The 70,058-nt window shown below is 55.2% G+C and overlaps 1 protein-coding gene across 1 annotated transcript; it reads right to left on the bottom strand.

Annotated features, from left to right (window-relative positions):
• Positions 1–34,939: 34,939 nt before the first annotated feature.
• Mdga1 (MAM domain containing glycosylphosphatidylinositol anchor 1) lies at positions 34,940–59,983 on the bottom strand. The gene is made up of 17 exons (XM_042683875.1): positions 59,914–59,983; positions 59,357–59,496; positions 54,213–54,387; positions 53,130–53,326; positions 52,413–52,545; positions 51,947–52,216; positions 49,794–50,123; positions 44,586–44,882; positions 43,812–44,096; positions 42,344–42,495; positions 41,396–41,573; positions 41,167–41,190; positions 39,849–40,001; positions 39,330–39,464; positions 35,881–36,011; positions 35,608–35,716; positions 34,940–35,095 (listed from the first exon to the last, which is right to left on the bottom strand). Exons 1-17 carry the CDS (start codon positions 59,981–59,983, stop codon positions 35,004–35,006), a joined length of 2,871 nt encoding a protein of 956 aa, XP_042539809.1. The 3' UTR covers positions 34,940–35,003.
• Between the last annotated feature and the right edge of the window lie 10,075 nt (positions 59,984–70,058).

Below are 70,058 nucleotides of genomic sequence, written 5' to 3'. Positions count from 1 at the left end.
CAGCTGTGACTGAGGCCAAGGAGAGAGACAGATGGTCAGACAGCAGACAGACAGACAGACACACACACACACACACACACACACACACACACACACACACACACTCTCTTCTGGGATTCCAGGAATTTGAAGGTGAGGAGGTTTTCCTTTGGCTGAAGAATTCTTTTTTTTTTTTTTTGTGCGCTGTAGTCTAGGTTAGTCTCAAATGCATGATCCTCTTGTTTCCACCTCTCAAGTGCTGTGATTATAGGTATACACCACCATGCCTGGCTAGCTGAGTCATAGCAGCACAGGTCCCAGGTGGATCTGGCTGCACAGTCCTAAGCTCCTCATGCATGGGTGCTATTGTCTGAATTCCCCATCATGGTTCCAGCAGGCAGTGGGTGGTTCATGGCTTCTCTGAGCCTCATCTCGGATCCTCTCCCACCCTGAATCCTCTGTGGAGACCTCTGTCCTATGCTCCTGTGCCCCGCACAAACACAAGAAAGCCACAGATAGGGAAGTGAGCATCCAGGGTGCTCTGGGCAGAGCTTCCTCCTGGCTGTTTCTACATTCCCCGCTCTTAGCCTAATGGGACAATTAGAAGAGTTAGAAGGAAACGTTACCCACAGTTCTGTCCCAAAGAGATGAGATGGGACAGGTGTCGATGGCTCCCACCTGTAATCCTAGCTACTCAGGAGGCTGAGAGTTGGAGGATCCATGTTCAAAGCCAGCCTGGGCAGAAAAGTCCACGAGAACACGATTTCCAAAATATCCAGCAACACAGCCAAGCTGGAGGCATGGCTCAAGTGGCATTTGCTCAGCTTGTGCTGAGCAAACACGAGTTCTTGAATATCTACAAGCCTAGGCACTCATCAAAGTAAACAAAATAGAGCTGGGGTGTGGGGTCATAGGGGTCACAAGGACAAGCCCTGTCGAGACACCTTCCCCTGGGGACGTGCTGTGGACTCTGGTTCCCCGAGGCACCGGGAGTGACACTGTCATTTTTTGCCATCTCCACAGACATTCTTGGCAGGGAGGCAGCTTGCCACGGGGCTGCGTTTCGGGGGAGGCCAGATGAGGGCAGCTATGCTGGGGATCATTTTTCAGCCCATTCATTTGAGACAAGAGAGCACATTTACTCTTTTTTTTTTTTTTTGTCGGTCGTGGGGCTTGAACTCTGGGCCTGGGCGCTGTCCCTGAGCTCTTCAGCTCAAGGCGAGCGCTCTACCACTTGAGCTACAGCGCCACTTCCGGTTTTCTGGTGGTTTATTGGAGATAGGAGTCTCACGGTCTCTCCTGCCCGGGCTGGCTTTGAACCGCGATCCTCAGATCTCAGCCTCCTGAGTAGCTAGGATTACAGGCGTGAGCCACCAGCGCCCGGCCACATTTACTCTTTTACTGGGCAGGAAAGGGATCCGCGGGGCTTCCTAAGTTGCTTGAGTCTGTGGTTTCTTGGCACCTGAGTTTGCCAGGGCCGGGGGTGGGGGACGCGGCGGATGGCACCTTCACAACAGCAAGGGTTAAAAAGCACTTAGCAGCAGCACATAATGAAAGCAAATGTAAGAGAAAGAATATCCTCAGGATTTAATAAACTGCAAACAAAATTATCACGATTCTTTTCCTAGCCAGTTGAGTTTTCAGTGATTAAGAAAATACAATTTCCTGTAATTAAATCTTAACAAGAAATGTTATTAAAAAACACTCTGTCCCGGCTCCTGTAATAATTGCATGTTCCCCTAGAACAGTAAACAGAATTAGACTTTGAAGCGTACATGCTAATCCATGTGTCATTTTGATCAAATTTGTACTAATAACCTGTCTCCTTATTCTGAGACAGGAAAGGCAGGCGAGAGGCACCCGGGCCCGGAGGGCAAAGCAGAGCCTGGTGGGGGACTTGCTGGCTTTGGTTTCCATGATAAGAAAAGTTACATCTGTTGGACACATGCTACGTGCTGGGTTCTGTGCTCAACCTGTTCATGTATGCCATTTGACCTACAAACCGCGTGTCCATTTTGCAGACCAAGAAACTGAGGCCCAGAGAGCTTGGTTAAGAATCCTTGGAGGGCTGGGAAGGTGGCTCAGTGGTAGAGTGCTTGCCTTGCATGCATGAGGCCCTGGGTTCGATTCCTCAGCACCACATAAGCAAAAAGAAAAAAGCCGGAAGTAGCACTGTGGCTCAAGTGGTAGAGCGCTAGCCTTGAGCTGAAGAGCTGAGGGACAGCGCCCAGGCCCAGAGTTCAGGCCCCACGACTGGACCCCCTCCCCCCAAAAAAAAAAAGAATCCGGGCTGGGAAGTTGGCTCAGTGGTAGAGCACTTGCCTTGCATGCCTGAGCCCTGGGTTCGATTCCTCAGCACCACATAAGCAAAAAGAAAAAAGCCGGAAGTGGTGCTGTGGCTCAAGTGGTAGAGCGCTAGCCTTGAGCTGAAGAGCTGAGGGACAGCGCCCAGGCCCAGAGTTCAGGCCCCATGACCGGACCCAAAAAAAAAAAAAAAGAATCCTTGGAGACTCGATCTCAAGCCACCTGCTGTTACCATGTGGCCCGGTGGTGCTGGGGTGGTGCTGGGTGCGGCTGTGGGACTTTCAGGGGACGATGTCCTGCTTTTGGCTGAGGATATTTTCTCCCTGGAAAACCGGTCTGGTGGGATTTTTCAGAACTTTTTTTTTTTTTTTTTTGCCAGTCCCGGGGCTTGAACTCACAGCCTGGGAGCTATCTCCGTGCGTTTATGCTCAAGGTGAGCACTCTACCACTTGAGCCACAGCTCCACTTCTGGATTTTTGGTGGTACATTGGATGTAAGAGTCTCAGGGACTTTCATGCCCAACTAGCTTCGAACTGCGTTCCTCAGATGTCAGCCTCCTGAGTAGCTAGGGTTACAGGTGTGAGCCGATGGCATTCTGCAAACTTCCTTCCTTTTGAAAAAGAAGCCAGGCAGTGGAAGGAGGATTGTGTATCGGGGCTGGGCATGAGGGTAAAAAGCTGGGGTTGGTGTGGTTCAAGGAGCTGGCAGGCTTTATCCCTTAATGACCCTGGAGTTTAGCTGGAGAGAACCTTCTAGAAGAGTTGAGAAGGACTGGGTGTGGAACTGGAGGGATGCTCTTCCTGCAGGGTGTGAGTGTGCACGCGTATCTCTGGGGGTGGTGGAGAGAGCAGGTTGCATGTGCCCGGGACCCAGCCAGGGTCCCTGCGGGCTGGGCAGGGCGCCACACAGCCCGGCCCAGGCCCCAGCTCCCTCTGTGGAAGACGAGCCCGAAGCATCCCAAGCTCCCGCACGCACGTGTGTTTCCCCAGGCAGGGGCCTCCATCCACTAATTAGCTTCCCTAATGAAATCCCTGCTGGAAGGAGGCGGGAGCATTCTCTTCTGATCCTCAGGGACCAGAGGATCTAGAAAGCACCCCTAATCTCCCCCTTATCCTTTCCCTACGTTCCCATTCACTACAGCAGGAGCCCTCCCTCCCGCCCCAAGGTGCCTGGTTCCTGGGAAGGGGGTGTGTGCCAACTACGGTCCCAGGCTTTCAGTGGGAAGAGACAGGCATGAGAGATGGACGCGATTAACCGGCGTTCCCAGGCTTAGTGTCATCTCCTTCCTGTCCCCCCTCCGTGCACCCCGCCGCCCCTGCCCTACCCTGAGCTATGGGCGGAGGTCTGCTCCACACACATGGCGTGGGCTCGGGGCCTCCTGACCCTGCACATTGTACCTCCTCCCTGAACGCAGGGCGCAGCCGCTGCTGAGGGAGACTCGGAGCAGAGTTGCAGGAGTGCCCCCGTGTCCTCCTGAGAGAAAGAGGAGAAGTCTGGGTCCCTTCACGGCCTGCTCGGGGACGTCCCCACGCACTCCCTCCCGGCCAGCAGAGCCCCACAAGGGAACGCCTTGCTAGTAATTTTGATTTTTTTTTTTTTAAATTTGTGCTGGGCCTGGGGCTTGAACTCGGGCCCTAGGCTCTGAGATGTTTTGTTGTTTTCTCAAGGCTGGTGCTCTACCACTTGAGCTACAGCTCTACCTCCAGCTTTTCCATGTTTAACTGAAGATGAGAGTCACACAGACTTTCCTGCCTAGGCTGGCTTTGAACTTTGATCCTGAGATCTCAGCCTCCTGACTAGTGAGGATTACAGACGTGAGCCATTGGTGCCCAGTTATGGTCTCTTATAATAGCTTCCCATTCACACTGCCCTCACCATTCCCTGAAGGACCAGTAGTGGGGCTTGAACTCAGCATGAGCCATAACTCCAGTTCTCGCTCTGTGCTGCTTCATTGGAGATAAGAGTCTCTTGGATTTGTCTGTCTGCTGGGGCTGGCTTTGAACGTTGAGCCTCAGATCTCAGCCTCCTGAGTGGCTAAGATTACAGGCGTGAGCCACTGGCATACAACCAGGCCCCATCTTTTAATACTGCCAATTAAAGATTAGGCTTCACCCTAGGACTCGGTGGGGAAGGGACAAGAACAGATCATAGCATGCTGGTTGCATGCTGTATTAGTCACATCTAGGAATCCTAGATGTTTTACTGCCTGGCTTCGTTTACCCTCCCGTGCTCTGCATTGCCCCCCAGTGGGCATCTCCAGGCCCTGCAGCCTCCTGGGCCCTCTCACATCTGGATCTACCCTATCTCCCGGCCTGCGGACAGGAGGTGACCACCAGGTCCCAGACCAGCAGAGATCCACAACTTACACAGAGGCTGGCTGGTCAGGTTCCCTTCTGAGTGACTGAAGGCTAGAAAGCGAGTCTTTGCTCTCAAGCAGGCAGAGAAGGGCTGGAGGAGAGACTGCTCTGGCAGGGGAGGGGGGCGCAGAGAAACTGGCAAAGAGGAGGGCGGAGCTGAGAGAGGAGACCCTGCAGTTCAGGGAGAGGATGGAAGGGAATCAGCCTCCATCATTCCCTGGCCGGGCTCAGCCATGCTGGTGTCCTGAGCTCAGCCGCAGGGAGCCCTGGGTACTGTGAGATGTCCAGAACATCCTGGGGGAACCACAAAAGCCTGTGGCTACTTAGCTCCCTGCTGCCACCCTGCCTTCCTTAGTGGGAAGAAGTCTGGTTTTGTCTAGGAGCAGCCAACAAGCTCGAGAAAGTGAATCCAATCTCTGGTTCCAGGAAACAACACATGATTGGTATGAATTAGCCAAACTACTCCTGATTGGTTCAAGGCAACCCAGTTCTAGACAATCAGATGCTGGAGGGTTGCTAGGATTATTTCTATTTCTTGAAACAAGGAGGCCTGTAGAGAAGCCTGCAAACCTTTCTTCCTTCTTTCCAGAAGGTGTTGAGTAAAGGTGAAATGCCTGGAGGCATGGCAATTATCTTGTGACTGTAGGCAACCAGCTGGCCTTCTGGAGGACAGATAAGAGGCTGGATCCTCAATGATGTCATATTGCAGAGCCACTCAATGACCTGCACTGTCTACTAAAGACTTCAGATATGACAGAATTGTTTATCTTTATTTCAGAGGCCACTCTAGTAGTGTGTGTGTGTGTGTGTGTGTGTGTGTGTGTGTGTGCGCGCGCACCTGTGTGTAGGGGAATACTCTCTTACCCACATAGTTCCATTTTTTGTTTGTTTGTCATGGGGCTGGGGGCCTGGATGCTGTTCCTGAGTTCTTTTGCTCAGGGCTAGTGTTCTACCATTTTGAACCTCAGCACTTCTAGTTTAATTGGGGATAAGAGTATCCCAGGGATTTTGATGCTGGGGCCTTCTTTGAACTGTGATCCTCAAGTCTCAGCCTCCAGTGTAGCTAGGATTACAGGCACGAGCCACCAGTACTTAGTTATATTGAGTTCTTAATTTCACTTATTTTTAGTTCTATTTGACTTCACAGCATGCCCTAAAGATACTCCCATTGTGATTTGAAATATATAGACTTGAAATATGTAGATTGATATGTTGACATTTTCCTTATTTGCTCTAGATTTTTTTTTCTTTGCGCTGGTCCTGGAGCTTGAACTCAGGGCTTGGGTGCTATCACTGAACTTCTGTGCTCAAGACTAGTGTTCTACAACTTGAGCCACAGCGCCACTTCTGGATCTTTGGTGGTTAATGGATATGAGTCTCAGCCCAGCACCAGTGGCTCTCGCCTCTAATCCTAGCTACTCAGGAGGCTGTGCTCTGAAGATCTCGGTTCAAAGCCAGCCCAGGCAGGTAAGTACAAGAGACTCTTATCTCCAATAAACCACTAGAAAGCAAAAAGTGGTGCTGTGGCTCAAGTGGTAGAGCACTCACCTTGAACTGAAGAGTGCAGGGACAGTGCCCAGGCCCAGAGTTCAAGCCCCATGACCACCACCACCACCAACAAAAAAGAGTCTCATGGACTTTCCTGTTGAGCTGGCTTCAAACTGCAATCCTCAGATCTCGGCCTCCTGGGGTAGCTAAGATTACAGGCGTGAGCCACCAGCGCCTAGCACTTGTGTTAGTATTAATTTTTTTAAATACAGTTTTGAGTGTTTGCATGAGGCCAGTTTCAGATTGAGATCCTCCCCCCTTTGCCTCCCAGTAACCAAGATTAAAGGTGTCCGCACCATGCCTAGCTCATGACTGCTTTTGTATTCTCTCTTAAGTAAGCTATGGCCCTAAGGTCATTTAAAAAAACAAGACAAAAACCAACCAACCCATAGCTTTATTGAGCTCTAACTCATATGCCACAAAGCCCATCCTTGTAAAGCACACAAATCCATGTTTTTTAGTGGAGTTGTACAACCATCATTATCAATTTTAGAACATTGCCACCATCTCCGAAACAAACTCTGTTGCCCCTTAGACGTTCCAGATGGCCGGCCCGCCACCCTCCAGCCCGGACATTCATCCGTCTCCAACCTGCCTGGAAGGAGTTGCTTCCTCGGGACATCTCATGAAATCATGTGGCTTGTTCACCTTTCTGGCTAGCTCATTTCACTTAATGTGGAATAAATGATACTTCTTGTTGTCGTCCCAGTACTGGGGCTTGAACTCTGAGTCTCTGGCTCTCTCATGGGACGCTTTCACTCACTGCTGGCGCTCTACCTCTTGAACCCCACCTCTACTTCTGGCTTGTTGCTGGTTCACTGGAGATAAGAGTCTCACAGACAGGCTGGGAAGGTGGCTCAGTGGTAGAGCGCTTGCCTTGCATGCATGAGGCCCTGGATTCGATTCCTCAGCACCATGTGCGCAGAAAATGCCAGAGGTGGCGTTGTGGCTTAAGTGGTAGAGTGCTAGCCTTGAGCTGAAGAGCTGAGGGACAGTGCCCAGGCCCAGAGTTCTGGCCCCACGACTAGACCAAAAAAAAAGTGTCTCACAGACTTTTCTACCCTGGCTGGCTTTGAACTGTGATCCTCAGATCTCCACCTCCTGTGTTGCTAGGATGGCGGGCGTGAGCCACTGGCTTAGCTCTGGTTTGCATCTCTGACTTCCTGGCATGTCTTGCTGTCTGTTTGGTATACAGGTGTGTGAATGTTATGATGTGTGTAGATTCACATCACCACCACCACAGTCAGGGCCCTGAAGAGTTCTGTCACCCAGAAGGAGTCCCCTGACCCCAAACAGGGTCCCTTTGTCCAGACTCCTGACCTACAGGAGTTTCGAGGGGACCTCCCTCAGCGGGCCCCCCCCCGCCCCCCTAGCCCTTTCTCCCTTGGTTGATTTGGAGTGTGTGGTGTGGTGTGTTGGAGTGTGAGGAGGGTTGTTGCTGTTGACACTTTGAGGCTCTGGTTGGGATGTGTTGGAGGGGGACGCTGGGAAGGGGACCCCTGGGAGATGAACAGGCCAGAGCTAAATGGAGATTTGGGGGGATTTTGTGGAAAGGAAAATCATACCACTCATTCCATCTTGGGGAGGGGCTCCCCTCTGCCCCCAGCAGCAAACTGCCCCCCTCAGCTGGGCCTTCCAGGCCAGGGTGTAGGCCTGAGGCTAGAGACAAACCCTGCCGCCTTTGGCTAGGTGGGAAATCCAGGGGAGGGGGCGAGGAGGGGGGGTGATTCTCAACTTGGGGCCCCCTGCAGATGGGAGCTGGGGGCGGTGGGGGCTGCGGGGAGGGGGCAGCTGCCCAGCTCCACCTTGTGAGAGGTTGGCGGGAAGGTTTCCATGGAAACAGCAGCTCCAGCATCTCCAGAGATTTGGGGAAAACTGGCTCTGAAAAAAAATCACCGATTTCTTTTCTGGGTGGGGAGGGACGCGGCTGAGTTTGGAGAGGCGAGGGGCGCCTGGAGGGGCAGGGGTGGCTGTGTCCCTCCTTCAGCCCCCCAACTCCCTGGACCCTCTCCTCCTCCCATGCCCTCTCCCCTCCCTGCTTCCCCAGCTCCCATCCCCCAGCCTTCCCGCTGGCCCCCATCCAGCCTGGGGGGACCGAGGAAGACACAGACGTGGGGATGCTTGCTGGGGAGTTAATCAAAGTGTCTGCAACTTCTCCTGATCCTGTCCCCTCCCTGGGGAGAGCGGGGAGGGGGCGGGGACGAATCTGCCTCCATCTCTCCAGTGGGAGGCGTGCATGCGCAGACACATCAGACACGCGATCAGCCCGAACCTTTGCTTTGAGAATGGCTCTCCAGCGCTTTCCCTCCCTGGCCAGGACTCCCCCAGCTTTGCCAAGAATCTCCCCGAGTTCCTGGCCCTGCCTGTTCTGGAAAGGGAAAGGCGCCCTGGATCTTTCCAGATTCAGAACCCATCGCACACATAGCCCTCCCCCCTCTTCCCCCCTCCCTTCCTCCCCCTCCCTTCCCTCCCTCCACCCCTGTCTTCCTTTTTTTTTTTTGCTTTTCCTTCCTTCTACCCTTCCTTCTCTTTCCTCCCTTTCTTCCTTCCCTCATTCATTTGACAATGATTAACTGTGTGTGTGTTGTGCGACACAGGATTCTCTTTGCTAGAGACAGATTCCGGGGATGGTGGCTTGTACTGGAGACAGACAAACATTTCCAACCCTTAGGGTGGAGCCTATACTTATGTGTGTGTGTGTGTTAGAGACAGCATAAACAAAATAATAATGACAGTAAAAAATAATAATAAGTAAATGAATCCAATGTGATTAAATAGTCTGGAACAAAAAAATAAAGCCAGAAGAGATAAAAACTATGTCAGGATGAGGGTTACAATTTTAAATAAAGCTTTAAGAAAACATCTCTAAAAGGCCATGCTTGGTAATGGCCTGCAGGAGACGTTAGCCTGAGCCGTGCAGATTTCAGAGGAAGAACGCTCTATGTGGATGGAATGGGGTGTGCAAAGGCCCTGGGGCCAGGGGAGTGCCTGACACTCAGTAGAGTAACAAGGATAGTGCGACTGGACTGGAAGAACAAAAAGGCCAGACAGAGATGGGGTGGGAGGCAAGGAGTGGGTAGGAGAGACCTCTGGGCCCTCTCCGGAGTATCAAGGCCCTGTACCATGCCACTGCATTTTGTGCAAACTCCAGGAATCCTAAACTCAGGTAGGAAGGAATAAAGGCAGCCTGAGCCCTCCCACAGATGAAGGATAGGAGCCTGCAGCCGTGGTTTCCTGCAACCCGGGCTTAGTTCCGAGCCCTCCCCCATTGCGAGGTGGATCCTGAGAGCTGGGGCTGGTGGGTCAGCTGGTCACCACAGAGGGGGGACCCAGGGCCGTCCCCAGGCCACGCAGTCTCTGGGGCCTGCAGACCCCCACCAGCACCTGCGGCCCTGCGCCGGGGCGCAGCGGTGTCTGTGTAATTACGGCGATGATTCCCGACAAGCGGCTTTCCCTCTTCTTATCACCTCCCAGTGAGAAATAAACCGTTCAATAATTAATTGACAAAGATGAACTCGCTGTCCTCCGCCAGGCTTGGGGGGGGGGAGGCGGGGGGGGGGGGAGGCGGGGGGGGGGGGGACGGCCGCAGCCTCCTCAGACAAATGATGTGAGAAGCAGTGGTCCCCGGAGAGGGGGGAGAGGTAGGAAGATCACACTGGCAAAGGCCCTTCCACGAGCCCCTGGGCGCCCGGGACGCACCACTGCTGGGATGGACATCGCTAATTCATCACTAATTAAGGTTCCAAATTGGGGCTGTCCGGAGGAGGAAAACACTGAGGCCTCTGCACGCAGAGACACCAGCTGAGGCTGGGGACAGAGAGACGGGAGAGGATGAGAGAAAAGTCGCGGAAGGAGCTTAGGAGCAGAGGTGTCGAGATCAGGTCGAGGTCTCTGTGTCCTGTGTGACAGGGATGGGTCACTTTCCCTCTCTGGGCCTCATGGTCACCATCTATACAATGAGGTTAGAAAATTATCCCCTGCCCGGAGCTGGTGGCTCACGCCTGTAATCCCGGTTACTCAGAGACTGAGATCGGAGGATCACAGTTAAAGCCAGCCCCTGGCAGACAAATCTATATGACTTTTAACTCCAATTAACCAGCAAAAAGCCAAAAGTGGAGCCATAGCTCAAGTGGTAGAGAGCCATCCGGGCGCTGGTGGCTCACGCCTACAATCCTAACTACTGAGGATCATAGTTCGAAGCCAGCCTGGGCAGAAAAGTCTATGAGCTTCTTATTTCCAATAAACTACTCAGAAAAAGCTGGAAGTGTCACAGAGGCTCAAGTGGTAGGCCCTGAGTTCAAGCCTTAGGTCTGGAAAAAAAAATCAAGGCTGAGAGTTCAAGCCCCAGTACTGGCATTTAAACAAATAAGCAAACAGAAGATCTCCAGAGTTCTCTCTAGACTGACAATGCCAGTAGTCCTAAATTCAAAATAGACCCAGGAGAGGGAGAAAGGGGAAAGGAGGAGGAGGAGAGGGGGAGAGAGAGATTGGTGAGGATGGAAAGGGTGGAGGAGAGGTACGGGGTGGGGGGGGCATTAGGTTCTGTCCTTGATGCTCTGTAAGGGGTAAGGAAAGGCAGGCAGGGACCAAGGCAGGACTGAGGGGCGACATCTATTGAACCCCAGCAGCACCTCGGGCGCATCCCCAGCCCCTCCCAGCTGACTCCTCGTGGCCCGGACACCACTGGTGTCCTGGCGCCGTTGCTTTGTTCAGCATCGCCACACCACGGGTGCCGGTTAAGTAAAATGGAGTGTGCCAATAGAGAGGAAAATCAAGCAGCATCTAGCAGATGGGAGCTCTGTCGATACTCAGCTGTGTATGAAATGGTATGAGAGCTGAGGCCGCTGGGTCACAAATGCCCGGCTTCCCGTTCCCCACCTGCACAAATGTGGCTCCCACTGTATACACTGCAGGGCACCTTCCCGGGTGCCACGGCTACATGACCTGCGCCTGCCTGGGACTGCACATCAGCTGGAGCTGCAACAGCCTGTCTGTCTGTCTGTCTATCTGTCTGTCTGTCTGTGTGGGGACAGAAAGTCTTGTATCCAATCCTGACCCAGCCAGCTAGGATGAGGAAGGCTACTGGAAGATTTCTTCCTCCGTCTTGGAGCTGTAAGCATTCTCCAGCTCGGGGCTCAGAGACTGGTATAATTCTGTATATCCTCCTTCAATTACAGTTATTATGATTCCTTTCCAAGGCCATATAGGCTAGTGGTTAAGAATAAAGGCTCTGACTGGGCACCAGTGGCTCACGCCTGTAATCCTAGCTACTCAGGAGGCTGAGATCTGAGGATCACGGTTCAAAGCCAGCCCCGGCAGAAAAGTCCCTGTGAAACACTCAAAAACCAGAAGTGGCGCTGTGGCTCAACTGGTAGAGCGCTAGCCTTGAGCACAAAGAAGCGCAGGGACAACACCCAGGCCCTGAGCTCAAGCCCCAGGACTGGACAAAAAAGAAAAAGAAAAAAAGAATATAGGCTCTGACTGGGTATGGTGGCTCACACCTGTAATTCCCGCTACTCAGAAGCAGAAATTAGGAGGATCCTAGTTGGAGGGTCCAACCTCATGTCAACAAACAAGTAAAGGATGGGGTGAATCTGAAGGAAGACCATCCACTGAAACCAGCACTAGGCAAAAAAATGTTAGACCTCACCTGGAAAATGACTGAAGCCAAATAAGGGGCGGGGTGTGGCTCATGTGGTAGAGCACTCGCCTAGCAAGTGTGAGGCCCTGGTTTCAAATGCTAGTACAGAAAAGAGAAAGAGAATAAAAGGGGTGGGAAGCAGAAAAGGAAGAGGGAGGAGGAGGAGGAGGAGGAGGAGGGGGAGGGGGAGGAGGGGGAGGGGGAGGAGGGGGAGGGGGAGGAGGGGGAGGAGGAGGAGGGGGAGGAGGAGGAGGGGGAGGAGGAGGCAGCCTCTGTGGAGTCCGGAGACCTGAGTCTATTGCTAGGCTCAGAACTCGGTTTTCCAGCCTTGGAGCACCACGCTGAGGTGATTTGCTTTGCCCCAGCCTGGGCAGCCGCAGGTGAGGCTCAGTGTAAGCATTATGCCCACCTTCGGTCCTCAGCTCCACCCAGACCTGCTGGCCCCGCCCTCTCTCCTTCCAGACCCACCCACTCCCACCTACCTCACTTCCTATCTCCCAGACTCTGCTGCTAGGAGCCTGCCATGCGCTCTCTCTCTGGGGCAAATATGGCTCCTCTAATAAACCTTGTAATAATCTTTCTCCTGTGCCTGCCTGGCTCTGTGTGGTCCCCTGGCCTGGATGTGAAGGATCCTTTCATTGATCCTTTCACTCAGGAAATGTTCTGGTTGGTTCTGGCAATCATATTCAATGCCATAGTCTGGCTGAATTAACAACAAGATTTTTTTTTTTTCTGGTCCTGGGGCCCAAACACTGGGTGTAGGTGCGGTCCCTGAACTTTTTGCTCAAGGACAGTGCTCTACCACTTGAGCCACAGCACCACTGCCAGTTTTCTGGTGGTTTATTAGAGATAAGAGTCTTGGGGCTGGGAAGGTGGCTCAGTGGTAGAGCGCTTGCCTAGCATGCATGAGGCCCTGGATTGCGATTCCTCAGCACCACAGAAACAGAAAAAAAAAAGCCGGAAGTGGCGCTGTGGCTCAAGTGGTAGAGCGCTAGCCTTGAGCTGAAGAGCTGAGGGACAGCGCCCAGGCCCAGAGTTCAGGCCCAGAGTTCAGGCCCAGAGTTCAGGCCCCACGACCGGACCACCCCCCCCATGGACTTTCCTGCCTAAGCTGGCTTTGAACCATGATCCTCAGATCTCAGCCTCCTGAGTAGCTAAGATGACAGGCCTGATCCACCCGCACCGGCTTACCTCTTCTTCATCACAAGCGAACAACCCTGTTTTCAAGTTAGGCCACGCTCTGAGGTACTGGCAGTTCAGGGCCAACAAAGAAATGGGGGAGGCGGGGGCACAATGTCAGCAGTTTATTGAGGGGGCGGCGGGGTGCGCTCTGGGAAGATGGTGGGAGGGAGGTGAAGGTAAAGGTTGGAGGATGAACAGGCCTCATTACAGGGAGGATGGGGGGGAGGGGGGGAGGAGGGAGAGAAGGGGAGGAAGGAAGGAGAGAAATTTCCCATCCCATTCCAGCTCACCTGGGGTTCTTGCCCTCAGCCCCCTCCAACCTTCAGCTCCCCAGGCAAACCTTCCCCAGGTGACATGGGGTCACAGGACATGAACCCCCAGCCACAGTCTCTGTGTCTGGTGTTTTTCCTGGAATATTTCTCTTTCTGTCCCCTGGGGTAAAGCAAGCCTCTCAGCCCGCCCCTGTCCCGCCACCACTGCCCACCCTACCCACAGTGTGTGTGTGTGGGGAGGCCTGTTCTGCCCTCTGTACAGAGTGCCAGAAAGTCCCATGTGTCGGGGTGGAACCCCCCCCTCCCCAGGTACTGGGGACGGGGCGTGGGAGTTCTGCAGTGGTGCACAGCCTGCCTTTGACACTGTCTTTCAACACCTTGAAATCCACCCAAATCCCAGCACATACAAACATGGGGCCTTGGATTGCTGATGAGGTATTTCCCCTCCACGCAAGGTTCTATCTCTGGTTGGACTCCCTGGAAATAGACTCCTAGGCAGAGGAATGTTGTAGAAAACAATTCCTCTGTGTGTGGGGGGGGGGGGGCAGGGACTTGAACATCCACACAGATCCCCGTGATGGGATGTCCCACATGGACCCAAAGGAACCCTCATGGGCCACTCTGTGGGTGCTCTGTCCCAGGGAGGGATGGCTTCCCGGGAGGAGTGGGGGAGGTGGCAGCTGCCAGCGGCTAGGATACAATAAACACAGAGGGGCGTCGTAGAAGTGCACCCTGACACCCATCTCCTGCCTGCAGGACGAAGGACACAGGCTGGAGGAATTCACAGCAGAATTTTTAAAAGAAAAGGTTCAAGAATCCATATTCATCACGAAGGATGGAGCGGGGAGGGGGGTAGGGGGGTGAAAGATGAGCCAAGCACCGGTGGCTCACACCTGTCATCCTAGCTACTCAGAAGGCTGAGATCTGAGATCACAGTTCTAAGCCAGTCCCAGCTGGAAAGTCCATGAGACTCTCATCTCCAATAACTACCAGAAAACTGGAAGCGGTGCTGTGGCTCAAGGGCAGAGCGCTTGCCTTGAGCTGAAGAGCTGAGAGACAGTGTCCAGGCCCAGAGTTCAAGCCCCACCACTGACAAAAAAAAAGGATGATCTGCTCAAGTGTGTGCTAGTCAGGGAGGGAGGAAGCACAAGGTTCCAGGCTCAAAGAGAAGAGAAGAAATGAAGACAGAAGTCAGGCACTGGTGGCTTATGCCTGTCATCCTAGCTACTTAGGAGGCTGAGATCTGAGGATTGCAGTTTGAAGCCAGCGTGGGCAGGAAAATCCATGAGACTCTTATCTCCAGTTAACCACCAAAAAGCTGAAAGTAGACCAGTGGCTTAAGTGGTAGAATGCTAGCCTTGTGCAAAAAGAATCTTAGGGATCCAACCCGGGTCCTGAGTTCAAACCCCAGGACAGGCAAAAGAAAGAAAGAAAGAAGGAAGGAAAGAAAGAAAGGAAGGAAAGAAAGGAAGGAAGGAAGGAAAAGAAAAGAAAGAGAGGGAGAGGGAGAAAGGAAGGAAGGGAGGAAGGGAAAGAAAGAAAAGGAAGAAAGCAAGAAAGGAAGGAGGGAAGGGAAGAAAGAAAGCAAGGAAGGGAGGGAGGGAGGAAAAGGAAGAGAGAGAGAAAGAGAAAGAAACAAGAGAAAGAGAGAAATAGAGAAAAGAAGGAAGGGAGGGAGGGAGGAAGGAAGGAAGGAAGGAAGGAAGGAAGGAAGGAAGGAAGGAAGGAAGGAAGGAAGGAAGAAAGGAAAGAAGGGAGGGAGGGAGGGAGGGAAATGGAGACAGAAGACTGAAGGACACACACCTGCTCTCAGCCCTGGTCCCTGAGGTCTCTCCCACCACCCCCATGAAGGCTACCAAAGATCTCCCTTGAGGAGTGTTTTTCGTCGCGCTCTTCATCCTTATTAACTTCAGCAGGACGTGTGTGAACCCTTGCCCTAAGCAAACACGATTGACCACCACCACCGTGTGTGTTCCCCATCGGCCTGATTCCAAAGCCCACGGGCCACATGTTCCCCCAGCACTCGTGGTCATGAATACCAGCGCCGGAGGTTTCGCACAGTGTCTGAGAGCTTGCAGACCGAGGCGGCTGGAGTGTCAAGGGACTTGATTCTGGATGGAGAGCAGACGTGCTCCAGGGCAGCAAAAGGACACCACAAGGAGACACGAGACCAGATCTGTCTTGTCTTCTTAGAATTCGCTCTTGTTGTTCGGTGCTCTGGGTCTGCCCAGTGAGTTTCTCTTAATAGCCCATGTGACAGCTCGTCTTCAGGAAGCCAGTGAGGAAACACTGGCCCTGAACCCCCAAATCTACACAGTCTGGCTCAGCAGGCTTTTCTATGGAGCTGGCTTTAATTTATAATCAGAATTGGAAATTGTCCAACCATTCAAATATTCTCTCCCCTCCCCCCTGTGCGGGTACAAGGGTTTGAACTCAGGGCCTGCATGCTGTCCCTGAGCTTTTTCACTCAAAGCTAGCTCTCTACCACTTGAACCACAGCTCTACTTCAGGCCTTTTGGTATTTAATTGGAGATAAGAGTCTCACAGACTTTCCTGCCCTGGTTGGCTTTGAACCTCAGTCCTCAGATCTCCTCCCTAGTAGTGAGGATGACAGGTGTGATTTGATCCATGAACATCAGATCTCTGAAATCTTGGCCATGGAAGTGCCTATCAACTGGGTTTTAAGTCTTAGAACAAACAACCCCAGGGAGCAAAAGATTGTGATCCTTGGGGTGAACTCCAGGCTAGCACAGTCTCTCCTGGGCCTTCCATGAGGTACATGGGATGAGGCGGCTTCTGGTCTAGAAAATAGACCTCCAGCTGGGCGCATGCCTGTGATTCCCAGCGATCAGGTGGCAGAAGTAGGAAGATCAAGAGTTCAAGGCCAGCTGGGTGTTGGTGGCTCACACCTTCTGATCTCAGAAGGCTGAGATCTGAGGATGGAAGTTCAAAGCTAGCCAGGTGCAGGAAAGTTTATGAGACTCTTATCTCCAATTAATGACCCAAAAGTCAGAAGTGGCACTATGGCTCAAGTGGTAGAGTGCTAGCCCTGAGCACAAAAGGTCAGGACAGTGCCCAGGCCCTGAATTAGAGCCCCAGGACTGGCAAAAAAAAAACAAACAGGATAGAAAGAAAGAAAGAAAGAGAGAGAGAGAGAGAGGAAGGAAGGAAGGAAGGAAGGAAGGAAGGAAGGAAGGAAGGAAGGAAGGAAGGAAAGAGAAACTCAGGGATAGCCAGGCACTGATGGCTCACATCTATAATCCTAGCTACTCAGGAGGCTGAGACCTGAGAATCATGGTTCAAAGCCAGCTTGGGCAGGAAAGTCCATGAGATTCTCATCTTATCTCCAATGAACCACCAGAAAGCTGTGGCACTATGGCTCCAAGTGGCAGAGCAAAAGGAGCTCAGGGACAGTACTTAGGCCATGAGTGCAAGCCCCACAACTGACCAAAAAAAAAAAAAAAAGCCTTCATGGAAGAAAGTGGATCTGCTGAGTCTCAAAGGAGCTGAAGAAGAAAGGCACAGGACATGGCATAGACAGCCCCGTGGCTGCCAGCAGGGCATGCAAGGGGTGCACGGAGGGCAGGATGGGGGAGACCTCAAAATCTATTTCGGAGGCTGTCCTGGGTCATCTGGGAAGCCATTGAAAGCTGGGGGGGAGTGGGTCTCGTGACAAGCGCAAAGTGGGTTTAGGTAACTCCATCTGGCAGCTGGGGGCTGGGTGAACTGCATTCCACCCTCCCTCACTTACTACGGAGCATAATTAACTACATCACGCTGTTATTTTAATAGAGTTGTGTGGTTTTTTTTTAGCAGAGAGTAGTTAACCATGTTCTGGGGCTGTCAGCTCCTGGGGTATGGGGGGGGGGTGGGGAGGCTGATGGACGTGGCTTCCACGGGCCCCACACCCACCCTGCCGAGGCTGCCTGAGCTTTGTGGGTGGGGGACCCAGCGGGCCCTAACTGGCTTCTTGGAGTTGGCCTTGACTATGATGAGGAGCAGCTGTGTGGAAACTCGCGTTCCTGCCTTAGACTCTGACCCCCGACGGCAGGCAGCTGCCCCGTGGCCCTGATGAGGGGCCCTGGACGCTGCCACCTCAGTCAGGCCCACAACAGCAATGAACGCACAGGCACGGGACGGGTTCTATTCCACCCACACCCCCGCCGGTCGCTTTCTCCTCCGGGGATGGACAGGACTCGCCACAGGAAAGGCGGCCTGCCCCTCCCCGGCCCACCTGAGCCCCTCGGGATCCCCATCAAATGCTTACACAGATCCTTCCCAGCACCGAACTCCACCTGCACTAGAATCTTCACCTTTTGGTCTCCTGCGCCCCCTTTCCCCTTCCCCCCATGGAAGGAAGTCCTTCCTGCCGTGGCCCTGGTTCTCTCCTGCCATGTCTGTCCATTCCCAGCAAGAGCGCCAGAGCGATGCATTCCCACGCCACCATCCTCTCCACAGGCTCCAGATCTGGAATTGGAGACCTTCCATACCTTAACATCTTCAGTCCAGGCCTGGAGCAGAAGTGACAACTATGGTGGTGTACTCCTGTAACACCAGCTATTCAGGAGGATTGGGAGTAGGGAGGATTGGAGTCGAAGACTACAAACCAGGCAGAAGGCTGTGGCAACATCCCTCCAACCCTCATTTCACAAACAGCCAGGTATAGTGGGTTACAGCTATAATTCCAGCTAGTTAGGAGGCAGAGATAGGAGGATCATCGTCCAAGGCCAACCTTTCTGAGACCTTTTCTGAATATCCACATACAACATTGGAGAAAAATAATGAGCAGGATCTCATACAACACATGATAGCCCTTACATCAACTTTTAAAAACGTGTGAAAATACATCACGGATGGAGTGGCCAACCTTCTTAATGCTGCCCAGGTCCACTTGGATATTTATAGCATCATTACTGTACAAGCCATACAAGTTTATCAGTACGGGCAGATGGGCTGGGCAGCTGAGGGAAAACCTGATACCTGTGTCCTATCATGTCCCTGGGGAGTCTGCAGGCCAGAGCTTCCCTGCCCCCAGGGAACACAGGGTACAAGACCGTATGGGTCAGTGGCCACCCTGGGGATGGGGGTGCTCAGGAGGAAATGGGAGGAAGGAAGAGGGGCACTGGGCCTTCAGCTCATTACCTACCCTGAGCTTCAATGATTATGCAATTTGAAACAACACATATCCACTCAGTTTGATAGGATAATTGGATCCGTGAATATGATGGTTTACGTTGATTGATTTCTAAATATTGACCCAATCTGGAGTTCCTGGGAAAAACCTCCTTTCAGTTATAGAGGGTTTTTTGTTTGTTTGTTTTTTGTTTTTTCTGTGTAAGTGCTGGGGCTTGAACTCACAGTCTTGTGTTCTTACTTATTGTTTTGCTCAAGGCTAACACTTTACCACTTGAGCCACAGCTCCACATCTGGCTTTGTGTGTGTGTGTGTGTGCTTAATTGGAGGTGAGCAGACTTTCCTACCCAAGCTGGCTTTGAACCACAATCTTCAGATCTCAGCCTCCTGAGTAGCTAGAATTACAGATGTGATCCACCAGTACCCAGTCTGGGTTTATTTGTAACATGTGCAGATCTGGTTGGAGCTGCAGAACTCTTGAGAAGGTCAAGGTCAAGAGAGAGGAGTCTTGCCTGGAAAATGAGCTCTTTTACCTTGTGCTTTGGGATGTACTGACATTTTCCTCCAGCAAGCATTTCATTCCTTTTTTTTTAGTATTTAAAATTTGAAACAAACTCACAGAAGAGTTGCAATGTTGCTACAGAAAACTCTGTGTGTGTGTGTGTGTGTGTGTGTGTGTGTGTCTGTGTGTGTGTGTGTGTTGGTCCTGGAGCCTGGGTGCTATTCCTGAGTTTCTTTTGCTCAAGGCTAGCACTCTACCACTTGAGCCACAGCTCTACTTCCAGCTTTTTTGGTGATTAGGGGAGATAAGTCTCATGGACTTTCCTGTTTGGGATGGCTTCAAATTATGACCTCAGATCTCAGTAGCTAGGATTACAGGCATGAGCTATCCGTGCCCTGATAGAACTTTCATTTTCTGAGATGTTGGCAGTCAGTCACAAATCGGCGTGTGTGCCTGTGTTCAAAAAATGGTATTTTCTAGGAATAAACCTCACCAGAAATGGGACACATAGAAAGTTGACTGGGATGCTACTAATGCCTGGGATACTCATCTTCCTGAACAACGCTACCTACCTCAGCTCTGATCACCGTTAGACAAATCTGCATTGGTGGGGGTGGGGGCCACTTCCTACAAAGCAGCCAGCCTGTGATCCTGAGCCGTGTGCAAGTTTTGAAAGCCTGGGGGAGATCAAAGCCGTTTCGGTGAGTGGAGACAGCTGAACCGAGCGGAAGGCATGATTCGTGACTGAGTCCCTTTGCTGGCCAGCCTCAACGAGGGCTGGAACAATTGTCAAGACGTGAATGCGGGCTGAGGCTCAGAGGGAGAAGAGGCTCACTCAAGAATTCAGCGGTCAGAGGGCATCTGCTGTATTTCCAATGGTTCAAAACAAGAAAAAAAATTATTCTTTGTACTATCCTCGCATCTCTTCTGGGAGTTTGTTATTTCCAATAAAGTAAAATGTGTATGGAAGGAAAATGTCAATACATTCCAAGCCTCGCCCCTTCCGCCGGCCTCCCTCCCTCAGCCCTGGCCTAGCCCCAGCCATTTCCGCCTCAGTGTGCCCGCCTCCCCTCTTCCTTCCATAGAGCTCTCCAATTTTGCTGGGGGTGTTACTGCACCGCAGAGGACAGGTCACTGCCTGGGGGAAATAGGAGCATGTTTGTCTCTATGCTGAGGATTAAATAAATCTTAGAGGAACAGAGGACTGAATTTGCTCACAGTACCTGTGTGTGTATATGTTTATATAGTGAAACCCCTTTGCACATATAATATACACTAATACAAACGTGGCAAGGAAAGCAGAAGCCAGTAGCTTATGCCTGTAATCTCAGTTACCTGGGAAGCTGAGATTGGTACCATATGGTTCTGGGCCAGCTCAGGCAGAAAATTCAGCAAGACTCCCTCTTCCCTGAGGAAACTGGATGTAGTGGCGGGCACTGGGACTCCAGCAACTGCATGAAGGCCAAAACAGGCAACTCCTGCCTGTTTCCTATCCCGGTGCCTATCCTAAAAATCGCCAGCAGAGAACTGGGGATGGAGGTGTGGCTTAGTGGCAGAGGACCTGCCTAGCAAGGCTGCGAGTTCAAATCCCAGACCACCACCTCTCTCTCTCTCTCTCTCTCTCACACACACACACACACACACTGGGAAAAAGTAGACATCGATTACAATGGCTGTTGCTTCGGAATGTATTGCAAGATCCCGAGTGAGTGCCTGTATATACTTTTTTTCCCCCTTGTCCATACCTACCTATGCGAAGGTTTAATTTATAAGTCAGGCGCAGAAAGAGATGAACAATAACTAATAATCAAATAGAACTGCTCTAACGACACACTGTAATGAAAGTGATGTGAACATAACTCTCTTCAAGGAGTCAAGACAAACATTATTTTCGGGTCGCAGCTGACTGGCACCACGGAGACAGGACCGCCGTCCTTGCGCAGTGTCCTGCTCACAGCTCTTTCCTTGCGGCTCCTCTGGATTTGGTTGGCCACTCTCAAGGGTTTGATCTTGTGTTGAAGTCGCTCAGGGTCCCTGGGCCTCCCCCAACCTGCCACACACCCCGACCCTCCTTCTCCCTCCTCCCTGTACGGGGGAGAAAGAGAGAGATAAGAACCAGCAGCCTCAATTAAAACCGAGTCGCTTGAACAATAATGGAAAAGTAATTGAGCTAAATTGAAATGTAATTGGAAAAAAAACAAACCAGTCATGGCTTAACATGGATTTAGAAACTGGGCTGGGGGCTGGAGCCTCTCCGCTTTCCTGTCTCCAAATCTCCTGATCTCTCTCCCTTCCCTTTGGGGCCCCAAAACTACTCAACTCAGTCTCTGCTGGCTCTACCTCGTCTTCCCGAGGCTCCTCCCTTTCTCCTCCCAGCCCAGTTAGCAGCTTCTCTATCAGGGGCAACTTCTTGCAGGTGTGCACAGACTTCTAGCAATTGCTTCAGGCAACTTTGGGTTGGGTGGAAAGCCGGTGCTACTGCCATATAAGGAGTGGAGGCCTGGGGTGCTACGAAGCAGCCCCAATGCACAGGGCACCCCCAAAACAAAGAGTGATCTCAGAAGCTCTGCTCCACTCCAGCTAAGAGGCCCTGGGCCCCCTCTACCTCCCCAGCAGCTGAAAGTCACCGTGGGTGTGTCCCCTGAAATCCTCAAGTCCTTGATTCTCAGCAGACTCACCCCCATCCCTTCTTCTCTTCCCCAATCCCGTTTCCTTCTTCCTTTCCCCTCTCCCCACCCTCCCCACAGCCCGGCGTTCAAAGGCCAGGTGGAGGCACCGGAATGACACCTGGACGTTTCGAACCTCCTGCCTATCTCGGTCCTTGGAGAGGAGGCCCTTCTGGGGGCTGGAGTCACCGGAGGTGCAAGCAGAAGGGTCCTTCGATGTCACCCTCAGGTGGGAACAGGCTTGTGGCCTGATGGCCAGGCCTGGGACCCCCTGGGCCTCCAGCCTCCACACCTGGGGCCTCTGCTCCTGAGCATGGGGACGGAGGAGTTTCTCATGTCCTCAGCCTTTCCACCCTGTCCACGCTTGAACTTGGCCCTGCCACCCACAGAAGCCGCCCCGCCCCCCCCCCACGTCTCCATCTCCCAACTCTCTCCCCTCCCTGCCCCTCCCCCAGGTTCCCGAGTGTCACTCCAGCACGGGTGGGGGTGCTTGTTCCGGCTCCGATAAAACTCAAGAGTCAGCTGGCGTGAAATGAAGAAATATGGCTCCCGGTAAATATTTATTTTCTATCAGAAATTAGCAAACCAAATGTAATTAAAAACAACTGTGTGTGCCATCTCCACTCCCACCCCCAACCCCAAGTGGAGAAAATGACATCTCGGAATAGTGACTCATAAAGACCGGGTCCTAATTAGCAGGCTGCCCACTGCGGCGGGCCGCCACCCTCAGACTATGGGGAAGAGCCTGTGCCAGCGTGGGATCCCTCAGCCAAGGCAGCCTCTTGGGGGTCCCCGGCCCGCCTTCCTTCCCTGCACAGGGCTGAACAGAGTCCTACTAGGAAAGAGAACCAAACAGACCCCTGCATAGTGTGCCCGCTGGGGAAGGCCAGACAACTCCAATCTCTGCCTGGTTCTCCCCGGACCCCCCCCCCCCCACACACACACACCACAAGGCAGGCCACAGGGGCTGCTGGTCAAAGACATTGGCTTGGAAACCAGCAGACTCCCCCCCACCCCACCATGCCCTCATTTTCTATCTGGACTTCCTTTACCTTGCAGATTCATAAAAAATGTAGGAATTGCTTAGCGCTGGTGGCTCACGCCCGTCATCCTAGCTACTCAGGAGGCTGGAATCTGAAGATCACAGAACAAACATCCAAGGCCTGTGAACACTCTCCCTGATCTGTACTACTCTGCTTTGTTGAGCACCTACTACATGCAGTTGCAGAACGGTGCTTTGTTCCTGCTTCCCCAAGGAACCTCAGCTCCCAAGCCGAAGTTGGGGAACAACAGGGTGGGCACAGATCTCAATACCCACGGCTGTGTCCCTCTCCTTAGCCTACCTGAGCACTGTCGCATGGGGAAACTACCTTCCAGAAACCTGGCTTGTCTCCAGACAGCAATGCTGTTTTAAAAGCCAGTAGGGTAGAGTCCAGCCTGCTCTATCATATGCACCTACCTTTCTGCCCTGGGTTCCTCTGTGCCCGCGACAACATGCCTGAGAGCCTCTCCTCCCCTCCCCGCCTCCCCCCTGCGGTACACCAGCCCTACTTCCAAGCGCTTTCCTCCAGAGCAGCCCAAACCACCTCACCTGGTCTTGCAAATGCCACCTCTTCAGGAAGCCTGCCCAGATTGCTTCAGTCCACTCAACTCTGCTTCCTAGCTCTATCTGCCTTCAGCTCTGTGCACACGGCTTCACACACTGGGTATGATTGTTCCTTGTCAAACAAATGAAGTATACCTTCTTCCCTCCCAGAACCCAACTGCCCAAACTTTTGTGTTTAGGTCTCGGCGTTCACTTAACTAGCTGTGCAATCCTGACCAAGTTGTTTAACTGCTCTGAGTCCTGACTTCCCTACCCTGTGAATCATGGCAACGAGAGAAACATTTCTCAGGCTGGTTTTGAATGAAGGAGCAGAGATAGAGGAGCTATTGGATAGAGCTGCCAGGCTCATGCTGGAGAAAGCAGGCCCTTGGGCCCTTTGCCTGGTGCCCACTCTTCAGCCTGCCCAGCCCCGCCCCTCTCCTGGATTGGCCCTGCCCTTCTGTGGGGAACTGACCCCAGCAGTCCTGTTCTGATTCCAGTGGTGGGAACTTCTCTTGCTCCACCCCTTTGCCACTCAGTGATTGGTAGAGGAATGAGCACATGCTCACAGCTGGGCCAATCAGAACTCTTCCCTGGGATTTTTGAAAAGAGGTTCAGCTCCTTGAAAGGGGGTCTGCTGTAAGGCTAGAGGGGAAGAGGTCATTGCCCCCCCCCCCCAGTCCCTGACCTGTGAGGGTCAGAGAGACACGGAGAGCAGAGGAGGAGGGCGTGAGTTTTGGTTGTCTGGAAGGCTCTCCTGCCTGACGTTCCAGCCCTTCCTGACCATGAGAGATATTCTGAATTCTTCATTCGCCTTAATTCAGTCATTTCAACCAGGTTTCTTCCATTTACTTCTCATCAAGTTCCTGACCAGCGCAGACAGCCCAGTTGGCGGGGGAAAAAAACAAAATCTTTGTTCTATTTGCTAGTGACAGAAGGCACAGGACTCCCTGGATAGAAAAGGGAAGGCAAGAGGGGCCCTCTGAGCTTTTCCTAAGGGAACTTCCTGCTTTCCTTCCTCACAAAGAATATCATGGACAGAACTTCTGACACACAAGAAGGCAATTAGTGCTCAAGAAGAATTTCCCAGCAGCTCAGAGCCAGAGGCTTCACAGATGCTAGTGTTCAGCCGATGTAGTGTGTGTGTGTGTGTGTGTGTGTGTGTGTTCATGGACACGGCTGGAGATGTGAGGTGTCAGGTAGGGTGGCCTGTCCCTAACCAACGGGTCCCCATCCAGCTAGCTGGGAGATTACAGGAGGTAAAGGCCGCCCAGGGCCTCCCTCAGGCCAGCGGAGATGGGGGAGGTGCCAGCTCCCTGTCTGCCCGGCTATCATTTCAATGCATTCTTCAGACTGCTCAAGGAAAATTGCCTCTTTAATTGGCTCTTCTCTCGAGCAAGCTGTAATGAGGCTAAACTTCACTCCCAGGGTGCTTAAACACCCACGAGCATTACTGGCTGCCATCTGCAGGCTTGGGGCACCCATCAGCGGCACCGCAGCTAGGTTCGGGGGTGGCGGGGGTGGGGTGGGGAAAGCAATCCTGTCCTGCCTTGAACTGAGAATCCCACAGCCTGTGTTCCGTGTGAGAGGACGCACGGTGGAGGAGCTTTATAGAGGTGCACAGAAGAGCAGAAATCCGGCTAGCAACGAACCCCACTCTGGGGGGAGATAGTGCTTTGTCCTCAGGGAGCTCCAATCTGAGGGGGCCATGGTCTGTCCGCAGGGAGCCCCCATGGAGGGAGACACCGAGAGCACAGAAGTCCCAACGTAACGTCTGCCCTGTTCACTGGTCAAAACATGCAAAAGGGCCTCACTGCTCTTTACTTGTCTTCTTGTTGCCAGGGAGGAGGGTAATACTGAGGTTTGAACTGAGGGCCTTGAACTTGCTAGGTAGATGCTCTACTACTTGAGCCAGGCCCCCAGCAACTGCTTGCTTTAGTAATATTTCAGATAGGGTCCTATAATTTTTGCTCAAGGCCAACTTTGAACCATGATTTCCACACACACACATTCCTGAGTGGCTGGAATTTTAGGCCAAAGCTGCCAGTTTCGAGAAGGCACAGTGTACACACACACACACACACACACACACATACACACACACACACATGTTGTTCATGGGGCCTGAACTCTGGGCCTGATCACTGTTCCTCAGCTCTTCAGGTCAAGGCTAGTGCTCTACCACTTGAGCCACAGCACCACTTCCGGCTTTTTCTGCTTATGTGGTGCTGAGGAATTGAACGCAAGGCCTCATGCATGGGAGGCAAGCACTCTACCACTGAGCCACCTTCCCAGCCCTGTTTGTTTCTTTGTTTGTTTTTCTGATCTGTCTTTTGATGAAGAGTTGCCAGGTCATGGAAAAGCTGTTATTTAGGACCAAAGAATTTCCTTTGGGCTACATTGGAATATACAGTCTCCTACACATCCTTGGACTCTTCATTCATTCATTCATCAGACTCTTACAGCCCCTCACCACTGGCCCCCCTTCCTCTACATTCTGGGGCTCAGTTGGGGAGGGAGGACATGAGGGGAAAGATGGGAAAGGAAGAGAGTGACTGACAACTGACCCAAAACGTAATGTAGCTGAACTCCTGCCCCTTCTGCGTGAAGTCCTGTCTGGACGGAGCAGGTGTTTACAAAGCATCTAGACGTGCCTCCTCTCACGAGATCAAGAGGAGCCTGAAATCCGGGGCCCAGCCTTGGTACCTAACGTAGTGCTTTCCATTTAGAGTCATTCACTATGTCTGTTGGATGAATGAATAAAAACAAAATCCCTGAGACTTTTAGTTGTCCACCCTCGCCAATATTTGTTCTCACCTTCTTTAAAGGAAAATAAAACTGCTTTAAAGGAAAAGGAAAATTGGTAGCTTAAGCACATGGCATTCTAAAATGAAGTATATTGTTTTGGACAATGAGATGCATGCACGGTGTGGGGTGAATCACTTCCGGGTCAGATCTTTAAAAGGGCCGGCCAGGCCCTCCTTCCACCTCCTCTCTGTCCCCCAGCTGGACGTGAGACAATGGTGAGGAGTCTTGGACTGTGTGAACAGGACAGAGCAGCTGCTGCGAAGGACATCAGCATCTTGGATATGGCAAGCGGCCATTCCAAACCTTGACGACTTACTTATACTCTGACTGTTATACAAGAGAGAAATGCATTTCTATTTAATTTAGCTATTTAGTTATTTGGTGTCTCTGTTAGAGATCTGAACTTCTATGTTAATCTGTATGGCAAGAAGGCAACGTGGTATGGGAATGAGTTCAAGTGGGTGGAGGGCACATCTAAATGATTGCTATTAGGTGACAGCAAAGACACCCAGTGACACCAGTCACTCAGAGAAAATTTAACTCTCATATTTTGAACCTAGCAAAGGAGTTTGGAAGAGGTGTTTTCATGGATGGGCTGCAGCAGGGATCCAGGGACTTCAGGTTCATTCTACCTTTTTGTTCTACCATCCTCAGGGCTGGGTTTTGTCCTTGATCATGGAGCCTAATGTCACAAGATGGCTACAACCTCATCCATTACAAGTCAAGCCCATGGACAGAAAGCAGGAGGAGGGGGGTTCAGGTGGTAAGATAGAAAAGTCCTCCTGTCCTCCGGAGCCTCCTTTCAGCAGAAAGACTAAATTTCCCCAAAGCCCCCTGCGGACTTTTCCTTATATGTCATTTGCCATCACTGACTCCATCATCTTTAAGGGAGGCTGAGGGCAAGTAAGAGGAGGAAGACAGAGGGGTGGGGGGTGAGAACGAGCAAGAGTGGTGTGTGGAACCCCTGTGTGTGGGAGGGGGGTCCGGCGCCACGAGGTGGGGACTTCAGAAGCATGGGGCCCCAGAGACTGGCGACCTGCACCCCAGCCCCTCTGGTGTGTGTGTGGGGGGGGGGCGAGGTCAGCAGGTCATTCCCACCCCCCCCTTGTGCCTCCCAGGAGCCCCTAGAAGGGTAGGGTCCTGTGTGCTTGGGGGTGAGGGATCTATCCAGAACCTTCTCTGCTCAAGATGTAGACTAAGAGCTCCAAATTCTCCAGCTCCTCATTCCACAAAGTTCCTCATTCCAGAAAGAATGGTCAAGCTGAGGCCATCGCTGTCCCCCCCCCCCCCCTCCCCAGGCAGATCCCACCCCAGCCCCAGCTTCCCGAGCTGGGCTCCCCCACCAGGGCTCCTGACCCCCGCCCCGCCCGGCCCGCGCTGCAGCCCGGCGCCGCTGGTGCGAGCAGGGCCCGCCCCTGGGCCCGGAGCCGAGGCCGAGCCGCCCGCCCGCCGGCTCCGCTCCAGCGGCCGCGGGCTGCGGGGCCCGGCCCCCCGGGCGCCCCGCCAAGGCTGCGCCCCGGCCCCGCCCCCTCCCGGCGGAGGGGAGGGCGGCCCTGGGCCGGTCCCATCATCTCGGGGTGCAGGCCGCCTCGCCCCAGGCTGTCTTTCTGGAACGAGGGCCCCTCCATGTGCCGGGCAGAGACCAGCAGGGACACCGGGGAGTCTGCCAGCGGCTAGAAGGGTCCACAGGGCTCTTGCCCCGTGCCTCAGTTTCCCTACACAGGCCTGAGTCTGGGTGAGAGCGGAGAAGGGGGGTGGGGAGGGGGAAGGCCGGGGAGCCGCAGTTCCCCCTTCCTCTGGGCCTTTCCTCCTCTGATCTGGGCAATCACTGACCCAGGACATTGCAATTACCCGCTTGCTTTAGAGCTAATTACACAGGCCAGGCTGCCAGCGGCTTCACAGCAGGTACACGCGTGTGAGCGCAGCACACTTATGCACACTTATGCTCTTTCACACCCACACAGCTGTGAGGATCACGCTATCGCTTCTGTGTTTTGTTTCTAGAAGGAGTTCTGTGCTTTTCTTTCAAACTTGGCTCCCTAGCCCGTACTTTCTGGCCCTGGTCAATAGAACGCAGTCCTTCGCTCTCCCCTTCCCGCCCAACTGCACGAATGTTTGCATTTGAATAAATCAGCAGGAAGAGGTTTTTTTGAGTTCAGAGCCCTTTCTCAAACTCTGTGATGGATAATTATTAAAAAAAAAAAATAATGCGATGGACAGAAGGTGACCTTTAGTTCTAATCTGTCGTCCCTGATGACGTCTGCCTTTTTCTTTTCTCAGGAAAATAGGTTTCCCTCCCTTGGTTATGAAAAGTAATACATGTTCATGCAAAGATAGCCAGGCAAGACAAAGTCTACAGATGTGAGCCAGAAGCCTCAGAAATTTCATTATGTTCACATTCCGGTCTTTCAGGCTTAAAACAAAAAAGTAACACACATTTCCATTTACACACATATTTTGTATAATAAAAACTGAGGTGGTAACAGTCATGTTCCTTTCTAATCTGTCATTCTCTCCCAACAGTCTGCTCTGGACATCTCTGAATGAGAGCAGAGACTCCAGTTCGGGTGCCCCTGGCCACTGTCACTCATATTTGCTTGAGGATGAGAGTGAGCTGGTGGTGGTTGGGGGCTGGGGGCTGCCTGAGGCTGGGGCTCTGCTTAGAGCTGTGCGTCCAGCTCCATGGGGCTTCCCAGAGCAGGAAGTCCATTCAGCTCAGCTCTGGCCTCAGAGGACCTGAGAGAAGTGCGAAGCTCAGAATTGTTCATTTTTGTCCCTAGTTGGAGCCTGAACTCAGGGCATTATATTCTTGCCATGTTTGCTCGAGGCTGGTACGGTACCTACCACTTGTGCCACATTTTCCACTTCTGGCTTTTTTTGGTGGATTATTGGAGATAAAGAGTCTCAACGGACTTCTCCTTCCTGGGCTGGCTTTGAAGGGGGATCCTCACATCTCAGCCTCCCCAGTAGCTAGGATTACAGGCATGAGCCACAGCGCCCAGCTTGCAACGTTTTTAGGGAAGATCCAAACAGCCGAAAAGCCAGGGTGACGAATTCAGCGGTGAGATTCACGTTGGGGGGGGGGGCGTGCCAGGTTGCCCGCCCAGCTTGCAACATTTTTAGGGAAGATCCAAACAGCCGAAAAGCCAGGGTGACGAATTCAGCGGTGAGATTCACGTTGGGGGGGGGCGTGCCAGGTTGCCCTCCAAACAGGAAGCCACGCTGGGCGCTGATGGGCTGAGTGCCCAGGAAAGATGCACGCAGGAGAAGGCTGGGGAAAGACGCCTCTGCCCAGGGTTTGGGGTGACTTCAAGGAGAACAGTTTCGACTTTCCTCTCCCCCCTCGGATTTATTTATATACCAGAGCCTCTTTCTCAAAAGGTGTTACAGTAGTTTTCAACAAAGGACGTATGCAAAAAGGTCAGGCAGCTAGAAATAGAAAAGCAGGAGCAGGAATCATTTCCACCTGTAGCAGAGAACTGGCGCCCGACCCCACCCCCCTCCCAGGATGGGATCCAGCCTCTCCTCGCACCTGGGAAGGAGTAAGAAAAGCAAGGGACCACCAGGGAGAAAGAGGAGTCTGATGAATATACAACCTTCCCTTGGCCCCCAAGCCAGAATTCTGGATTTGCACCCCACCCCCACGCCCCAGCCCTTCTCCTTCTGAATTTTATGAACTGCAGCAGCAACGACATCAACTTTCTGAGCCTCAGTTTTCTCATCTGTGAAGTCATCATGAGTGGCAGGTCTCTCGCTCTGTAAGTCACCTGACCAACTTGCACCGTTTGCGTCGAGATCTACGCTTGCTTGGACAAGGTCAACTGGAGGACACTCATGGTGCTTGGATCACAAAACTTTGCCCCTGGGAAAGAGTGGTCACTTGAGGAAGGGTCAAAGAAGGGAGTCTTATAGTGTCTACCACCCCTTCCCCAGTGGGTGAATCCGTAAGCTCTAGAAATGGCAGCTCCCAGGTAGCCCTGTTTTATATTTACCATCCTTCCCTCCCATCCAGCTGATTGGATCAGGGTGGTTCCTGACACCAGGGCAGCCAATCAACAGGTGACGCTAATGATTACCCATGGCTGGGCACAAAATGGTGGGAGAGTCTCTAGAGAGGTTGAGTCAGTAAAGGCTGGCAGCTGCTTGAGTGGGAGTAGAAGCCATTAACGCCTGAAAAGCTGAAGCTGTTAGTAAAGCCAGTCAGAAAGAGGAACTGTGATGGTGTGTGTGTGCGCGCGTGTGCGTGTGTATGGGGGAGTGGCTGACTCAGGCAGGATGGCTACCTGTGGCTCTTACAACAAACAGCTCAGCCCGAAGGGCTTTGCACAAAGGTTCACTGACTTCGTTCCAAGACTTGGTTGGTTGGAAATTCAGGCAGTGTCGATCAGGAGATTCTTCTCCCAGTGTGGCACTGGCGGAGGTGTTTGGCTGGCAGATGGGTTGTTCTGAAGGGTCCAAGGTGCCTTCATGGCTTAAGATGAGCAAAAGCAAGGGCCCCAGGGTAGGATGCAGCCTGGGGCTGCTGAGATTTTGAGGGGAGCAACTGTGGGCATCTGGGGGTGATCATGAGAACATTTCAAGCACTGTGCTAACTTGATGCTACTTTCTCCTGTTTCCCCTTCCTTAGACCTTCTAAGTCTTCCATTTTTACTTAACATTTTTTTGTTTACTTTTTCTTAATTATTTTTAATGTAAGATCTTGCTCTCCTTCAATTCCTGATCTAGCTGGTTTAACTTCCTGGGTGCTGGGGTTACAGGTATGCCCCATGATACCCAGTTAGATTTTTTTGGGGGGTCCGGTGGTGGGGCCTGAACTCTGGGTCTGGGCGCTGTCCCTCAGCTCTTCAGCTCAAGGCTAGCGCTCTATCACTTGAGTCACAGTGCCACTTCCGGCTTTTTTCTTTTTGCTTATGTGGTGCTGAGGAATCGAACCCAGGGCCTTAAGCATGCAAGGCAAGCGCTCTACCACTGAGCCACCTTCCCAGCAGATGTTTTTGTTTTTTAAGATGTCTTCCCTGCAGCCCCCAATCCTCTTTGATAGCACCATTTTCTTTCAGAGCCTGAGTTACATCCATAATGATAGAGTTTGCCTCATGTCCACCTCTCCCATGAAACAGATTCCATGAAGGCAGTAAGTGGTCAGTACTTGTGGAGTGAACAAATGTGTAAGGACAGATCGAGACACCGTCTCCGAGGACCCCTAGGACTCAGGTGGCAAGGAGAAGAGAGGCTGTCCTGGGAGGCTGGAGGAGTCTTCCAGCCTCTTCCCTCCCCCAGCCCAGTCTGCCCCCTCCCACCCTGTCACCTGCCCCCCAACCTGGCCACACACACAGCCGGAGCCCGGGCGCTAGAACACTGCAGCTTTATTGATTGAAACAACCGCGTCCGCAACTAGAGGTTACATTGGGGGCTCGGGAATGGGGCCGTGGGGAACAGAAGCTGGGTGGAGACGGAGAGCAAGGCAAAAGGGTGAGAATAGGGTCATGTGACTAAAATCACAGCCCCCAAATGTGTCTCACCCGTGAGTGGGGGGGTCTCCTGTTGTGCTTTTACCTTGGTGGTAGGAGAGGGGTCAGACACGCAGGCCTGAGCAAGAGGGGTTCTGGCTTTTCTCCCAAGTCGTTGAGACCCAGGGCTGGAGTGGTTTCCTCCTGCCTATCCTTCTGGGTTGGGGATAAGGACTTGGTGAGCCGGCTGTCCTGGGGCAAGGGGCTCCCCCACAGCGTTGGGCTGAGATGGGCTGATGTGGGGGACAGCAGGGGAGGGCAGGGTGGGAAGGAGGCCCCGGGCAATGAGGGCAGGCCACAGGAGGGGGGAGGGTCAGCGGGGAGGGGGTGAACAGGTGCCATCTCTCTGGGGCACTGGTTAGACCTCTGCATCTGTTTCTAAAAGTCAAGGGATTCCCCAGGAAAGAACCATCTTCCCACCCAACACACTCATACACATGCACACACACATACCGCTGTGCATGTACCACATACCACAAGCACAGCTCACACACGTGCACACGACGCACCCAGCACGAACTCAGAGATGCCTCCCCGCCTTTGAGAGAATCCAGCCTCAACCAGCAGCCTGTGGTGACTTTCAGAGCAGTTTTGTCCATCCCATCCCCCAGGACGGACAGACAGCAGATGGTAGCGTCAGGCCTCCTCAGCTCTCTGGTCCTTAGGAGGCCAGCAGGCTGAGGACATGCAGACATGCTGACCTCCGTCCCTAGCCCAGGCCCTTGAGAAGAGAGGGGAGGGGGTTGGAAGGAGTCTCAGCCAGGGTGGGTGACGTTGGCAGTAGCCCTGTGGCCGGGCCTTCCAGGGGGTGGGAGCAGAGGCCATTCAAAACCAACATTAGGGCTGCACTGGAGACCACGCCCACCTGACAGCCAGGCACAGGGGAAAGGAGGATGATGGGAAAGGGGCGGGCCCATCACCGAGCAAGGGTGGAGGAGCGTCCCAGGAGGAGGAGGCTCCCTACTCGGATGGGACAGGATAGGAGGATGGATGACTCCAGGCGCTGGAAGGCCAAGCGTGTGGTCTCAGGGTTCCCTTGCTGCCCTGCCTCCCCCCACACAGGGTAGAAGGGTCCCAGCACCCTGAGGGCCAACTCCACAGACCCTGTTTTAAGGCCACAATATGCCTCAGTCACCCTGACCCAGAGGGTGAGGCTGCCACTGGGGAGAGACACTGGATCCAGCCAGCCTGGTCTCCCCAGGGCTGGGGGTATTCGTGGGCCACCCAGCCTGGTACGTTAACACGGGCACACAAGTCATCTGGGGATGCATAAAAACACCCACAAATATACACACACAGACTCAGACGGGCACGCGCCTGTAGGCACTCACAGCCCCTACACGTCTGCACACACAGACACATACCCCAGCACCTCAGCCCCTCTGCACACAAGCCTGGTGATCTCAGGCCAAGCTTTGTGAAGTAGGGCTGCTCTGGCATGCAGTCACCCCCTCTCCGCACACACTGGAACCCAGGGACATCACGCCTCACACACAGCCGTTTCTGTGCCCAGGTCTATGGACAGAGTCAGATAAACACAGACGAACACAGGCCGCAGCTCAGCCAGGATGGGGAAGGATTATCTAGCGGGTCCCATGGAGTGGTTTCCATACTAGGCTGGCATGGGCGAGAGGAGGGAGAGGAGTCGGGGCTCAGAGGAGGAGCTCACAGTCTAGTTGGGACAACAAGCATACAGAAACATTAGGAAACAGTGCCTGGCAGACGCAATGGAACCTGGAATAACTCACCATCCCACCGAGGCCTTGGGTGGGCCAGGGAGACAGCCATGCTGGTTGGGTACCGAGAAAGCTCTGCTGCAGCCTGGCCTGGCCACACATAAGCTGTTGGTGATGATGACAGCACAGGCCTGGCAGAGCGAAGACTAGGCTGTATGTGCCTCGGTTCTCCGCCTGCCTCCTGGCACTGCAGCGCTGGCCTGGGCTCCAGGCCTCTTCCATGCAGCTGTCCCCACCAAATGCTCTGGGAGGAGCCCCAGGACACTCTACCTAAGGTGCTTTGCCTTCAGCTGGGTCATCTATAAGCGCTCTGGGGTCCATAGGGAGTAAAGGGTGGGCGCTAGGCTCGGGGCAGGTGGCTGGAGGCTAGACAGGGGTAGGAAGTAGTCTGGCCAGTACCCCACAAGTTAGATGCCACCAGAGAGGATGGATGCACATACTGACATACACACACCCCTGTGGAGATGGGGTACAGACTCAGCCTTAGATCCGTGAATCACACATTCATCGCTTCATATACACAGACTGCTGGCACATACACACCCATGCCACCTACACACACACACACACACACACACACACACACACACACACTCATGAAGACTCACCCTGGGAGGGGCTGGGGCTCCTCTCTTGTACAGACTGCTGGGTGGGGGCTGGGAGGGGGATGCTAAGGAGAGATCTAGAGTCCATCCTGTCCATCTCAGGCTCCGATCCAGGCCCAAGGGCCAGGAAGCCCCTTCACAGGAACAAAGAAACTGGCAACCACTCAGCCCATCACCCCGCCCAGGCTTGGGGGGGGGGACGGCCTACTCCTCCATGTTTTCTGCCCTCCCCATCCACACTCTGTCCACAGCACCCCGTCAGGCCAAACATGTAGGAAATGGAGGCCCCACTCCATCCACCTGGAAGCAGCAGGATTTCTCCTCTGCCCCTCTCAAAGTGAAGCCTCCCCTCTGCCTTCCCAGGTCCTCTGAATCCCGGCTGAGGGCAGAGGTGGGTGTTGGGGTGGGAGGGGCTGTGGCCTTGGGAACCCAGTGGCTGGTGCTGGGAGAGGGAGGGAGGGGTCAGGAGCTCCAGATGTCCAGGCCCAAGACCTCCTGTTCAGTCCCCTCCAAGGGAGCACAGTGAGGAGGGGCTATGATGTTCCAGAAACAGAGTAGAAGGATCTCCCCCCCCTCCATCCCCCATTCTGGAACAGTCCAGTGCAGCAGGTCCCCCTTCCTTGTTGTCCCCCTCTGGATGGGGACCATCACAGAGCTCAAAAAGTCACCCTTGGCTCTCCTCTGTGCTAGGAGTCCCAGAGTCTGACCGGGAAGGGGCTCCTGTGTCTGCCCACTTCCGGTTCCCTTCAGGCAAAGCCGTGGGGCTGGCATTCGGCTTGAGCTAGGAGACCGGGGAGGGTCGGAAACACTGCAAGCGTCACCGGGACAAGGCTCACGTCACGTGGAGGTCCCTGGGGACGCCGGTCAGGCGAGTCCCCTGTCTCCGCAGTAAAGAAGGTGCTGGCAGGGCGGATAGAAACTTGTGCTTTAATATATTCTCTGTGTGGTGAGTGTGTGGCTGTGTGTGCGTGTGTGGAACAACCGTGTCCAGGGCCTCGTGCCGGCCGGCCTCTGTCTTTGTCCGTGGCTCACCCCCACAGCGGAGCGGAGCCCCTCCTCCCCGGCGGGCCGGCCCTGCCCTGCCCCTGGGCACCCCGGCTGGCGGGAGGTCAGTCTTTGGTAAGATGTGGACACTTTGGTGTGCCGGGGACGGGGTGGGGGGGGCCAAGCAGCTCTCATCATCTCTGCAGCGCCAAGAGGAAGATAGCCACGGGCCCCCAGAACCGCGAGCAGGACTGGCAGGGCGCTCGGCTGCCCGGCATCACCACCACTGCCGTGAGAGAGAGAGAGAGAGAGAGGAGAGGAGAGGCAGGCAGGTTGGCTGGGGAGGGGGAGGCCCGAAGGGTCGGGTTGTTCAGTGCGCATAGACGTGAGGTGGTGTGGGGTGAGGGTTCATTCAGCCTGCACACAGAGGTGAACTGGCCTCAGTTTCCTTAGCTGTAAAATGGGTCCAATAGCATGAGCTACCCCAGAGGGCCCTGGTGAGGACTGGGTGAAGCAGCAAAGTGGGTTTTTAGAGGATGTGTGGGGACCCCGGCCTCCCACGCCTGAAGGCACAGGGACGCAAGAAAGGGGCTCAGCCCCAGCCACAGAGGCGCTGAGACTTGTGAACAGCTTGTACACTCCCAAGGAGGGGGACGGGTGGGGGAGGCTGTGCTATGCCCCACGTGACACAGGTAGAGCCGTGAGGGCACGCATTCACAGACACGCCGTCCCGCCCCCAGCACTCCCTCCCCTCACGGCCCCACGCATGCCTCCCCGCCCCCTTCTCCACCCTGGCACCTTTATTGGGGTCCATGGGCTTCCGTGGACACTCTCCTTTCTTCAGAGTGACGTCATCGATAGCAATGTCGCCTAGGTAGCCCGAGCCTCGAACTCCCTCGAAAATAATCTGAGGTGGGGGTCAGAGGGCAGGGGTTGGGGAAGTTCAGCTATGCCCCTGCCATCCACCTGCAAGCCCTTCATACATACCCTGCTGGCTTCCTCCCCGCCCCCCCCCCAAGCCGGCAGGGGAGGGTCCAGCCCGGGCTCCCCGCAGGGCAGCCCAGGCCTCACCTGGAATGGCCCGCTGGGGTTGATGGGGACGTGGGCCTGCTGCCACACGTTACCCTTATTGCCGCTGAGCGACCAGGCGTGCGTGTCCAGGGCTCCTTTATTCCGTGACCGCACCAGGAGGTTGAGGGAGCCTGTGGTGGTGAGAGGCGCAGGGGTGCTGAGAATCCGCCCCCCTTGGAACTTTCTCCTCATCCTCAGACCCCTTCACCCCTGCACCACCTCGCAACCACAACAGTGGGGAAGAGGGCGGCGGCCTGCAAATGTTCCTTTCTTCCCGTCCCTGCTAATTACTAAATCTGTCCCTCAAACACCCACAGCTGGTCCCTGAAGTATGTGTGTTGTGGAGGGGGGGGGGGGGAAATTGTCCAAGGTTATCTTAAAACACACAGCCAGAACAAGGTTCAAGGCACACCCCAATAATATGTGATTTTCTGAGGGGAAAGAAGGAATTCAAAGATTTTTTTCCCCCCTATTTATGTATGTTTTGTGTGCTGAAAAAAGCCAGCCCTTCCAACCCACCCAGGATTTCTCTGTAATACTAACAGGACAAAGCGGAAACTTAAAAAAATAGAGAGAGAGAGAGAGAGAGAAGGGGGGAGGGAGGGAGGGAGGGGAGAGAGAGATAATCTAAAGAAAAGATACTAATTAGTCTGCAAGCTATAGGGCTGTGATAAAATAATGAGAGAGAGAGAGAGAGAGAGAGAGAGAGAGAGATATGCTAGAGACACTAGCCTGGGGGTACTGAGCCCATCTGCCACAGCCCCCAGGATCTGCAATTGGAGGACTGGAAGAGGAGGGCTCATGGCCTGGCTAAGCGCACCCAGACAATGCCAGTGCCTCTCCCTGCCCCTTCCAGCTTGCCTCCAGCTCCCCAGTGGCACAAAAGAAAGACCTGGCTCCGAGGGAAAGGAAATCAATCTTAGGTGGTGCCTGGTGGCTGGCATTTCTATGGCACTGCCCACAGACAATGCTGCACCATCTGTGTCACCAGATACAGACCCCTCCCCGGCGGGGCAGGGCCACCAAATGTTACCTGCCCGGGATGAAAGGAGTTGGCGGGGACAATGAGAGCCAGCCAGACCCAAGGTCGAGGGACAGCTGGTGCCCAAAGCTGCCAGGCAGGGTGGGAAAGAACAAAGGGAAGACCCCCCCCCCAGCAGGAACAGCCCCTTCCCAGCGGCAGAGCCTGGTCTGGAGAACAGAGCCTCGAAGGCTCAGACACGTGTGGCCTCCCCAGCCAGAGACAGCCTTTAAAGGGCTGTGCCGCGTCCAGAACAGCAGCCAAACACCCAGGGTCTCTGAGGTCCTGATTAATCCCAGCCCCAGCTTGGTCCCTGTCCCATCCCCCTGGGGTCTGGTGTCAACCCCTTTCCCCACTTTATTCCTTCCCCACTAACTCCCCCAGCCCCAAGAGCCCTGAAGGGCAAGCATGATTTTTTTTTTTTTTGTACTAAGAAAAAAAAAATCTAGCCTGGCATCAGTGAGTCACACCTGTCATCCTAGCTACTCAGGAGGCCGAGATCTGAGGGTCACGGTTCAAAGCCAGCCCAGACAGGAAAGTCTGAGAGACGCTCATCTCCAATGAACCATTGGAAAACCGGAAGTGGTGCTGTGGTTGAAAGTGGTAGAACACTAACCTTGAGCGAAGAAAAAAGAGCTCAAGGACAGCACCCAGGGCATGAGTTCAAGCCTCAAGAGCCCCCCAACCCCCCCCAAAAAAACCTAGCCAGGTGTGATGGCTCATGCCTGTAATCCTAATTACTCAGGAAGCTGAGATCTGAGATCACGGTTCAAAGCCAGCCAAAGCAGGAAAGTCCTTGACTCTAATCTCCAATTAATCACACACAAAAAAGCTGACAGTAGGGCTGCGAGTCAAGTGGTGGAGCGCCAGCTGAGTAAAAAAAAAAAAAAAAAACAACTAAGGGATAATGTCTAGGCTGAGTCCAAGCCTCGGTATTCACACACACGCACGTGCGCGCGCACGCGCGCGCACACACACACACACACACACACACGCACGCACGCACACAAAATTTTCAGCCCCTTTTCAGCCCCTGACAGGTTCTCTGCTCAGGGCTTCCAGGCATCCCCTGACAGACGTCAGCCAGAACCCAAGAGGCTTACCTTGCCCTGAGAGTGAGCCCGGATTGCTACTTTGCATCCAATCTCCCTCACTGCCCAGAACCAACCAGGGGTGTGAGCTTACACCTGGTCCATGAAGTCCTCCACTGGCCCAAGATGCCCTCATCCCCACACCAGAATCCCCCACCCCCACCATGATCTCCTGGTCAAGTCCTCCTGGGTCAAAGCAGTGCCGAAATGCAACCTCCTCCAGGAAGCTTTCCTAGACTCCAGCCAGGGAACCCGTGATGCACCCTGTGAACTCATCCCTGAAGCCCACCCGCTCACTGTCCTGCAGGGGGGGGGGGGGCATGGGGCTCCTCAGTTTCCTACATCTGTGAGAGGGAAGATGGGGACCAAAAGCCTATCGGCTCTCACTAATAAAGGTAAGAAGAGGGGTTGGAGGCGTGGTTCAGGTGGTAGAGCAGCAGACAATGGGAGAAAGCAGATACTGAGTGTCAATACTGAGTTTGAGTTCTGGTTTCAGACAAAAAAACAAAGGGAGAGGGAGGGTAGGAGTCCCAGGAGATTTGCTCTTAAATCTAGTCTATTGTTGTCTCTGAGATGTGAGGGCCTCTAGTTGGCAAGTCTGGGAAGGGAGGGTTTGTTATTGTTGGTTTGTTTTTAATTAGGACACCCTTTTGAAATTCATCACTTTCTCTACATCTCCAATGAGTGGGGCAGGTTTCCCTGCTACGAGCTGCTCAGAACCTGTCCCTTCTAGCCATGGCCACAAGCTCCTACCTGATACACCGTGTAGTCCCATCCGTCTCTGACTCATCCATCTCTTGCACCATATACCGCATTTCTGGCCCAGGGCAGGAGCGCTGGGTTGGAGTACCAGCTCAAGGGTTACAGTGCAGCAGTGCTGCCCGGGCTGGCCTCCCAGAGCTAGTCCCAGACCTCACGCCCACCCACACTGAGGAAGCGGCACCGGCTCTCAGGGCTCTGAAGGAGGCACTTTGCATGGACAGAGTTGGGCAGACCTAGATTGTTGTACTGTGTGGTCCTGGGCGAATGCGTAACTGCTCTGGGTTGTTATGGATACAGCCTAGAACCTGCCAGGCTCTCAGTAGACACGCGCGCGGAGTTCTCCGCCCCTCCACTGAGTTTTCCCATCCCCTTCCTGCAGGAGCCTCTTTATTCGCAGACCCAGGGAGCTGGGCTCATTCAAAACCCCAGCTGCCTCTCCATTTCTCCCCTTGGCCTATCTGTGACTCATACCCTATGCAAGGTGCCGTGGTTTAGTGAAGCTGGCGTGCTGGGCCTCGGGGGCCCCGTTCCCCTCTTTGGGCGGTTGCAGCACCCACTCCCTCGTCCCTACTCACCGATGTGCTTCCCGTACATGTGGTAGAAGAAAGACACGCAGTAGAACTTGGCGCTGGCATTGTAGAGGGGACTCACCAGCCGGGCGCGGTCCCCCAGCTCCCGGGGCCGGGAAGTCTCTATGAACATGTAGTAGCCTGCAGGGGACAGGAAGCTGCGCCAAGACTCCCCACACACACACCCGCACCCGCCCAGGCCAGCGCGTGCCCCCCTACCCGACTCTCAGGGACCTCGCTCCGGCTCCCCAGCTCCTCCCAGGCCAGGGCACCCGACGGCAGGGTTCTCAGTACAGAATCTGTCTTCTTCCAGATCCCCAGTCAGAACAGACTCTGCCCCCTCAGACGGGGGCTCCCCCCCCCAACCCAGGACAGGTCTTGTCCTACAGCCCAGAGCCCTCTAGGACAGGTGGCATTTCCCTCCCTCCCTCCTCAGACTGGGGCTCCATGGGCCTAGATTACCCCCCACACACGTGTGCACCCACTGAAGCGATCCCCATTCCTAGCAGCAGCCCTTATCCTCACCCTCCGGGGTTCCACTGATGTCAGTGGGGGGGCCGGTATTGGGGGAGCGCTTGGGGTTCTGGGTGAGGGCGTTCTGCCGCGTCCAGTCAAAGTTGTCCGTCAAGTCCTGGGTGTAGCCACAGATCTTCTCGTCCTCAAAGTGGCAGGTGTTATCTGCAGGGAGGGGGACAAGGGGCAGGGTGGCGTAAGCAGGGCTGGCCTGGGCCCCTCTGATCCAACCCACCCCAACGTGGCCCCCAACCAGCTCAGCAGCCAGCCCAGGTTCTCACGGCCCGAGAGAGACAAGGTACCAGCACACGGAGCAGGACTTGCTGGCGCCCCGGCCTCTCCTGACACGAGAGAACCCAGTGCGGAGTTTTAGACACGCCTCGTGAGATGCACAGGACTTCAAAGGGAGTCAATGACGATGAATTACAGCTGTCAAAATATCTTTATGATCTTCTATATAATAACTGGGCTTCTTTACTCTCTAATTAAATCACAAAGTCTCGTGGTAGGCCTAGTTACGACCACAGTTCGGAAATAGTGATGGATGCTGGTGTTATTTAGAGATAGCGGCAGCACCTGTAAGGTGACAGGCACACTTTGGATTCCGGCCCACGGGAGCAGCCACAGGTACTGAGAATTCTACTGCGCTCTGGCGCCTGTGCTCACTGTGGGATCTCAGAAGCTTCTGCTAGAAGCCAGGGGAAATAAATAAACAGTAATTGCTCTCGAGTTCATATAGATCTTGATTCTTTTTTTCTTTCTTTGTGTGGGTACTGGGGCTGAACTCAGGGCCTGGGTGCTGTCCCTTAGCTTTTTCACCTGAAACTGTCAATCTAAGACTTGAGCCACTTCCAGTTGTTTGTTTTTTTGTTTTGGTAGCTAGAGATGGGAGTCTCATGAACTTTCCTTCCCTGGACTGGCTTTAAACTGCAATCCTCACATCTCAGCCTCCTGAGTAGCTAGGATTATAGTCATTGGCCCCTGACCATCTTGAATTCTATACCCAGATTCGTTAGGGTTCCGTGGATCCTTGCTTACACCCCTGTCCCCTACTCCCCAGCCCTGGGAAATGGGGTGTGGATTTGTTTGGCTTCCTTTGTTTTCTCTAGGTGACTGAACACTACTCCCCATCCTCCCACCTCCCACCCCAGAATAAATCCTGGATGCAAAGATCCCCTATCCGGCCCCTGAGGTTGAGGCAGATCCCCTGGTCCCTCTCTGTGGGGTCACAGGGACAAGTCACTTTCTCTAATCTCTTGAAGTTCCTCCCTCCCACAAGAAGAGCCTGTGTCCTTAAGGGAAAGGGAAGCGAGGGGAACAGAGGTCTTACCTGACAGGCTCGGAGAGTTGATGGCTGGAAAGCAAGCAAGGAAACCAAGTCAGAAGCCAAGTGTCAGCTGTAGCAAGGTCTCCCAGATTTCTACTGGGACATTGTAAGAGAGTACACCATGGGGAACCCCAAGTTCAGGAGCAATGTGAGGTGAGTCCTCCTGTACCTCCCCTTCCCTTCTCCTCCTGTCCTGATTACCACTGCCACCAGCACCACCACTGTCACCTACGCTCTGTATAATGGATGGTGCGGGACGCCGTGTCGCCAGCCCCGAAGGTGGTGTAGGGAGTGAGGCGGATCTCATAGCTGTGTGGTACGCGGAGATCCGTCAGGATGAACTCCAGCAGCTGCCCCTTCTCCACACGCCGGACAGGAATGGCCTTGACCATGGCATTGTGTTGGTTCAACTGCAGATACAGAGAGTTCCCAGATGCCTAGCAGGTCGTACCCTCCTCCCCCAGAGAACCAGCCCTGGTGAGACTTGGGGGCGGGGCAGAAAAAGCAAAGGCCTTGGGCCTTGGACATGAGGCCCTTGGTTTCCTCATCTATGAGGTGAGCTCATCCCTTCCAGGTCCAAGGGCTATCTCAATAAAAACAGTGACAGGAACCAGACAACTAGAGTGTCTGGGGGGGGGGGGCGGGAGGAGGAGGTGCTGTTCTAAGCTCTTGGAGGGTAAACTTGCCAATGCTGAGCAACAGTCCTCTGAGGGAGAAGATTAAAATTGTCCCCCTTTCACAGAGAAGCAAAAAGGGCCAAAGAGACGTAAGCCTGGCCCAGCTCACACAAGCTGTCTTGTAGCCTAGCTACTGTCTCCAGAGCCACTCTTCCCCGCCCCAGGCCGAGAGGCACACAAGGTTTCTGGCCTTGCACTGCAGAGGCCCCAGCCCTGCGTTCTTGACCCAAGAGTGCAATCAGTATTCTCTGACCAGTGCTGGCTGCCCCGGCCAGCTGTCAGGTCTGTACCCAGAGACTGGTCCAGAAGGACCCTGTGGCTAGAGGGTCCCAGCTCTCACTGAGATGTCTAGAACTTCCTCTGCCTCAGAAGAGTTGTCTATGAAAGGATCACTGTGTCTGAGCCCCTGTCAGGCTCAAACTTGCCCCCCTTCTCCCCCTTATGAGAATTTCCAGGATCAGCCACACGGCTCCCCACTGGCCTGACTCCTCCTCCTGGCCCACCTGGCGGACACTGAGTCTGTAGTTGAGGACGGGGTCCACAGCGTCCGGCTCCCTCTGTGTCCACTGCAGCACGTAGGAGTAGTTCTTAGACAGCTTGTGGCTGCGGGTGGGGTTGGGGGTGTCGAAGTAAAACTCCGGGCTGTAGGCTTTGGCTGAGAGGGTGGGGAGGGGGGCATGGGGCCGTGGAGGGGGGGATGGGAGAGACAGAGGGGGAGGCATGGGAGCGGCAGAGAGGGAACACAGGGTATAAAGAGAAAGGGAATTTGGTGAGGAGAGGGGATGTTGGGAGTGAGGGGTGGGGAAGGGGTGGGGTGGAAGAGAAGGTGGAGATGGAAAGGGAGGTTATAAATTCCAGGAGGAGGTGTTGGTGAGAACAGAAAAGAAGACAAGGAAGACAAATTGGGGAGGATATGGGAAGGAAAAATGCAGAAAGAAGGTTGGGAAAGAGGAGAGAGGAAATAGACAGAAGCAAAAAAAAATGTGGGAGACAGGAAGTGTGGGAGAAAGGGGAGAAGCGGAGGAGGTGGGAAATGTCACAGGGGCCTCTGGCTGGCAGGGCTGATGGTGGGAGGGGCAGGGCAGATGGCCAGTGACCTGAGGTCCTAGCCCACACTCATGCATGGAAGGGTTAGAACAAGACTTAAAGGGGCACTCTGTTAGGGGCTGTTCAGAAAGCCAGGTTCAGGGAAATGGGGGGAAAGGCAGGGGGCTCTTCCCAGATGGCCATCCAGATAGCACTGCCTATGTTCCTCTAGGCCTTGACTTCCACATCTTTCTGACCCATCCACCTGCAGCCCCAGTCGGCCCTGCCAGAAATGACTTGAGGTGGATGTGAGGCCCAGAGGGATTTCTGGGGGCCAAACAGCCTGCATCCCTAGGGAACAGGAACTGGCGGGCCCAATTCCTCACTGTTCTAGGGAAGCGGGTGAAGAGCATCTCTCCCCCTCTATGCTACAGCTCCATGCCTTAAATCTCCTTTCTCCATCTCTGGGACCAAGGATGTAAAAAGCTGCAGACTGAGATCTAACTGCCTAGGGTGGAGTGTAGGCGAAGCTGGAGGACCAGGAGCAGAGTGGGGATTGGTCAGGACTACAGGGGGTGGAGCCTATGCCTTATGTGGGCGGGGCCGACACGCAAGATTGCCGAGCCTTTAAAGGCTCGGCTTGAAGGGGGCGTGGCTGCTAGAGGCCCTGGAAAGGGAGTAGGCTGCGGTGGGCGGGGCCTAGGACGGGCAGGGGCGTGGCTGTCAGAGGCCTCAAAGGGACTGAGCTGTGGTGGGCGTGGCTTAGGACAGGTATCTGAAGGCCTAGGAAGGGAAAGGTGGCCGCATCTGGGGAGTCAAAGGTTGGATCTGGCGGCACAGGGTGGAGCCGGGCGGGCCGACCCAGCAGCCTGGGGTTGAGGCAGAGCTCGGCCCGGGTGGGCGCGGGTGGGTGGGCAGGTGGGGCGGGACCGACACAATGCTCACCGGAGACCTGGAAGAGGCAGGTGGCCGAGCCCACGTCGTTGGAGAGGCTGCACTCGTAGCTGCCGCTGCTGTCGCGGGTGAGCGCGTCGAGGCGCAGCTCGGCGTGGTCCGCGGCCTCGGTGGCGGCGGGGACGACGGGCGGGGGCGGCAGCAGCTGCCCTTTGAAGCGCCAGGCGGCCGAGGCGATGCGCTGCGGGCTGCCCCGCAGCAGCGAGCAGCGCAGGAGCACGGGCCGGCCCAGCGCCTGCCGCACGTCCTGGGAGCTGGGCTCCACCTCGGGCGGGACTGGGGGGCGGGGGGGGGGGGGAGGGGGTCAGCGACCCGACGCGAGGGGCTCGCGCACGCGCGCGCGCACACACACACACTACCCCGACCCCGATGTGAGCTCCGGGCCCTTCCCTCCCCCGGGCCCAGGTCCCCATGGAGTGAAAGGCGGTGCAGGTTCGAATCCCAGTCATGCCTCTCCATCGAGCTGAGAATGTAGGCCAGTTACTGAACCCTCGGTGCCTCCATCCCTCCTATTTGTCATGGGGGGGGGGGGGAATAATAGAATCTGTTCCTAGGGCTGTGGGGAGTTAAGTAGGTTTCCACATTGAAATGTAGTGAGCTACTTTTCGTGACCTGTCAAAGCACCCTTTGTTCCCGGGGTCCCCACAAACGCAGGTGAGGGGGACCCCTTCATGGTGGAAGTGGACCCAGGACGGAGCTGGTGTGAGGGCAGGTGGGGGTGGCGCGGTGGGGGGGTGCAGGGGCCGGGGTGCAGGGGGGACTCACACTGCACGTTCAGCTGCACCTGGGCCTCGCGGGCTCGCACGTTGAAGCCATTGTAGCGAGCCGTCTGGCAGCGGTAGGTCCCACTCATGTCGCGGCTCACGCGCTCCAGCCTCAGTTTCCCATCCGGAGTCTCCTCCAGGGGCAGCCCCGAGGGCAGCAGGACGGCCTCCTTGTCCACGCGGGACCAGAGCACGGGCGGCCGAGGCTTGCCCCGCACTTCACACTGCAGCTCCGCGGGCGAGCCCTCGCGGACGGTCACCACCGCGCGGCCCTTGGGCACGCTGATGGTGGGGGGCACTGAGGGAGGGAGGGAGGAGGTCAGCAGGGGCATCAGAGCTCCCTGACCTCCGCCCTGGACACCTGCCTTTCCCCCCCCCTTCCAGGTGCAAGCTTCTCTCCTCCATCCCAGGCTCCCCCAAAGTCTCTGGAAATTGCCAAAGCACAGCTGACCTTCCCAAGGCCTCTCAGCTTTCTGGGCGTCCATCCCAATTCACCGAGGGCCCGGAAGTGAGCCTCAGCTCCGCCCTTCCCAGCACTACCACATCCTTTCTACTAAGCCCTCCTCTTCTGGCCTCCCTCTCCTACCCCTGGCCCTGGACAGTCAGAGCCTTCATCTTTCCCTGACTGGCATCTTACTCACCACAGAGGGCTAGAGTACCCCAACATCCTTGCCCTTTCCAAAGTCACAGGATGCTTGGTGTGGTGTTTGGCAGAGTGTACACACCATCTCCCAGTGTGCCTATGACTAAACTCAGACCCATAGAGTAGGAGGGGCAAACGGGGTCTTCTGAAAACAAGAGACGGCCGGGCCCTGTGGCCCATGCCTATAATGCTAGCTACTCAGAAGGCTGAGATCTGAGGATCACGGTTTGAAGCCATCCCAGCCAGAAAAGTCATGAGATTATCTACACGCACATACATACACACACACACACACACACACACACACACACACAGAGCTAGAAGTGGAACCTGGTCTCAAAAGGTAGAGCACCAGCCTTGAGCAAAAAAGATAAGGGACAGCACCCAGTCCCTGAGTGCAAGCACCAATATTCACACACACACACACACACACACACACACACACACACACACACAGAGGCTGTCAGGCACCTGTGGCTCATGTGTGTAATTAATCCTAGCTAGGCAGGAGGCTGAAATACAAGAACCACAATTCAGAGTCTCAGAGCCAGCCTGGAAAGTCTATGAGACTCATCTCCAATGAACTACCAAAAGGCCAGAAATGGAGCTGTGACTCAAGTGATAGAGGTCTAACCTTGGGTGAAAAAGCTAAGGGACAGCATCCATGCCCTGAGTGCAAGCCCCTGTGCCCGTACAAAGAAACACAACAGCAACAATTAAAGACAGCAGCAACAATTAAAAACAAGGCAGGCCATGTCCCTGTCTCCTTCCTGCCGGCCAGGACGCAGGTTTGGCTGCAGCCAAACCCTCAGCGGGGCCCAGGTGGCACATGCTAAGGATAGAACAGAAGCCAGGTGGAGCCTAGAGTCGGGAGGAGCTGGGGCAGAGCTGGCACTCTACACCTAGCAAGAGGAGCAGGTGAAACCCATCTAGCTTGCTTAGCCCCACCCCTCTTGCCCCTCCCACCCCAACCCGCCCCCTTCTTTTTCCACAGCACGGAGGACAGAAGCCAAGACCTTCCACAATCTGGACAAGCGCTCTACCATCGAGCCCCACCCACAGCCCCTAAGCAGCTTACGACTCTTCCGTTAGGCACGGCTGAATCTTGTGCAGCCCCACACACCGCCACGGAGGGGTTCCTGAAGACGCTCCCTGGGTCCCCTCCCCTCACTCCTCAAATCAAAATGCACTCAACCGACTTGCCATTAAGTATTACACATTTCACATTCAACAGGAAGTTTTTATTTGTAAATAATCCTACAAGGCAGCTAGGATCCAGCTATCTGGTTGGCATAATTTATAACCCATAAACATGTATACGTTTATTGGCTTTCATTCCTCTGTTTTCTCTGCTCTTTTGGAATCAGTTCACTTTTTTTTTTTGGGGGTCTAAATCATTTCCAGGGGCTCTTACAAAGCTTCCCTGCCCGCATCTGACCTCTGAACTAAACGAACTAAATGCAGAAACAGCCCTGGGTCCCATCCCTATCCTCCCGATCACCCCAGCTTTCTAGGTCCCCTGCCCCAGGCTAGAGAGCGGCCTTTCTCCCTCAGGCTCCAGTGCCCTCAGCTCTCTGCAAACAAGACCCTCAGCCTCTGCTCCCTACCCTTAGCCTCAGCCCCCCTCCCCTCCTTCTAAAATGTCCCAGCTTCAGGATTAAGTTTATGTCTAGCTGGGTGCTGGTGGCTCACACCTATTATCCTATCTACTCAGGAGGCTGAGATCTGAGGATCATGGTTCAAAGCAGGAAAAATTCATGAGACGCTTATCTCCAGTAAACCGCCAGAAAACCAGAAGTGGTGCTGTGGCTCAAGTGGTAGAGCGCTAGCCTTGAGCTGAAGAGCTGAGGGACAGTGCCTAGGCCCAGAGTTCAAGCCCCACAACTGACACACACACACACACACACACACACAATTTACATCTAAAAGGACCGCCCCCCTATTCTTTCTGCCTATTGTATCCCTTCCTGGATTGTCCCCCCCTGAGAAATCCCATCCCACACCCCCAAGTCCTCTTTCACTTGCAGTACTCCCTTTTTAATGACCCCAGGATGCTCTGTGGACCCCTTGGGACTCTCCCCGCCACATTTCTGGGATTTGCCTTGAGAGTTCCTGCCACGCCCCTCCCTCAACATGCCTAGACCCACCCCACCCCACCCCCGCCCCAACCCCTCTGAGGGAGGGACTGTGTCTCAGGCTGGATCCTCAGCAACTCCTCCAGGCTTGGTAACAGGTCATTTGCCTGGTGAATCTGTGTGGGCCTCTCCCACCCCACTCCTGTGCATTCCCAAGGCCCGGCTCAATCTAGCCCATCTCCTTCCAGAAGCTTCTCCTGCACTCTGCAGCATCATCGGATGTCACTTTGTTTAGAGTCAGGGCAGAGGGGTCTCTGAGACCCCTTGGTCCCATCTGTCACAGAGAATGAAGCCCAGGCCCCAGAATGGAAGGGCCAAAGGGGAACTTGCTCCATAACTAAAGTCCTGGGCCAGCTGACCACGCCAGCCGCTCCTCAGCTCAGGGTCTGGGGCTAGAGGCAAGATCCTGTCCCAAAGACCCCCTCTCCCTCCGGTCTGCTAAGCGTCTCATGCTTTTGGAACCCATTTCATCATCTGTAAAATGAGAAGACAAACTACTACCTCACAGGGAGAGAATCACAAAAGGGAAAGAGAAATACATAACATCATCAGGATCCACAGCAAACACTCAGTACATGCTAGCCTTCACCATTCCATCCTCGTCTTCTTCCTTCCTCTTCTTCTCCTTACTATTATCATCACTACCACCACCATCATCACCATCACCATCATCACACTACCACTACCATCCCTACCACCACCACCACCATCACCACTACCACTACCATCATCATCACTACCACTACCACCACCACCATCACCATCACCACCAACACCATCATCATCACTACCACTACCACCATCACCATCATCATACTACCACTACCACCATCACCATCATCACCATCACCACCAACACCATCATCATCCCTACCACCACCACCACCATCACCACCATCATCACACTACCACTACCATCATCATCCCTACCACCACCACCACCATCACCACCATCACTACCACTACCATCATCATCACTACCACTACCACCACCACCATCACCATCACCACCAACACCATCATCATCACTACCACCACCACCATCACCACCACCACCACCACCATCACCATCATCACTACCACCACCACCACCACCATCACCATCACCATCATCACACTACCACTACCATCATCCCTACCACCACCACCACCATCACCACCATCACTACCACTACCATCATCATCACTACCACTACCACCACCACCATCACCATTACCACCAACACCATCATCATCACTACCACCACCACCACCACCATCACCATTACCACCAACACCATCATCATCACTATCACCACCACCACCACCATCACCACTACCACTACCACCATCATCACTACACCACCACTACCACCATCACCATCATCACCATCATCACCATCACCATCATCATACTACCACTACCATCATCATCCCTACCATCACCATCATCACTACCACTACCACCATCATCACTACCACCACCACTACCACCATCACCATCATCACCATCACCATCATCATACTACCACCATCACCATCATCACTACCACTACCACCATCACCATCATCACCATCACCACCATCACCATCATCATACTACCACTACCATCATCATCCCTACCACCACCATCACCATCATCATCACCATCAGAACAAAGATTTGAATCCTAGCCTGGCCTGGTCTGTGCTGAGTGCGGCCCCACCCTGTGTTGGAGTCCTAACCCTCACTCCCTCAGGATGTGACGGTGTGGGGAGAAGCGGTGAGGGTTGAACAACGTCACTGAGACGCCCCTAGCCCAGTGTGACCTGTCTCTTTCTGAGGGAAGAAGACCAGGACACAGAATGCACACACACAAAAAGACCAAGTGAAGACAGGGAGACGATGCCCATCTACCAGAGAGGCCTCTGAAGACACCGCCCCTGTACCACACAGCACTTTGACCTTGACCTTAGATTCCCAGCCCCCAGAACTGAGACAAAACAGAGGCACCCAGTCTCTGGGTGCCTTGGCTAACAAACCTAGACAAAGAAGCTGTGTCTCCTGACTCCAGATCTCTCTGTAAGTCCAACTCACTCCATTCTCCCCAGCCACTTTCCTTCCTTCGAGTCTCCAGTGGCTGAGGTACTTTCCTGCCTCAGTGCCTTTGCACGTGCAGATTTTCTGCTCTCCTTTGCCTGCTCAAAATCATGCCCCTCCCTCAGAGGCCAGATCATTCAATCTCAGGAAATTCTTTCTAGATTCTCGCAGATCCTAGTTCACAATGATGGATCTATTTGTTTGCTTTTTTTTCCCTAGCCGGGCATGTCACAGCGCTAACACGTGTGTGCATATGAACAAACAGGGCCCTCTCTCAGGCCCTCAGGCCGCCGGCTTCCCTTTCTCAAGCTGCTGGCCCTCTCCAGCTCCCCTCCCCCACCGTGTCCCCGATGTGCCCCTCCAGCCACCCACCTGTCTCTGAAGAGATGTTGACCTCGACGCTGAGGTCAGGCACAGGTGACCCGGGGAAGGAAGCCATGCACAGGTAGGTGCCATAGTCACTGAAGTGCAGGTCGATGAGCTCCAGGCTGCTGGTGACGGCGGGCAACTCAGGGTCATTCCGGGTCACCAGCAGCCGCTTGGACATGCGCGCCGGCTTGCCGTTCTTGAACCACTGGTAGGTGACTTTCTCTTGGGGTACGGCGTCCACGTGGCAGGACAGCTTCAGGTCCTGGCCCAGTTGGATGTTCTCGCTCTCTTTGATCACATCGGGGGTGATTTGGAACGTGGCATTCCTCATGGCTACAAGGGAAAGGGAGCCGGGGTTAACAGCACAAGGGGACCTAGCCCAGCATAGGTGGCTCACGCCTGCAATCCTAGCCACTCAGGAGGCTGAGATCTAAGGATCGCAGTTCAAAGCCAGCCTGGGAAGGAAGAGCCCAGGGAAGGAAAGTCTTTGAGACTCTTATTTCCAATCAACCACCAAAATAAAAGCCAGAAGTGGAACTGTGGCTCAAAGTGGTAGAGCACTATCCTTGAGCACCAAAGCTCAAAGACAGCACCCAGGTCCTGAGTTCAAGCCTCACAACTGACATTCCAAAAAACAAAAACAAGGAGTCTGTGGCCCAGCCTAACCCTGCTTCTTCCCCTCAAACTGGCCACCTACAAGTTAGATGGGTTTGGGGTGTGTAAGGGGGGTGTCTAGGACATACCCTCATGAGAGACCATATGTATGCTTGCTCACATATGTTTGAAAGGATGGGCATGGTGGTCCATATCTGTAATCCCAGCACTTGAGAGTCTAAGACAGGAGAATTGAGAGTTCCAAGCTAGCCTGGACTGTCTCAAAAAAAAAAAAAAATCTGTCTGAAGTAATAAGACAAAAGAGTTCTTCACAGGTCACATGAGAACACTGCTGAGAATGCTAATGAGAACACTGGTAGATGGGCCACAGAAGCCACAGATCAGGACAGGGCTGGGCAAAAGCCAGCTGCAGTCACGCTGAAGATGGACTCTACGGACTGACCTGCTCTGAGGCAGCTTTGCAAGGCCAGGTAGAAACGAGTGGAGAAGAGCCATCTTCCCTGATGGGAAACACACCATTGAAGGCCCATGGGGTCCCCAAACATGGCCACCATCTTATGACCTTCTTTCTTAGCCTAAGGAAAAGTCAGCAAGGGCTGGCTTCCAGGAGAAGAGTCTGGAGATGGACAGGTCCATGAAAGAAGATGAGCATCAGCTATGGTATTTTATGTTCAAGGCTAAAGATCTTGCGAACAATCCTAGAGCCTGGTCTAAAAACCAGCCACACAGCTAAAGCGGCACGAGGAGAGGAATTCAGAATTTCTTCCTTGAGACTGAGTAGCAAAATGAAGATCATAACTAAGGAGAGAGTTTGGACTTTTGTGGACCTTGTTCCAAGTTTTATATGGCTTCCCACTTAGTAATGACCTTTCTAGTTCCTGGCACGCTTTGCTACATAAGAGTTACATAGAAGATAGGCAGCACTGTGTGTTATTTTCGATTAAATTCGGCTAATCTTGTAGCTAGGAAGAAAGCCAGGACATTTCTCTTGAAGCCTATGGTATTCCACGTTTTTTGCTGCCTTCGTTTCCCAATCTAACAAAACAAAAAGTAATCAAAGTTGGGTGCCAGTGGCTCACGCCTGTAATCCTAGCTACTCAGGCCTGTAATCCTAGCTACTCAGGAGGCTGAGATCTGAGGACTGCAGTTCAAAGCCATCCAGATCAGAAAGTCTTTTCTGTGAGATTCTTATCTCCAATAAAGCCAGAAGCAGAGCCGTGGCTCAAGTGGTAAAGTGCTGGCCTTGAGCAAAAGAAGCTCAAGGACAGTGCCCAGATCCTGAGTTCAAGCCCCAGTAATCAATATCAATCCTTCCTACATTTGCATTGCTGAGGTTATTACTTGGAAATGTAAACTTTCTATTGAGTCCTCTGCCTCCTGCTGACAGGTGGCGGAATTGCAGGGAAATCAACATTCGTATCACACTCATCTACCAGGGGACGGGTAGCTGGGTCTGGCTTTGTTCACAGGTAGTCCCTGGAGGGCTGGGACCCCACCTCCCTTACAACCTCCCTCCTCCCCGGCCTGCGGTGGTCACGTACACCGCACCAGCAGGTTGACGGTCTTCTTGGCGGGGTTGCCCACGTTGTTGGTGGCTGTGCAGTTGTAGTAGCCAGAGTCCCGGGCTTGCACGGAAGGGATGCTGAGGGTGCCACCCTGGGCCAGGGCACCCAGGGGCAGTGGGCCGGGCCCATGGGACCACTGCAGCTGGGGCAAGGGGTCTCCGCCTGTCAGCAGACACTGGACTGTCACGTTCTCCCCGGGGTTCACCACCAGAGTTTCGTTCACGGACAGCTTCAGGGCTGGCGGTGCTAAGAGGACAAGGAGGCTGGGTCTTAGGGGTGTGGGGGGGCTGGATGAGGGGGAGAGGGGGCTAGGAAGCCTTCCCAGGAAGGGGGGGGTGACAGGAGCAGGCAGAGGGAAGGAGGGGCTGACGCCAGCGTGGAGCACGGTCACCAGGGAGGAAGCTGGCCACCGTGGGCAGGGGCGTGGGGGCAAGCAGCGTACCCGTGGCGTTGGTGAGCCGGAAGGTGACGGCCCTGTCTGGGATGCCGCACACGTTGCGCACCGACACCTGGCAGGTGTAGCTGGCATAGTCCTGGGGCCGCAGGTTTTTCAACTTCAGGACCTTGGTCTCACCCTGGGCCACAACAGCAATGGCGTGAGGACCCCCACCCCCACCCCCTGCCACCAGTCACCCCGCACTGCAGGCCAAAGCCAATTCCTATTCAAATCCCACCTTCCCAACACCATCTTCACCTGCATTTCACCCCCAAGGACCCTGTGTGCCCCGGGCAGAACCTCCACAGGCAGAACCTCTGTGGGCCTGAGGCTGCCCTGGTGCATGCTGGTCGGGACTAGGCCTCAGTTTCCCCACTCTGGGAAACAGAGGAGAAGGGAAGGGAGGAAACTCACAATCACAGAGCTGGCCCACAAGCCTCATGTGAGCCTCTGAAAGCCATCCTCAAAGGCCTCCCTGCCTCCAACTCCCGATTCTCAGGAGGTCCCAGTCTCAGCCAGCCAGCAGCTGCCCCCGGGCGCCTCTTCCTAACTAGCCACGCTCCTGAAGGCCACGCAGCCTTGGGCTTTCCCATCTCCTTGCAGCTTCCTGACTTCTCTCTGCTTGGGTTTTTCATCCGCAGGTGTCTGATACAGGGCCTCTCCCCGCTGGGATGCAGGAGGGCTGTGTGGTGGGGGGCAGGTAAGCTAGCTGCCGGTCCTGACCTGGGTGTAGAGCGGTTCATAGATGTCCACGCCGTTGTCCTGGCTGTGGGACAACGTGTCGGAGCCTCGCTTCCAGATGAAGCGGGCAGGCGGGTTGGAGTTGACGGTGCAGCGCAGGAACACGGTCTTCTCCTGGTAGAAGTTGCCTCGCACGTCGCTCACGGTCTGGTGCACAGTCAGCACGGGCTCGTCCAGGTCTGCGAGGGCACAGGATGGGGTCAGCCCTGAGTGAGGCGGGGGCTCCAGCCCCTGGAAGCTTCCCCCCTTCCTCTCCTTACCACCCTCCCCCCAGACTGCCACTCAGCCACATGCTCCCCGGCCCCTGCAGGCTTGCCCAAGCTGTCAGGCTGAGGAGGACTGGACTCCCCCACGGGGGCCTCCCCAGGCCCTTATGCTGGGAGCTGCACCCACGGGGGGGCATGGGGACGTCTAGCTTTATAATCACGTCCTCTGACGTGCAGAGATTGCAGCAGACTGGAAATCAGGAAAGAAAAGCCTGGTTCCATTCCCCCTTTGGCTATGACTGTAGTGTGACTGGCCTGAGTCCCTTCTCCCGCTGGGCCTCAGTATCCCCACTGGCCAGTTAGACTCGACGGACAGCTCCCAGCCCTGCGTATACAATAGACTCACACGTGCGCACGAGGACTTTCCCTCTCTCTTTCCCTTTTCTTTGCTGCATCTTTTTGTTTTTGTTTTCTTTTGCTTGTATCAATGCTGGGGCTTGAACTCAGGACTTCACACTCCTTGCTTAGCTTATTCTCACCCAAGGCTACCACTTTCAGCTTCTTGCTGGTTAATTGGAGATAGGAGTCTCACAGACTTTCCTGCCTAAGCTGGCTTCAAACCATGATCCTCAGCTCTCAGCCTCCAGAGTAGCTAGGATGATGAGGTGAGCCAGCAACCTATCGGCTCATGCCTATAATCCTAGCTACTGTACCCCCAGTGATAGAGCTTGAGCCTTGAGCACAAAAGCTCAGGGACAGTCCCCAGGCCTAAGTCACAGCCAGCCCTCTCTCCCTCCTCCCCTCCCCCACCGGGGCAGGGTGAGTGCTGGGGTGTGGGGATCCCGGGCAATGGACTCACACTGCACGTCCACGCGGATGGACTTGATGGCCGGCACCCCCACGCCGTTCTCTGCCTTGCAGTAGTAGCGGCCGCCCTGCGTGCGCGCGATGCGCTCGATGCGCAGCGTCTCGTTGAACACCGACGTCTCCTGGAACTTGTCAGAGGCGCTGCCGGCCGTCTTGGTCCACCGCACCTGGGTGGGAAGGGCGGGGCCGGTCAGACCCCCCCCCCAGCAGGTGGGAAGTGGGGGCCGAGTCCCCTGCTGTGGTGTTCCCAGTGTCTCTCCACAGGAGAACACGGGGAAGGGGCAGATCCAGGCCTGATTCAAGCAGACAGCCAAGTGCACCACGGGGCAGGGAAAGCCTGGACTCGGGAGGAGACTCTAAGCCAGGGCCACAGCGCTCCCGATCTGAAAGATGGTGGGTGGCCTGCCTTGATTTGCCCCATCATGGAAATGGGAAGTAGTACCCCCTTCCTTTCTCCTTTCTAGTCTGATCCGATGAGCAGAAACTTAGGACCGTGCGTTTTACTCCCTAGCTTAGTGGCTTCTGCTGGGGGATGGGAAGCTAGTCTCAAAGATGGCTCCAGGATTTTGCACCCTGCCTCATCCCCTCCACTCCGTACTAAGTGAGGGTCCGTGTGACCAAGGAGTGACGCGATGAATGACACTCGCAAGCTAGATGGTGACAGGCTCGTTTCCGTCTCGGTCAGACTCTGAAGAAGGCCAGCTCTTCTTGTCCTAAGCAGTGCTATGGAGGAGAGCCTGGGGAGGGACAGAGCCGCAGGCCCATGGCCATGAGTTTGCTAAGAGATGGCTTCTTCAGCCTCAGTCATCTTCAAATGGCTGCGGCAACCTGGCTGACACAGCGATCGATGGGAGCCTCTTACAACGCTGAGCTGCGTCTGTTTTCCTGCTCACAGGTACTGTGAGACCAGACTGTTGGTGGGTTCTTCTTTCTCCTCCCTCTCTACCTCTTCCTCCTCCTCCTCCTCCTCCTCCTCTTCCTCTTCTTTTCTGGTATAGGTTCAGTGGCTTGAACTCAGGGCCTGCGCCCTGTCCCTGAGCTTTTTTTGCTCAAAGCCAGCAACGGTGCCGTTTGAGCTGCAGCTCCACTTCTCTCCTTTTCGTGGAAAACTGGAGATACAAATCTCATGGAATTTCCTGCCTGCACTGGCTTCGAACCCCAATTCTTCAGCTCTCAGCTCCTAAGTCACTAGGATTACAGATGTGAGCCACTAGCACCTGGGTAAGTGCTTGTGGTTTGAAGCCCCTGAAGTTTCAGCGTATTCATTAGGCAACAATAACTAAGTCCTTAGGAGGTTTAAAAAGTACAACGCTGACATACACTTAGTCATTTGGCAATTTTTTTAAATTCTTAATTTTGCCTATGAAGGCAGAAAAGATATCGGCAGTTATGTGAGCTGCCAAAGATTTTTAAAAAAACAAAACAACAACAACAACAAAAAAGCTGATCAGTTTCCAGATACTTAATTGGTATGTGGAGTACTGGGAGCTAGAAGAAGCTTCAGTTTGAATTCGGGAACTGGTTAGGAAGAGACAAGCAAGGGTCATAGTCATGCACAGATGGGCCCACTGTCCACAGAGCTCGTGCAGTGAGGAAGACAACTCTCCATTCCCACTCACCCGAGCGCCATGTAGTTTCCAAAACTTGAAGGAGAGAGGTGGTTTCAGGAAATCTAGACTTAGACAGGTGGCCAATGCCTGTAATCCTAGCTACTGAGGAGGCGGTGATCTGAGGATCACACTTCAAAGCCAGCCCAGGCAGGAAAATCCCTGACAGTCTTATTTCCAAATACTCACCAGAAAAGATGGGAGTGGAGCTGTGGCTTAAGTGTTAGAACACTAGCCTAGAGCACGAAAGCTCAGGGACAGTGCCCAGGCCCTGAGTTCAAGCCCTAGGACTGGTACAAAAAATTTTTTTTTCTTTTGTTCTTGCTGTTTTATACTTTTGCCATTTTTTTTTTGGTCAGTTGTGGGGCTTGAACTCGGGCCTAGGCGCTATCCCTCAGCTCTTCAGCTCAAGGTGAGCACTCTACCACTTGAGCCACAGCGCCACTTCCAGTTTTCTGAGTGGTTTATTGGAGATAAGAGTCTCATGGACTTTCCTGCCCAGGGTTGGCTTTGAACCGTGATCCTCAGATCTCAGCCTCCTGAGTAGCTAGGATTACAGGCAGGAGCCACCAGCGCTCAGCTCTAGGTGGGTTTTATTTATGTACCTCTTTATCATCATCTTTGAGCAGCTACCTTTCTCCAGTTCTGCAAAATGCTTGACTTCTGTCTCTTTAAATATTGCCTCCTCTGTTTTCTCTTCTCTCCTTCAGCTTCTCAGCCTAGCCTTCAGATTGCAGCTTCTTTTCAGATCTAGGGACTGAATGAATTCAGGGTCTTACACTTGCTAGGATACACCCTGCCTCGTGAACCACACATCCTCCCAGCTCTTTTGCTTTTACTTTTGTTTTCCAGATCATGTCTCACTAACTTTTGCCCTGGGCTGGCCTCAATTGGCAATCCTCTTATTTTTGCCTCCAAAGTAGCTTGGACTACACGTATGCATGCACCAGAATTCCCAGTCTCTTACTCTTTTTCAGACTCATGATGGTTAATTCCCTCAGCTCTATCAACCACTTCACTCATTTTCCCTCTAGGAGTTTGAAACCATTTTTTTCCTCTTCAAAGACTTTATCACTTTTATTTCTAAAATTTCCATTTTTCCCCCTCCATCAGGTTTTGCAATCTCTGTCTTAGGTATTGTATATCTCCCATGATCTCTTCAAAAGTATAAGCATCTCTGTTCTGAAGATCTCTTTGGAGTTCTCTGTTTTCTAGAACTCAGACATGAATTGTTCAGCGTGTCCGGGCTATGAACAGGCTCTCCCAGCATAGAACTAACGGCTGTTCCAGGGAAACAGAACTACAAAGGCCCGGGCCTTGCGGTGACCTCGCCTTCTCTTCAGATGCCCAGAACCTGCAGGGCAGAGCAGCCCTGGGATCAGCAGAGCAGGTTACCCGAGTCTGGAACATACAGCTGCCCCGGGCCTGCCTGCAGCGGCCCTGAGCTCCCTGGGCCCGAGACCCCCGAGGAAAGAGGGTCTTCATCTCAGTTGGTTTGCTGGCTTTCCAGATAAATCCTTTTCCTCGTCCCACTTTGTCCTCAATCACTGGCCTTTTCAAGATGGGCGTGAATGCATGGTCTCACCATCCCTGTGGACTTCCTTTCTGACACACTTATTTCCTCTTCCTGCTCCTTCTCCTCTTCCTCCATTTTCTCCTCCAGCCCTCTCCCACCGAGGCCACGATCCCAATCCTTTTGCATTTATTTATTTATTTATTATTGTTTACTTATTTTTGCCCGTCCTGGCGCTTGAACTCAGGGCCTGGGCTCTGTCCCTGAGCTTTTTTGTGCTCAGGACTAGCAGTCTACCACTTGAGCCACAGCGCCACTTTCAGCTTTTTTTCTGAGTAGTTTATTGAAGATTAGAGTCTCACAGGCTTTCCTGCATTGGCTGGCTTCGAACCTCAATCCTCAGATCTCAGCCTCCTGAGTAGCTAGGATTACAGGCGTGAGCCACGGGCACCCGGTTTATTCTGCTTTTGAGAGTGTGTAGGTAATGTTGCCTCTGCTAGCCTCAAACTTGCAATCCTCCCTCCTCCACCTCCTGAGTGGCAGGGATTACAGGAACAGCATGTGCACTCAGTCCTCCATCCTGCCCACAGTGTGAACATGGGCTCTTGCTCCTGTCCTGGGCCGGTTGCTCTGTGGGAACAGAAGCTGCAACCTCAAACTCAGGAATGGTTGCTGGCTTTGGGACATGACAGTACTCAACCTACGCCGGCTGTAATGCAGCGAGCAGAAGGCATGTCAGGCTGGGCGGAGGACGGAGGTCTGCAACTCCATGGTAGGAGCAGATGGGAGCTGGGAACTAATGGGGAACACTGGGGTTGCTCAGCAGGGGAGCGGTGTGCTCTGGTGGGTTTGGGGGGTGATCATTCCATTAGCAGAGTGTCGGATGGACCAGACGGGGAGCAAGTACAGTCCAAGAGTTCGGGGTGGAGTCCGCTGCACTGAGCGGAGGCCTGGCACTGAAGTCCTGACTGAGGAGGACAGTGAAGGATGGAGAGGAGAAGGCTCAAACAAGCCACACAGGACAAAAGCCTCAGAGCCTGGCTAGGGGTGGAGGAGAAGAGGCAGACTCAAACAGGACCCTAGGTGTTTGCGCCTCCAGGAGAGCACTACCAAACAAGAACAACAAAAACCACTGGTGAAAATAGAAAAAAACAAGTGCAGGGGCCTGTGTCCACAGCCACCAGCAGTTCCTGCGTGAGTCATCCTGAGGGCACACACACCTGACACCGACAGACACACGTCAGCGCTGTGCGGGGTGAGCAGGCAGCAAGCCTGTGCGGGGTGAGCAGGCAGCAAGCCTGTGCGGGGTGAGCAGGCAGCAAGCCTGTGCGGGGTGAGCAGGCAGCAAGCCTGTCCGGCGGGGCTGTGTGTCTGCCCACCGCCTTCCCCGCTCCCACCATTGTCCAGACCAAAAAAAAAAAGACTGCATTTCAATGTCGCTCCCAGCATCCAATTGGCGCACCTGTTCTGCTGCTGGTAAAGGTCAGGCTGCTGGCCGATCGCCAGGCCCCTCCGTCCGCACCTCCTCCCCCCAGCAGCAGCCATACGCGGCCCCCACTCCCTGCCTGCCCTGGGCACCCCATCGGTCACAAAACTCACTGAGCATTTCCACAAACTTGCCTTCTGCGCCCGTCTGATTGCTTTGGGTCTTTGAACCTCCAGAGCATGCAACTTGCCGGCCGGGAGCCTCGGAAGTGGAGACTGCTATGTCATGCATGACTCTCTGAGCCTCTAGCCCAAACATGGATGCCCTAGGATCCAGGGTGAGGGATTCCGGTTCTAGATTCCGATCCTGCTCCCCCTCTCATGAGAGCTGTGTGGCCTTGGGAGTTTGCCCTACCTCTCTGAGCCTCCCTTTTCCCAGCTGCAAAATGGGACCATCAGAGGCTCCTGGGAGAACGCAGTGCCGCAATGGAGCGTGCACGGTGCCCCGCTGCTGGACAGCGCGGGAGAGGCCTGGACGGCGGGCATCGGCTCGTGCCTCAGCCAGGGTTTGGGGCGGGGGCGCAGGCTCACCTGGGGGCGAGGGTGGCCGGTGAGCAGGCACTGCAGGACCAGCGTGTCGCCCTCTCGGATCGTGTACACGCGCTCGCTGATGTTGTCTTCTTTCACCACGCACGCCTGGCCCGCGTGCACAATCTGGGCCTGGGCGGGAGCTGGCGAGAGAGGGCAGCGGGGGCTTAGGGAAGCGGGGGGGGGGGGGGGGGGGGGGGGGAGAGGCCCGGCCCCATCCCCACCCCCACCTCCACAGCCTTCCCTCGGAGTCAGGGCCGCAGACCCAGGGGCCAGGAGCCCCGGGAAGAGATCTGAGCTCCTGGGTGCGCTGGTGGGTGAGGGGTTACACCCACCCCTCCATCAGGGGCCTTGTCTGGACCGCTCCCGGCCCTGGCTGCCCCTGGGGTCTCCCCACACCCCCAAGATGGCAGATACACCAGGGACAGCCTCACCCAATGGAGCAGCCCTAACCAGAGACGTCCAGAGGTCCCCTGGTGCACGTGTACACAGGTGTTCACAGGCATGCGTGTGCACGTGCGCACACACACACACACACACACACACACACACGTGCTCACCCGCGGCCGGCTCCGGCTCCAGGGCGCCCCCTGGGCACGGGCCAGGGCTAAGTTCCCTCAGTTGTTCCATTTTCCCTAGGACCACCCCCTACCCAAGCTCTGCTTCTAGAAAGTTCAGTCTGACACCTGCCCCCCCCCCCCAGCCCAGCTGTCTCTCCAGGCCTGGTTTTTTTTTACTCCTTCTGCTGCTGCTTCCCAGGGGACTGGAGGGCTCCTGAGACGATGCCTCCCCCCCCCCCCAGGCCCATCACAGCCCCCCAGGGTGGGAGAGATGAGGCCTGGGCCGAGGGGCCCAGGAGAGGAACAAAAAAGAGGTCACAGCCTCTCTGTGTGCCTCACCCCATCCTAGCAACTGTGCCCGGGGCACTGGGGGGACAGGGGAGGCCCCCCTAAAGAGGCACAGAGAGGTAAGGCCAAACTGCACAAAGCAGCCACTTCCTCCAGGAAGCCCTCCAGGACTGGCGGGCGGTGCCCTCCCGTACCAGGTCAGTGTCCATCACCGCCCCAGCGCAGAAACAAAGCAGGCTCGGATTCCAGTCCAAGTACCAATACACAGGGAAGGAAGGAGGGAAGGAGAGGGGGCGGGAGGGGGAACCTGGGGGACTGGCAGCCACTGAGCATGGCTCAGACCCTGTTTAACCACGCAAATCTACACAGAGGCAGATCCCTGAAAACAAGGGTCGCGGCTGCCATCCCAGGGCAGCCGTCCTGCCTGCCTGCCTGCCTGCCACCAGGAGATGGACCTGGGCCAGCAGGCAGGAGGCAAGCTGTGTGGCTTTGGGCCACTCCAGGCGCCTCTCTGATCCCGTTTCCTTGCCTTGCTGGCCTCTGAGGTCTGTCTGTGAGTCGTGGAATGGGTGTGAGACCCACCGCAGGCTCGCGGGGCTGAGCCCCGCACTGGGCCTCTGCCTTGAACACCCACAACCCTCTCCAGGCAGGGCAGAGAGATAGGCATCTGTGACCAAGATCCCGAAACAACCCGCCAGGAAACGCAGGGCATGCTGGACGCTGATAAGACGCGAGGCCGTGCGCGGGTGTGCCAGAGGCCTGTGAACACAGAGGACGCGGCCTGACCCCAGTGCAAGATAAGCCGCCGTGGACACCGTGGCTCAGCTGTGCCGACAGCCACGCTGACTGATAAGGAATGTGGAAACGGAGCTGGGGAGCTGTCCTGTCTCTGGCCACAGCCAGGGACTCGGGAGCCCGGCCCTAACTAGAGATGAGGTCATCACCGCGGGTGACATCCGCGGGTGAGATCATTCCTCCCTCCCGTGGTGACATTCAATTCTAGAATGGCAGAGCAGAGGCGGCTGTCCCTGGGATGGCAGGGTCCCGTGCCTGGAGGTGAACTGCACAGAAATGAGTTCTTCTGACAAACACACAAAAGCAGCTTCCTACTCTAAATGACTTCCTGTGAGTGGCTAGCTAATACCTGAGACCCAGAAAGAACACATAGAGCCATGAGGGTCAGGCATGGTAGAGCCTACCTATAATCCCTACTTCTCAGGAGGCAGAAGTAGGAGGATCAGGGTCTGTGGCCAACTCTAGGCAAAGTTCATGGGATATTCTATCTGCAAAGAAAGCAGAAAGGCCTAAGGGTAGATGGAGTTCTTGAAAGCCAGAACACTGCAGAATTCTTGCCTAGCAAGTGCAAGGTTCTGAGTTCAAATACACTATCCTTTCAGAAAAAAGATTAGCATTTACAAGAACCTATCTGTATCCTTTATGCAAAAAATAATAATAATAATGCCAGTCCTGGGACTTGAACTCAGGGCCTGAGCTTTGGTGTACAAGGCTGGTGCTCTACCAACTCGAGCCACAGTTCCACTTCTACCTTTTTGGGCAATTAATTGGAAGTAAGAGTCTCACAGACTTTCCTGCCCAGGCTGGCTTAGAACCATGATCCTCAGAGTAGCTGGGATTACAGGCGTGAGCCGCGGCACCCGGAGAACACATCTGAATCATTACACGGTAGATTATCACGTGTCAGCGAAGAAAATGAACTATGGAGAGTCTGACACTGATGAAGCTCAGGCAGCAGCTGACAGAGCGAAGACACAAAAGCAAACATAATCAATGCCTGTAGCCTCCACTCCAACGTGGGAAAACCATCCTGTGGACAACAGAGCCTTCGATGGGATGGAGAGGCGTCCCCTGGGAAGGGCAGGCGCGGAGCTTACTGGGAGAAGCCGGCCACACGTCTCCCTCTGAGCACTGGTTACATGGTGGATGTGTGACAAAACACACTAGCCATTGAAGATGTCCCCCGGTTGGTAATGGTTTAAGGATGGAATGTTCCCTTCCCCAAAGGCTCTTAACAGCGGAAACCCAGAAGCAACCTGTCAAGAGTAGCAGAAAGTAAGGGTTGGAACGGTGGGTCCCACCTGTAATCCCAGCTGTACAGAATGGGAAGGTGGAAGGGTCACAGACGGGGGCAGGCTGGAGCCTCCAAGCAGAATTAGGTCACGAGGGTGTGGCTGGCAGGGGTGGGCTTTGTACCAGCAGCACACGCACGCACGGCGTGCACATGCACGCGCAAACACACACACACACACAAAGTTAGTTGTCTAAGGACACCCTGTGGCCTGGAGTCCGCCTCTCTCCCAGCTCTTGAGTACCTGGCACCAGGCCTCAGATTGCTGGGCCTCCAGACCCGGCCTCCCCAGCGCGGGCTGGACCCTCGGCGCATCCTCACAAGCCTTCCGTCTGCGGTGGCACTCGTGCCCACCCGGTGCCTGGTCCGCACGTGTTTATCGATCCTTTTATGCATGTAATGCACATGGACACTTAATAATTTAGCGGAGTTAACAGTGCTGAAATATTAACAGGCTTTTCTCTTTTAATTAGCTGCTCAGAGAATGGCGGCCAGGGGCTGGGGAAGAAGTTTTTCCCGGGCAGGTGCTGTTGGCCAGCCAGCTCTGCCTTGGCCTCCTTCAGCCAGGAGTGAAACTCCTGCGGCTCATGACCACTGGGCCCGGGCCTGGTAGGGAAAGGACGATTGTCCTGCACCCTCTGCCCTTCCCTGGCATCCCCAGTGCTCAAGGAAGGTCCTGAGGGCCAAACCCCTGAGGCTGAGGAAGGCCCAAGACAGGTCGGCTTTAGGAGAAGCAGCAGCGGATTCCAGCCCTTCTGTAGTCATTCCCTCCCAAGCCCAAGTTCTTTCCCTCCCCATCCCCTCTCTCCCCTCCCGTATCCCACGCCGTCAGAGCACACGCACAGCCACGCTCTAGCGTGCCATGGAGCACAGATTCATTCTGCAGCACCTCCTACGTGATGTCCACATAAAGACACCCACCTTGCTCCGGAGAGCGGCAGCCACAGACCGAGATCGAGAGGATCACGGTTCAGAGCCAGCCCGGATAGAACAGTCCATCAGACTTCATTTCCAAAATAAGAAGCCAAAAGCAAGGCTGGAGGTATGTCTCAAACGGTAAAAGTACCAGCTATGAGTGAGCAAAACCATGAGTTGGAGCCCCAGTACCAGCAAGTAAGTAAGTATGTAAGAAAATGAATGACTGGAGCTAGACTCATGTTTTCTAACCCAGAGCCCACAGCCCCAAGTGCTGCCATCCCTAGCAGCTACAGACAGTGTGGCCCCGGTCTTGGAACCGCGAGATCGGTGGCTTTGTGGAAGCCAGGAGCCCCAGAAAACTCTTGACCCCAAGTCCCGGTGAGACAGGGAGTCACACGGCTCCATCTGCGCCCCAGGGTGCTGACACCACCCCCCCCCAGGTCTGAAGCCCAGGGCCCAGGCCCACACACAGGGGCGGCCGGAGCCGTGAGGCCAAGGCACTGGCCTTGGGCTGAAATGAGAAAACGGGATAGCGGAAGGTGACAACCCTCCCAGCCTGCCAGTCCCGACCGAGGCTCCACGCCAGGTCTTGACTGAAGCCCATCTCCCCATGTAAAAAGAACGCCAAGCAATCTCAGGCCCCACGGGGTTGTCTAAGTGAGATGACATCTTGCAGCGTGCGGTGTAAACTGTAAAGTTCCGCACAGATCAGCTCTCGATATGGTGAGGTGCAAAAAAAAAACCAAAGGGAAAAAAACAACAAAAACAAGAAGCGAAAATGAGAAACTCAAAAGCATGTCACTGTGCGTCTGTGAAACCGGGGCAGGGCTCAGGTGTGGTAGTGCACACCTGTAATCCCAGCTACTCCAGAGGTAAGAGTACCAGGAGCCTGATCTGGAGCCAGCCTTGAACAAAAACGAGAGGCCAAACCTAAAGATTACTGAGGCAAGAAAAAAACAACCAGGCCGGAAGCATGGTTTGAGGGCAAGGTTATTTGTTCAGCAAGCACAAGGCTCTGAGTTCAAACCCTAGCATAACTCCCCCCACCCACACACGCGTGCGCACACACACACACACACACACACACATTCTATGTGGCTGGACTGGGCACACCAAATTCAACTTTCCACTAGCCCAAGCCGACAGTACAAAATGAGACCATAAAATAGCCATGCTGGCTGCTCAGGAGGCCGAGATCTGAGGATCGTGGTTGGAGGTCTGCTCACTCAGGAAAATCTGAGACTCTCTTTTCTCCAATGAACCAGAAAAACCGGCAGTGGCGCTGTGCCTCCAAGTGTCAGAGTGCTAGCCTGGAGCAGAAAAGGTAAAGAGACACTGCCCAGGCCCTGAGTTCAAGCCCCACCACTGACCGACAAGACAACAGAACCGTTCTCTCTCCTATGGCCTACGAGGTGATCTCACGCTGCGGAGTCGGCTCCCCCAAGAAAATCGTTTCGGTGAAGTCACAGATGGATGCGGCCACGCTCTTTCAAGGGGTGGCGACCGGTGTCTAGCCAGAGGCCAGCAGCGGCCGGGACTGGACGCGTTCGATGCAGGAGGTGCTCGGAGCTCATTCAACTGACAGGTCTGAGGGCTCGTCAATAGCCGGAGCCGCCAGCAGGAGATGAAGCCAGCGGGAGGGAGGCGCGGCCGCCCTGGCTGCTGCATCGACGGGGCTGGGCGGGGGCTGAGGATGAATGGGAGCGGCGGTGGTCACCCGCCCCGTTCCCCTCTCGCGTTGTTTAAGTGGATAATAATAACGAGAACAACCCTGAGAGCCCAATCAATCTGGGGCCTGACAGCGGGGGCGGGCGCCTCTGTGTCCACCGCGGTCTGGGCCCTGACCCCACGCCGCTGTCCCTTCCCAGAGCGGGAGCCTGGGCACAGCCTCGCCCTCCCCGGCAGGGCCTTCCGAAGGCTGCTCTGCACCTGCACAGAGCCAGCCCTGCGGGCCGGGGCTGTGCCCGCGCCAGAGCCCCACTAGCTCCGGCTTCCCTCCGCCGCCCTGCAGCTCACAGTGCCAAACACAGACTCCCGCTGGCCACCGGGCCTACAGCGATTCCCCGAGTGACTTCCAGTCTTGGCCTCCCACCTCACCGCCCTGCCTTGCCCTCTGCCACCTGTTCCCCTCCTTCCAGCACCTTCCACTGCCCCATTCCCTACTCCATACACACCGCCCTCTGCCATTTCTCCTAGCAGCTCATGCCGACTCCTACCTCAGGACCTTTGCACTGGCTCTTCTCCAGGTTGTCTCCTCTCCTCTCTCTCTTTCCTCTGAGGCTTGAACTCAGAGGCCTGGATATTTATCCTTTAGCTTTTTCCCCTCTACCACGGATGCTGATGCTCTACCACTTGAGCCACACCTCCAAGTCTGGCTTTTTTTTTTTTTAATGAAGTCTCTGTCCCTCCCCTGCTTGGCCAACCTCTCTCAATACTCCCGGGAGCCCAGCCTGCTGCGGGGTCACCCGCACACTCTTGGTGGGAGTGAAGAGGAGAAGACATCTTTTATCCAGCGCCCATTGGGAACCAAGGGTGGGGCTGATCTTCTTTAGCATCTGCTCTATTGTTACACACTGCCTCCAGCTCCACATCTCTCAGCCCCCCCCCCCCCATCCCTGAGGGTCTCCTGTCCTTCTTTGGCTAAACTTGTAGAGAGCTCGTGTAAGTGATGGGCAGACACCACCTCTGAACACCTGGTCATTGGAAGAATCTTGGGGAGCAGGGCTGGGCGGGGCTGGGGGGTGGCAGGGCGGGCTGATCTTCCCACCCAGCCTCCTGGGCTGGCCCCACGCTGTGGCTCTGTCCCTGTCCCTCTCTGGCGACTGCCGTCCTTGCTGGAGGCGGGGTCTAGGCCCAGAACAACCCCTCCCCCCCACACCTAACCCTCCCTCCTCTGTGACTATGGCCAGCCCTGCCTGAGGAGTAGGGAAACTGAGGCACGGGGCAACACCCTGTCCCAAGTTTTCCAGCACCAGTGGCTGGTGAGGGATAGACGAACCCAGGCCCACCTCCGTCCAGCAGCCTGGGTGCCGCTGCCCTTCAGACCCCGCTGCTGCCCGCTCCCGCCGCCCTGGGTAAATATAGTTCCCTGCTTCTGAAATTAGACCTGGCCTGGCATCAGGCGCCACAGCTAACCTCAGAGCTGCCAGTGGCTGGCACCACGGGGTGCGAATGTCCCCCCTCCCCGGGGTGCCAGGCAGGAGGGAGGAAGCAGTGCGGGGGGGGGGGGAGGGCATGGGGACCAGGCCTGGTTTGGCCAAGGTGCCCAGCACTCCTCTGAACCCCGCAAATCCATTCCTGCGTGGCTGGTGGGGGAGGAAGGGGGGGTTCAGGAGACCACCCGCCCCTCCCCCACGGCCGGGCCCAGCTGGGCCCTCTGCTGCCTGCGCCCGGCCCAGCCCCCTCCTGGCACGGGCACAGCGGGTGAGCGCAGGCCTGGCACCGGCCCCACGGCCCCCCCGAGCGAGCGAGCCTCCCAGCCGGCGGCTTTGTGTTTTGTGAAAATCAAATCCACCACTTGGCCCTTCAGCCAAGCGGGGCCTGCTCGGAGCGCTGGCCGCCCTTCCCGCCGCCCCCCGGGCCCCCCCGGGGCACCAGCTGCCACCCTGGCGGGCAGAAGGGGGCCGTGGAAGGCTGGGCCAGGGTCTGCCCTCCCACCCTGACCCCCCCCCTTCCTGCCTGGGAGAAATCGGCCTGGAAAGTGGTGGGAAAGACTCCCCCCATCTGAACAAATTGCCCAGGCCGCCCTCCCGTGGCAGGTCAGGCCCCGCCACGGGGAGACTTCCACGCGCAGACTGCTAATAGACTCGGGGGAGCCGCCCGATCGATGGCCGCCAGGAACAAGAGCCGGGAGCTCCAGGCCAGCCTCCGCTTGCCCCTGCCCCCCACACCCCAACTTGCGGCTCCTGGAAGGGGCAGAGAGCCGCCATGCCCACCCTACAGCAGCAGGCTGAGGGAGCGCGGCCGGGGGCTGAGCCCGCCTGCCGCCCAGCGGGGCAAGGCCACACACTCACACACACACTTGTGTAAATTCTGCCTCTGTGCACACGGGCGCTGCACACACCGAGCTGCTGCAAGTCCATGCATGCGAGAAATGGAAGCAGAGCACGCGGCGGGCAGAGGGCACAGGGACTTCAGCCCGTCAAAGCCCTGTGGAGAGCGTGGGCCGGGCACCGTGCACAGAGCACACCCCTACACACACCCTCTCAGCAGCCAGCCCGCCCTGGCCCCAGCGGGGTTACCCCCTTCTTCCTGTTCCCCAGAAAGGAGGAAGTGAGCCAGGTGGGGTGCTGGGGTGTTGGGTGCGTCCTGTGGCCCTCTGGACACCCACCTCACCCCCAGGCTACTGTGCCAACAGAGCCCACCACGAGTCAAGAAGCTCAAGGAAAGCAAGAGGCTGAGAGGGCTGTCAGTCTTCTCTGAACACCTCAGAAGAGGGAGGCGGCTCCATCTGGAAAAAGCCACTCAGAGTTCTTCTTTCCTGTGGCCCCAGGCCCTTTGCATACACCCTTGGTCCATTAGAACCCAAGTCTGGCAGAGGAGATCTAGAATGGGAAGCTACACAGGCCAGAGGCCCCTTGTGCCTGGCCATTTCCCTCTGCCTGTAAAGCGTGAGCGGGTCACCTCTGACCTGTTACCCCTGACCTCGCGAGGCTCTGAGCTGGGCTCCCCGACTTGCTGGGTGGCCTGAGGACTTCCTGTCACCTCGCTGGGCCTCAGTTTCTTTGCTGACAAGCAGTTTGATTTGCCCTAAGAGCCTCCGGGCTGTCACCCCCTAAGCCACCATTCCAGATCATCTGTCTTGCTCTCTGGGGTCTCCTGAGCACCAGGGCAGGGGCGGCAGGTGCACCGGAGCCCTTGCGCTCAGAGCCCCTGCTGACAACGCCCCAAGGTGGCCGCAGGGGCCCCTCGCCCCAGCTGGGGGGTCTGCGGGTACAAGGCCTCAGCCCTCCCGGAACTGCCTGAATTCCACCAGGAAGCTCGTGGGATTGCCTCGCCAGGCTTCGGGGCAGACACGCCAGGGCGGTGAGCAACAGCTCAGGTTGGTAGCCAGCCACGAGTGAGTCAGGGTTGGTTTCTTTTTTGGTCCTGGGGCCTGCACCTAGGGCCTGGGCGCTGTCCCTGAGCTGTGTCATGTAAGGCTGGTGCTCTACCACTTGAGCCACACCTCTACTTGTGTCTTATTTTGTGTGTGTCGGTCCTGGGGTTTGAACTCGGGGCCTGGGCGCTGTCCTTCAGCTCTTCAGCTCAAGGCGAGCGCTCTACCCCTTGAGCCGCAGCACCACTTCTGGCTTTTTGTTTAGAGTCTCATGTGGCTGCCTGGGCTGGCTTTGAACCACGATCCTCAGACCTCAGCCTCCTGAGTTAACTAGGATGACAGGTGTGAGCCACTGGCATCGGACGCTTTCTGGACACGAGAACTCGTGCCCGCACCGAGGCTCCTTGCTGGGGTGTCTCCTGCTTCCCTGTGGCTCCCACCCGGCCTCACCTCCCAGATAAATCACGCGCACCCAGCCTGCCTCGGGCTCTGGGCCCCCAAGTCTCAGTGAGGCTCGCCACCCAGTGCTCACCGCGCCTCTCCCGATGGCCACAGCCGGAGCCCTGCTAATGCCTAACCACCAACCCACGCTGGCCAGGCACCGGCGGGCTGCGTGTGGGTGGCGGATGCGTGACTGAGCGGGCGGAAGGCGGCCCAGGGAGGGGACGGCAGCAACCCCAGCCCCGCCGTGTTCCTCCGGGGGCTCTGACCTCTGAGCGGAGTCCTGGAGATGATCCAGGGGGGCTGGAGGGGGGCTGTGTGGGTGTCCCCGGTACCTCCCGAACCCCGGGGGGACACAGGACAAGGACAAGGACCCAGCTCCGGGCGTCCTCCACTGTGGCCCGAACCCCCAATGGCTGTGCTTCCCCCTCCCGCCCCCTGCCTTCTCTGGTCTCTAAGATGGCATCCCGGGAGCTCAAGGCCTCCGGAGGGGGGCTGAGCCCTGGCTGCGTGGCACCCTGGCTCTTTGTACAACACTGCTGCATGGACGAGGCCGACGCCAGGCCCAGCGGTGGGTTCTGGTGTTTGCCAGAACCTGACATCCCTCCCACGCCCTTCCTCCCAGTGTCCCTTGTGGGAGGGCGGGGGAGGGGGGGGAGAATGCCTTCAAGACTCGACGATCCCAGCCCAAGAGAGATGAACATGGGCTCAGAGGCCTCAGCTTCTGGACCCTTCCGACGGAGGTGATATTCTACAGCAAGGTGTAGGTCAGATCGCCGGGAGAACTTCCCCACCTGAAGGCCCAGAGGCACTGGGCAATGGCAGCAGAGCTGCACAGCGTCGTGGGTGTGAAAGATGACCGAAGCTTCCCAGACAGATTCAGCTCCTGGGAGTCAGGAGGCCGCTCGGAACCCTTGCTGCCCGTCGGGAAACCAAGCCTGGGCCTCGAGTCCTAAGCCTCGTTGTCCTTTTCGGCTTCCTGTGTGGCAAGGGTGACCAGCACGTCACGCCCAGCTGGGGGGGGAGGGGAGAAGGGGGAAGGGACCTCGCAGACATTTCTGCCCCGACCGGCCTCACCCTGCGGTCCTCCCAATCCCAGCCTCCCCCAAGTAGCTGGAATTACAGGCACAAGCCACTGGCACCCCCAGGGTCCTGGGCTCTAAACAGCTTCCCTGGTTCTTCTGATACACAGCCAGGTTTGAGGGCCACTGCTTCAGAAATCAGATGAAGAGAGCCTGCAGCACGGGGGGCCTTCAGCAGTCAGCTGAAGCCTCTCTGTGACCCCAGATGACACTCCCCGGGCGTCCAGGGGCCTTCCTGCCGCTCCCACAGCACAGGCCAAGGGTAAAACCGCACACTCGGGGCCCTCAGCCT

This window comes from Dipodomys spectabilis, unplaced genomic scaffold (genome assembly GCF_019054845.1).
Source record: "Dipodomys spectabilis isolate Male_0828 unplaced genomic scaffold, ASM1905484v1 ptg000085l, whole genome shotgun sequence".
Lineage (NCBI taxonomy): Eukaryota > Metazoa > Chordata > Mammalia > Rodentia > Heteromyidae > Dipodomys > Dipodomys spectabilis.
This window is presented reverse-complemented; position numbering and strand designations above follow the sequence as displayed.

Coding starts and splice junctions, on each gene's coding strand:
- Mdga1 (XM_042683875.1), bottom strand. CDS start 59,983: ATGGAACAACTGAGGGAACTTAGCCCTGGCCCGTGCCCAGGGGGCGCC. Junction 52,546..53,129: donor ATGAACCGCTCTACACCCAG/GTCAGGACCGGC, acceptor GTTGTGGCCCAG/GGTGAGACCAAGGTCCTGAA. Junction 41,191..41,395: donor CACCATCCATTATACAGAGC/GTAGGTGACAGT, acceptor CTTGCTTTCCAG/CCATCAACTCTCCGAGCCTG.